The sequence below is a fragment of the Pomacea canaliculata genome, linkage group LG13, assembly GCF_003073045.1.
Source record: "Pomacea canaliculata isolate SZHN2017 linkage group LG13, ASM307304v1, whole genome shotgun sequence".
Lineage (NCBI taxonomy): Eukaryota > Metazoa > Mollusca > Gastropoda > Architaenioglossa > Ampullariidae > Pomacea > Pomacea canaliculata.
Genome location: NC_037602.1, coordinates 17,496,873 through 17,568,961, shown reverse-complemented (window position 1 = coordinate 17,568,961; position 72,089 = coordinate 17,496,873). Strand labels below are relative to the sequence as shown.

The 72,089-nt window shown below is 43.6% G+C and overlaps 1 protein-coding gene across 3 annotated transcripts; it reads left to right on the top strand.

Moving 5' to 3' along the window:
• The first annotated feature begins 29,880 nt into the window (after positions 1-29,880).
• LOC112554616 (zwei Ig domain protein zig-8-like) lies at positions 29,881-71,429 on the top strand. Of its 3 annotated transcripts, none has more exons than XM_025222506.1 (9): positions 29,881-30,353; positions 51,198-51,327; positions 56,959-57,133; positions 64,695-64,908; positions 65,888-65,917; positions 66,213-66,367; positions 67,472-67,610; positions 68,296-68,319; positions 69,335-71,429. In XM_025222506.1, the coding sequence occupies exons 3-9, from the start codon at positions 57,008-57,010 to the stop codon at positions 69,451-69,453; spliced, it is 807 nt and encodes a 268-aa protein (XP_025078291.1). In that variant the 5' UTR covers positions 29,881-30,353; positions 51,198-51,327; positions 56,959-57,007; the 3' UTR covers positions 69,454-71,429. The 3 variants fall into 3 exon arrangements, with proteins under 3 accessions (XP_025078291.1, XP_025078293.1, XP_025078292.1); XM_025222508.1 differs by having other exon boundaries at positions 29,882-30,353; positions 67,472-67,601; positions 69,335-71,426; XM_025222507.1 differs by lacking the exon at positions 29,881-30,353 and adding an exon at positions 43,391-43,606.
• Positions 71,430-72,089: the final 660 nt, after the last annotated feature.

The window sequence follows — 72,089 nt, the reverse complement described above, 5'->3', positions numbered from 1 at the left end:
GACGTGCGGAGTCGTGCCTGGGCGCCCTCGCTGTGCTCTGGCCTCGTGCCCCGGGGTCTGTTTGCGCGCGCCTTGCGCTCGTCAACGGATGGGCAAATTCCGACAGGGGCGGCAACTGCAAGGCAAACACTTCCCATTCTGGCATGATCTCCCCCTTGTAATCGATGTGGATGTCTTCAGAAGTGTCTTTTTCCGCAGGCGAAGGAGACCTTTGCCGGAAAAACGTAGGAGATGAGTAGGGATGGAGGTGACAGGAGGGGGGAATATCTTGTAAGAAACGGTTACTGTGCTGAGGGTAGGAGTTCTCCTGTCACTCCTTCCTTTCCCTGGGTGTGGTTGTCGTGCTTGCACGCACGCACGCACGCGCACACACCTGGTCGATGTCGGGCAGATCAGATGCGACAGACGGCTTCTGACCCGTCCATGGCGTCTTGAGGAGACATCGAGGGACTTTGGCGAGTTCTTCAGCTCTGGCCGTCTGCCGCCTGGCAGACAGCGCCACCTTCTTTCATCCCAATATCGAGTTACCAGCTGCGTCTGCTTAGATCTCACCGGATGTGACATTTTAACCTTTCCGGCCTAGATAAGGTAAAGCTATAACTTTAAGTTCGGTGGTCCCGGGCTAGTGGAGGACAAGAGTAGATACATGTAGCGATGTTTGAAATAGTTCCTTGACAAACAAGTCAAATAAATAATTACTGGTGACTTGACGAAGTAAACAATTTACTTCTTTCATGTACGGGTCATGCCTTGTTTTAATTTCTAGATGGGAAAGGATAAAGGAGAGAGAAGGGGCGTAAGCTAGAAACGGCTTTGACAATATCAAACTATCAAAATATTGGAAAATTTGATTTTAATTTTTATTTTAAAAAAAGGTAACTCTGCCTGACAGTCACTTTTAAAGAATGGCAAAACAGAAGAAGCATCTAGGTGCAGCATGTAGACACTGCGCCCTGATTCTGTTGTCCGCAAACGCCGCGCGGCAGGCGGCGCGGTAGAGAATATCGCTGCGGCAGACAGAACGCTGTTGTCAACTCAGGGCCGATGCCGCGATGCACATCTTGACGAACAAGTGGAGGAATAGATGGGAAGCGTAACCATGAAAAATGGAAAAGAAGATGAGAGTCCGCTGGGTGGGTCGAAGACAATCAGTTTCGAATTGAGAGGAAAATTGCTGGAGCTTCCAGCTGCATGTGAGTTCACTGACAGATTGATGGAACCGAACGCCCTGCCGACAGCTGTGAACTGTGGTGAAGGGAATAGGTATCGGCGGGCTGTATGGACACTTCCAAAGGTCTTTTCGATTCTTGAGAGCCGTGGAAAGGGTAGGTAGTTGAGGATTTTACGACGAGCAAGCCCCGAAAACCCATTTTGTGGCAGAATCAAACATGGAGAAATATTTGATTTAGATAAAACAATAAACAAGAGATGAGGTCTGAGGTAGAGACAAGGTAGTATGTCACAGTAAGCTCCCAGACTGCTAACGATCGTTTCTTTCTTACTACCTATTGCAAACGGTTTTTGGGAGTGGAGGATATTCCTGTTCCCTTTCCATTGAACAACTTCTCCATGTAGTGAGGAATCACCAGTATTCAGAAGCACTTTCCCGAAAAAATAAAATTTGAATTTTCCTACAATCGTATCCTTCTTTGACTCCACCACCACTACCACTGGTACCCTCCCCTTCCGTAGAAACCGTTTGAAGTTAAACGAGTGTGGTCACACATTGTCAAAACACACACACACAGTGAGCAGGGCAGGAGCAAGTACAGGCGAGTGTTTATTTTGGAAATGGCATCTGGCATAGCAACCACATGGATTGTCTGGGTAAACAATATTTGATAAGCATCGCGCTGTCGTCACAGACGCCGGAAGAAGCAGAGCCTCGTCTTGGCTCAAGGCGGACGTTCTGACGTCACAGATACGCTGACCACAGAGACAGAGAGGACAACAGTCAACTTCCTGTTACACCTGACAGGACAGTGAGAGACGATGTCTTCACCCCACCAAACCCTGTCCTTACCTGCGAGCTAGCCATTAGTAGAGAGTGGTCTCCCTCTGTGCCTGCTCTCGCGCATGAAGTTTAAGAAGAAAATAAAACTTTTCAAGAATTTCTTATAGAGAGTGAGGGATTCATGAAACTTACTCATAATGAAACTTTATTCCTATCTTTGTTTATTGTGCTTACTTTGATAATGCTAGGTTGGGGTTAGGGAACGCCGAGACAAACAATAGTTGACAGCTGTCTCCCATGTTTTTGTAGTTATAATGATTTTGGAAAACATAGTAAACGTGTACGGTGTCAATGATAAAAAAGAAAAATAACCAACATAAACTTAAAAATAAGGGAAGAACAAAAGACAGAGAAAGAGATAAAGATAAAAGTAAAAAAAAAAACAACTGAAACGAATGAATGAATAGAAAAGTAAATAAAGAAAAGAAAGTAAAAGAAAAAAAGAGGAAGAGCTGTTAAAAAAAAATGAAAATGCACAGACACTCTCTCAATTTGTTTCCTGTTCACTTCTGCACAGCAATTGTTCTAGCTTCGTTTTGTTTTTTCTCTTCTATTTTTCTGGAAGTGGAATGGGAGATAACTCCTCGTCTGGAGAGTGAGGGCCGATTGGGACACCTGTGAGACGTCTACACATTCTCATTGTAGTCGAGCTTAGCATTAAAATTCTCTCCCAGCCTCCAGCCCAGCCTATCTTGCTAAATAGTATCGGGCAAAGAGAAGCTGCGGAAACCTGATTATCCGGCGCGGGAATGCAATTCGCAGGAGAGCGCGCGATGGCGTGGGTGGCACGAGCGATGGGCGGTGCGCACTGTGGGGCGAGTCGACGGGTGAGCTCTGTTCATCGTAGGCTGCCACCAGGCGGTGCTTGGGTGCGTTAGCAGCCGTCTTAACGGATCCCTGGGGACGGCGAGGTGCAGCGTAAACTGTCTTTGTCTAGCGGAATAATCCCAGGAAATCCAACAGCTTCCGACATTATGCGATCTGGTTAACGACCATGCTAGAGCAGTTACCGTCCCCTCCTTCTTCTCCTCCCCTCCCCCTAAAAAAATAAAAACAAAAACAAACCCAAATCCAAGATACTTTTCTTTCAGATTCTTCTTTTCAATTTTAGTTAGAACGACAGCCGGCAACTGCGCTTCCTTTGATCCGCATGAGAAAAATACTTCGAAATATTTTTTAATGTTTTTACATTTGTGAAAGAGATGAGAGGCATACAGGAAGACGGGAAAAATAAAAACACTGTGTGTAAATTCTACCATTGTTACATCGTAATGGCGTCTGAATAAAAAAAGCACAACCGATTGGATTCTATGGATAGCTGTTCAACATCATTGATAACTTGTGAGAAAGTCGGCATTGTGTTTGTGTGTTAGTGAGTTTATATATATTTATGTGTGTGTGTGTTGGTGGATATATATATGTGTGTGTGTGTGTGTGTGTTAATGTGTGTGTTTGTGAAAGAGAACAAGGAAGTGCACTGCAGCATTCAAATGCGACAAAAGCAGATTTATCTCCTAAAAGCTCGTGCCTGCGGGTTATCTGACCTTGAATGCTTTATCATTAGTGTAGACATGTAAGTTTAATTGTGCGTGCCGACAGGCACTAACTTTTGCTGACTGCACAACATTTTGGAAACTCTAAACCTGTACTCTAAGCCACGGTTAATATGTCTTCTGAACAGGGTGGGCAGACACTCCTGACACAGTATCCCACTCCGAGACCATGATCTGACATTGTACTGTCAATAACAAAAAATGTAATTCAAGCTCTGCACGATAATGCCACCACTCCACTCTCCACCAATAACAAACACAAATACATTCCGTGTCTGGTTCCTTCGGCAATGTTTCTGCAGGTCCTGTGAAGATAGTAAACATGGCTGCTTGCTTACATGCCACGTGTCTGACACGCGCCTCCTGTAAATGTTCGATCCCGTCCACTGCAGTAGACAGTCGCTGACCACTGTCCGCATGTTCCGGTGAGCACAAGCAGTCCTCGTCATTGACTACAGTGGAGGTCCAAGGATGGAGGTCAGCAGGTCACCATCAATGTACACAGTGGAGTTCATGGGGTCAGGGGACAGTAGATCAGTCAAATATCGAAACTGTTGGACGGCAACGGGGGCATCGATATCTTTGGGGTTAGTGTTTGTAGGCTGGACAGTTGAAAAGTTGAGCACATGGGCAGTTGATAGACAGCAGAAGATTGTGGTGGCTCGTGAACGAGATTTAAGCGAGAAATTACCGTAGGGAGATGTATATCTGAAAAGCTTCGATTAACAATTTCTTTCCAGATCACTCTTTGCTCCCGTCTGTTCTTGTATCTTGTCAAGAAGGTAGCGACAGTTCATTTTGTCTCAGCAGGACTGCGGGTTTGTTACAGGCACCCTTAACTTGATCACAAGGCAGAGAACTCTTGTACGGGGACAAAGGCAGACAAGCAGCTGGTTCAAAGGGCCCATCATTGCTGCCAAGGTAGGACATTGAAAATTATCTATTTCCCTCTCTGTGCATGCATTGGGACTAGTAAAGTTGGCCATTGTCATTGTCATGTGATACAAACTATCAAGATGAAAGGTCTTCGTTGAAGACATTGAAACATTACACTAGAGGTCAGTGAGTGCAGTACTACTGGATAGCCGATCAAACACTTTCTTTTCACTGATAGTGGGGGTCCATCAAGAGCACCCCATTTCGCCTGTACTGTTCTACATCTTATTGGAGAGCATCACGCAAGAACCTTTCACGACCATCACGACCTCCATTTCCATCTGTCCGCATGCAGACGACATTACTGAAGGCAACAACAGCGATCAAGACCTTATCATCAAACTGACAGACAGTACGAATGTCATGGAGTGTAGAGAAAATACTGACAAAGTGTCAAAGTCAACTGCTACAACAAAAAGAGATTGAATGGAGTGGAGTACAGCTTGAGGAAGTATAAACTACATGGGGGCCACCCTTTCCAAGATGGCAGGTCTGTTGAAGTCATTCACATCAGGATCGCAACAGGGACAATAGGAATGACTAGGCTGGACAGACCATCAGACAGTAACAGCATCAGGCTTACTGCCAAGTACAGTCTGTTAAAGTTCCTCCACTTCTGCTGTGCGGCTGTGAGATGTGATTGTGATTGCTAAAACAGGAGAATACAGCATTCCACACCAAGTGTCTGAGAAAACTGCTCCAAACCTCCAACAGACAACGCACAATGAGTTTGTACGGAGCATGGTCACCCCCTAGTAGGCCACCAAGAACCTTTTTCTCCAAGAGGTGCAAGCTGAACTGGTTTGACCACGTGACCCAGCATGACACTCTGGGATCATCCTTCAAGGTACATTGGAAAGAGTACGCTAGGAGGTGGACAGAGAAATAACTGGCTGGCAAACACGAAATAGTTGATTAAAAATTTCATGCAGGACATCCTCCCCACCCCTCAAGACACTGGCGAACCGTGTCAGCCGCTGTCTATCCACCTGTTGCCCGTGACAACCAGTACCAGACTAACATAATTATTCCTCAGATGGCACAAGAAAGAAAGACTTATCTTGTCATGAGTCTCTAGTCTCGCGATACAATCTCAGTGTAGCTGGTAAAAAAAAATTTTTCACATAAAGACATACTAATACTAATAACAAAAAATATTTTAAAAGTCAATCTATAGTTTCTCGCAAAAAATATGGCCTCAATGTGGTTAAAAAGTACCGCAGCAAAGCTAGGTCTGCAAGGTTGACCTTTTTCAGCTTCTTTGGTATTTTCCTTTTCTTTCTTCCTGACAGGAAATTAATCTTCTAGCTCGTCTTCTTGTTAAACGAATCTTTCGCTATGTTGTAATTTCTCGAATTCGTGGTTTTGTAGTTCGCATGAAGTCAGCCGCTCGGTGCAGTCTGTGAAACACATGTGGCGTCTGTTATTCCCGAAGCAATAAATGCTTAGTTAAAAATTTCATTGCCCTTAACTTCGGTTTATGTGCAGACAACCACGTAGTTCCTTCAGAATAGCTATTTTCTTGTCAGCTACAGTTGAGGTCTGCAGTGATATGCGGCGATGCCATTCCAGCTGCCTCGTGCCGAGTGTGAAAGATCGGTCTTTGTCTGTCCAAAGGTTGTTTGTGTTTTCACTGAACGTTTTTATGCCACGATGTAGGCCCTCGGTGCTTATCCTCGGTTTGTCCTAGATGTTAACTGAATATCATTTTACTGTGTGTTATTTAGCGGGTGCAAATGGTCCGCAAATAATAATAAAATTATTTTATTTTCGAGTTTACGAGTTCAGCTGATATTTGCATCTTTTCCTGGGCGGCATGCATTAGGAAGAGAAATGGCGACACAAATTCTCTGGCATGAGCCTCCAAAGGTCGTGCCAGTATTCTTCACTCGGCATTCAACATCCGTATGTCTTTTATCTTGATCGACGATTATTGTCCACATTTTCGTCCATCTCTTCTTTCTCCTTTCTCTCTTTCTCGTCTCTGTCTCTCTTTTAAATGTTATAAATGAAGAAATAGAAGTCAGGTACGACACTAAGGTGACTAATGTGCGCAGGAGGGATGCGTGTGGAGGAGTTGGTCTTGTCACACCCTATAGAGCCCACTGACTGGTGTAGGGAGCCAGCTGATGGTGATGATGATGTTTTCAGGACTAGACACAGGAAAGGTCCAGCTTGTCCAACACCAGACACCAACAAAGCCAGCAGACGATGTTCCCAATGGCCATCTAGGGAATGTGAGGGCGAGGACTCTGTTGGCACGAAGAATAGTTGGCCTCACGATGTTTTTGAAGAGAGTCGAAGATGGTACATCCTTCACGGCGATTTGTCAACTACAGCAAATCGAAAGTGACGCCCGACAGGAAAACAATATGGTATTTCTCAGGTACACACTCGAGATGACACAAGGCGCGAGCTAGGAGGACATATCATCGCTCCACTGTGTGAGTGCGCGTGCGCACGTGAAGACAGACACGTGAAGGAATCGTGGTGAGCGAGCTCGGAAGCGCCAAGAGGAGGGAGGAAAGATTGAAGTGCCTGGGATCTGTGAAGGGAGGAGAAAGTTGACGAATACAATACAAGTAGAGAGCCGTGTATCAGCGCCAGCGTTTCGCCGGTTGGGAGAAGTGGCTGCTGGGTAAGTCATCAACGGTGAGACGTCAGATGGATTAGGCGGTAATGTTGGGTGTCACACCCGCGATTCACCGGCATGTGTAAAGCTGTTTACCCTGCCATCAGACCCTTTTGCTTGTCAAGCAGGCAAGCTTATGTTGCCCCGGGTAATGGATTGGTTTTTGAAGGTGCAAAAGCTACGAAAGGAAGCGCGTGTGGAAGGAGGAAGGGAGGAAGGGAGGAAGGGATACGGAACTGGAACTGAGCAATGCAGGTCCCTCGGACACGCATCGATGCACGCAGACATATTCGCGCAATCGCGCGCACGTGCAAGCAAATGTAACAGTTGAGAAGACGAGTTGGAGAGAATCGACATTTGACTCTATTGTCTTACAATAGATTTCCATTAATAGGCTTTGAACATCAGACTTATACAGTGTGCACTGAAGTATTTATTGCATTTCACACGGCAAATCTCACCACAACCCTTTAAACTTTAACTATTGTCAGAAAAGAGCGATGGGGAATCGCTGAAACACGGTAGAGCCCCCAGTTTTTAAATTCCTTCTTGTCATCATACATACAATCAGCGCGATACAGAAAATTCTCTTGCAAACTCCACTCGCTGCTCTTATCCTGAATTCCAGTAAAAGCTGGAAAGATAAATGTTGCGGGCCTACAGAGATCATCGCCCAAGAATAGACACTCCTCCCTTGCACCTCCCGGTAGTCTCCCTTGATTGCCTTCTCCTGTTGAAGAGATCGAGGTAATTTCCATTTCAGTTTTGGGCCTAACACAATTTCGCACCGGCTTTGATCGAAAGCCGCTTGAAATTTGTCGGCCAGCTAGGCAGTGGAGTAAAAATGTCAGCTTTTGTCAGGTTTTGTAGAATAAGCAAAGTCAGCGAACTCTCTCACAATGCCCGTTGAGATTTTTAGGTTTAAGTGATGTTTGTCCGTTAAGACGGATCCGTTGCCGGGGACACGGATCGTCTGTGACAAAGTCGGTTTGTGGTTTCACTGGATCCGGTCTCAAATAAACGAGATGCCAGACACATTACAGTGGGTGGTACAGAAACAAGTATTGAAGATGTTTGTAGTTCACTGATGAATTCTAACAAAAATGTCTGGAGCCATGGAGGCAAGTCAGACAAAACTGTGTGAATGGATGCACTGAGGTCATAACCTTTCATCGCAGCATGTAGATGAGTTAAAGGAAAAGGCAAGTTGGGTTTAAATGATAGAACTGACATTTTGTATTGTTTCTGCTCACTGTTTCTTGTTTACTTACAGTTGTGTCTAAGCCACATAGAACATTGGGGGCGGTACAAGAAGGTTGTCATATCATGTTTTGTCAAGTGAAGCCATTTAACTTGCAAGGTTTCACTTTGTATCTTCAGTGTGGTCGTCGAAAATGCTGGCATCAGATATCTGAGTCGTTTTTTTGTTTTCCTTTGCCAATGAGTTCTGGATATGGCGCTCCGAGAATCGGCACACAGCTGATTTTCAACACGATTGTCAGTAAACAATTCGTTTCCAGCCCGAATTTTCAGAAAGTTCCGAAAGTGGGTATCGATCACTTAGCCTCGACTTGCCATTCTCTTTGCCTTTTCCTTTAAGTTTGCTGAAACTGAAAACGAAAAGCTACAGGCCTGAAACATCAACGGCTAGCTTACAAATTCGTCAACTTGAAATCGATAAACGATTAAAATTCTTTTTTCTTTTGAAAAAGCTTGATTCAGGCCACGAACTAAATGAGATAGCCTCTGGTATTCAATCACCTCTTCTTATCAGCTGGGAAATAAAAGTACATTTTAATTTACTTTAAAAATCTGTCCCATTCTCTTACAATAAGATACTCTTCATACAAAGTGCTTTTGGAAATGATACTCGGCTTGACATTTTAGTACATGATTCATGTTCTCGTAAGCTTCTACTTTATTAAAGATAATTAGTTCGCCAAGACCTTGTTTTTAATCAAGAAATATTGTGCTTCGGAGAGAGCTCTGGTAATGTTGCATTGATGTTTATTCTGGATTAGGCACATTTCGCATTAAACATGTTTTAGGGAGGAATTTGTAATCAGGCTAAACCCTGTTAGAAAAGAGATTGTTTAGCGATTGTTACAGCAGCCATAACAAACATATTTTTTTAGTAAATTGAAAGGATAACCAGAGTAAACCATAAAATTAAACTCTGAGTCTTTAACACATCAGAGAGCTGCTACTTGTTTAATTTAAAAAATTAAAAGAACGGCAACTGATTGCTTGTTGGCAGCATACTAGGACAATGAAATATCATTGGTAGCCACGATCGGGGTCCTCTGCTATTGTTCTATAAAGACAGTGTCGGTCGTGAATGTTCGTGAATGTTCGTCTCACCACGAGATATTCAAACGACAGCAAAAGCAAGCTCTCGGCATAACAGCAGAGTAACCTCCCTTTATGATTGCTGGAAACCTTTGCTGACCGAACATCGATGGCAGACATCTCCAGGGGTCTCTAGAGAGTCTCGGGGACAAGGGGAATGGCACAAAAGTTGACAGGACGAAAATATGGACTTGATCCATACCCCGAGTCGATCGCGATCAAAGCCTCACCTCCTGACCCCCCGACCGCCACCCCGACGCACGAGACATTGACTTATAGTAGCAGCGATGGTTGGACGGGGTCCGCAGGACATCGACCGGAAGTAGTAATGGCGATATGGGGGACGGCGATCACCACTGAATCGTCTTCACCGATCATCCTAGAGGATGTTGAAAATGTGTGTTTTTGAACCAGGATGCCAGAGTAAAATATAGATTGCATATAAATGGAACAGGCTGGGACTGGAACTGCTCACCCGTTCACACCCCTTCCTGACCATGAAAATGATGTTGATGATCTTCTAAGGAGAAGAGAATGTTGTTCTAGTCGTCATGCAGTCCTTTAGTGGTTAAAGTACAATCTACCATAGAATTCTGAAAATACAAAAAAGCTGTGGTGCTTTCTAAGTGATCACTACTTTGCACCTATCCCTCCCATCCCTCCCCCATCATAACTATGTTGGCAGAAGGTGGAAGGAATAGGGAGGGAATAGGGAAGGAATAGGGCAGGGAGGGAGACAGAAACAGGTGACCGACAATAACAGGCTTTGGATAATGCCATGTCTGACCTGCAGTTTATTTTGAGTTCATTGGAGGGCATCCTTCACAGTAACTGACCCCGAGGAATCACACATCCATACATTAGTTATTACTCCTCTGGGAGACATTAACCTGACCCAAGTTTTCGCGATAAAAAAGATACCAACAACATAGAAAGAGGGAGAGACAAAGATGTTTGCAATATTGCGTGTGATTTTTTTTTTGTTTTTTTGTTTTTGTTTACTGAACGACCCTCGGAACTTTCCAGAGATGCTTCACCTTTTCTACAAGCCCTGAAAGCACCAGCGCATCCACCTCAACCACCACAAACACTGCCACACACTTATTATTTCTCTCTTGTTCTCAAGAGTCTCCACCCTTTAAAAAATGTTTCCTGTGGTATCCAGACAAACACAAACCATCTTTTAATAAAGACAAAGCTCTGACGAGCTGCAACTGCTGAAAAGATTGGCAGCTGTTTTGCTCTGCGGTCTAATGAGGCACAAAGAGTTTTTGAGAGCTTGGCATTTCTCTTTCCCATTCTTGTATTTATCCTTCCTTATGAAAAAAAGCTAAGGGGACCAGTTAAATATCGGTCTGTTGTTGCTGGAAGACATGTCTGCAATACTTCCGTCATATCCAACCGTATCACCAGCAGAGACTGTTCCAAATACCCGTGGAGCATATTGGATGAGCAGAACCAAGGAATCCTGATCAGTTTATTTTTTTGTTTGTTTGTTTTTTGTTGTTTTTTTTTTTTTTGGTACTTTTTCTCTTTAGTTCTAGTGAGTATGGAAAACAAATCAAGAAGACCTCACTGGTTCTCATGTTAACAACAGACAGTGACATGACTGACTCTTCGTGGCTGGTTCATTGGTTTTTGTGATGATAGTCATTTAAGAGGTTTGGAGCTGAATTCTGTCATCATCGTCTTTCCTCTTGTCATCAGGCCGGCAACAGCAAGGAAGATGAGATCATTGTTAGCGATTCTGCAGACCCCCAGACCTTCACAGGTTTTGTCAGCATTGTCCAGATGGCTCTTGTCCACATACATAGTCATACAGGCTCTGTTCCAGAAATGTCTGCTTCTGGGACGAAAGTTTCTATAACAAAGTAAATGAACATAGAATATAACCTGCTCTCAATGTACACAATAAATGAATATCAATCATAAGAGACAATGGAAAACAAGCCAATCATAAATCTGTGAGGTGTCAAGTGTTCCATAAAAACATCTCGGTCGGAAGGACTGGCATCACAAGCCAGACTTACTTTTCCTGACTGACCCAAGGTGGGCTTTCAGCTTGTTGGAAGACCAGTCGGACTGTATCTTTACTTCTCCTGCAACCTTCCCACGCCGCACTGCATCATGGACCCGCTGACCGCTGCCCCACAAACCACAGAGCATCGGAAGGGCCCAGCATGCCCGCTTGCCTCAGCTGAAACAAATCAGGAAGATTGCGCCGCCATGTTGGCCAGCTGTCCGGTCCCGTCGCTCACCCGTCACCTTCAGACCTAGCGATCAAGAGTTATTGCCCGAGTACGGGAGGCGAGAAACTTACTGGGCTGGGGTCCGGTGGGTTGTGGGGAGTGTAGAGAAGGTTAGGAAGCAGACATGTAAATTGTCTCCATAGAACTTTAACGTGAAATTTGATGCCGTCTAGTCGGTGTCCAGTCGATGTCTAGTCAGAGGACCCTTCATGGAACAACTCGAGTTGCTCTTCGGAGACCTGGTACACAAATTGCTTGTTTGTATTTTTGTGGAATAATGTCCTAATGACTCCAAACTAACACAGAAGCGGCTACTCCAAGAGGCATTGTTAACAGCATTTATTGAAAAAAGTGTTTCTTGGACACCTTGTTGGCGTGGAGCTCGGCTTGGCTCGCTCTTACCTTTCATACAAATACACGACCCCGAGAGGACCAGAAACATGGTTTATGTTGCCTTAGACACTAGTTTTGCTAGCTTTTTACTAGTGAAGCTCAAGAAAAAATATGTATTTTTAATACCAGCTTTTGGATCCACTTAACCACTCATTTATAGTCCTTGCAGCGACTTAATTGCCAATCCGCAAGATTGGTTGGCTTGTGTGGTGAAAAACTGATTCCACCTCCAGAGATGGTTTCGCACAATGGGGAGGGATTGATGAAAACCAATGGGAGATAATCGAAGTACCCTGATACCCCCACGACGGCCAACCCTGTGGGCAGATGTTGCTCCAAAGGAGAAACATGGCTGCCCTCAAACGAAATCTGAACCCAGTTCTTCATGAACCTCACTGCAGCGATGCGCATTTTACCACCGCGCTACCAGGCGTCCTAATGGCAAGGGAGGATATTCCTCAGTTTTATTCTTCAGTGTTTCCCCTCCTTTCCTTTGGATACCCGCCCTCCTGCTTTCTATTTGTCACCGATCGCCTTTTCCCTGAGGACCAATCAGTCCATTCACAGGAGGTCGTTCCCGCCAACTCGTGCAGTTGAAAGAGCAGCTGGATTTTTCGGAAAGGGACGCAACAGACCTTACAATCGTCTCAGCAGTTGCTCACCCTTGGCGGAACGGATGAGCCATGTCGTTTTTCACGAGATTCAAAGTCAGGGGGACAGAGGGATGGGTAAGGGAGGACAATAGGAGTGTAAGTGACCAAACCCTTTGCCATCATGTCAAAAGACATTTCTCATCGAGAGAAACTACAATGCCATCTCACTTCAGCCGCAACCTTCAGGCTCAACTGAAATTGAAACGGATCAGGAAAGCCTTGGCTTCCTTTTCCCTCCGACTTTTGAAGGACAGTTGAAGACCAAAATTTAATTTCTCAAAGAGCTCTGTAAAACACGAACAACCTGACAGGCGCACAGCTGCAGAATCCTCCATTTTGCGAGCGGTTCAGGGTCCCGAGGACTGCAGGAGGAGCAGCAGAGCCTGACTGCAGAGAGAACGAGTCGGAATTTGATGAGAGATTGGCGAGCTCTCGGCAAGTGATTGGGGAATGTTTGGAGAGTAATTGGGTGATGTTTTGCGAGTGTTCTGGGAGTGTTTGGCAAGTGATTGAGGAGTATTTACCGAGTAGTTGTCGAGAAATGGAACGAGCGACTCTCGAGGACTTGGTGAGCGGTTGGTAAGTAACAGGACAGTAATGGTGATTTATTGCAAGTAACTGATTTATTTGGCTTAGTTGGCCAGCGAGGTTCCAGTGCTTTGTCTATTACAGTAAGTAAGGAAATGTTTTATTGAAGCAGTCTCAGATTGCTTTAGGCACACTGCTTTCGCATCCGATGAAGGCTTTCTTTTTTTCGGTTGCTCGGTGGAGGTCCGGAGGCAGTCTGTCGAGGGTTGAGTCTCTCGTGACGGTGTTCCAATTTCATCCTACATTACCTGGTGCTTCGATTAGGCGAGAAAGGCGATACCATTCGCAGAACTGGGTTGTGACAGCTGGATGCAAACCAGACCTTCTACTCCTTCGGTCGATAGCAGAAGCATCATGTACCATCCAAATCTTGAACTCTGAAGCCTCAGAACAACAGGCTCTGGTTGATACCCTGGGGCTGGGGCGTCCTTCGTGGCTAGCTGGTATCTAGATGGTAATCACAGAGCTAGAGTTTTAATGGACCATATAGTGTCAGCATTTTAGCTCCGTGATACACTAACCACCACCAGCTAGCTAGCGATGTACCTCTAGCCTCTTATTTCAACTTATTTCTGAGCACACAGTAAACAAACACTGGAAGAAAGAAAGAAAAAAAAAATAAGAAAGAAAGAATAATCCTTCAAACTAGTCAAACTCTCAGTTTAAAGGTTAAATGTTTAAGAAGGTAATGATACTTGTGTGTCTTGTTTCAAAACTTTCATTAAAATCAGGAAGAAAAGTGAACAAAGTTTTAATGACTTTTCTTGTATAGTCATCCCGCACATTCTCCTCGGACTGCAGACGAAAAAAAAATAATTCAAACTATGTGAGAATCTTTCACCAGAACAATCAAAGAAGAGACATTGGAAACAAAAGCTTGCCTGCATTCCCCACTGGTGTACAATTCCTGTCTTACTGTCTTTTTATTGAAATAAGTTGTACTCAAGACTCATTAAGGTCGATTTTATTTCGGTTTTCCTGATCTCGTAAATATTTTCTCATATGTGACTATGTTTACAATTTTAATATTGAATATTTAAATTTGACAGTTTTGATAGTTTCTTTGGGAGGTGTAACGAATCAACCTTTTTAATATTATTTAGTGTAGGCCACAAAATCGAATAGCTGCCAAGTTCCAAGATTGAGAAGTGAGCCGTTGCTAGCCCTGTAACCGAAGTTGCTATCTGCGAACACGAGAATAGTTTCAGAGAAGTTGTCTAAAACAAATCCTCTCTCCTTCTCTCTAAAACCCAGACACGAGTACGCATGCGCACACACAAATCGGACAAAAGAAAAAATGTCAAACGCTTTACAAAAGTGTTTACGGGAAATCCATGCTTAGAGCGATTCTTCTACACCCCTTGTCTTATATATACCCTCCTTCTCTCTCTCTCACACACACATACCTTCTCACTCTCTCTTTAACGCACAAATCGGATCGGCAGTAAAAAGAATGGTGTCAAACATACTTTAGAAAGTGTTGAAGGCAGGAAAGGGAATGTTCGATTGCCTGTTGCACAATGAGAGGTATGCCTTCGACTCACTTAGCCCTCTCCCAGTGTTTTTATTTATGTTTGGAAGGAGGGAAAAGCTCAGTTAAGAAGGGGAAGTCATTCACGCAGCTCATGACTCGTGGTTCTGTTTGTCTTCAATGTTGACGAAAACTTAGAGATTTTTTTTCTTCTTCTAATTTAGAGAGTTTTTCGGCATCTGCTTTCGCTTTGCGGAGTTGGGGAGCTGCACTGTGTTCACCTGAGACCGGCAGGTGTGAGGTTGCTCGGCGAATTAGCGATGGCGAAACCTCCTTCAGCAGTAACGAACAGGGGATCACCGACACGCTCACACACTCCGGTTTCCTTCGTTTTTTGAAAGTGGTGCACGACCTCATACCTCAGCTTATTCATCCATATTGTCATTATTCTCAGTCTTATCCTCTTTCAACCCACACCCCATTGTATAACAGCTTATCTGCCGATGTGTTCAGACACGAACTTGTTTGTGCTCCTTGTGTGTGGTGCACCAACATACACACCACGTGCAGTCCGTGGTGCAAAACCTGCTGGAGCTCAGCTCTTCTTTTTCTGGACGAAATCGAAGTTTCATTCTTCAAATTTCTAAAAAAAATCTTTGAACTAGCTGATGCTTCCTCTTCCGGTCGTATGTTCCTATTTATGGCTGTAAACATTTCTTGTGCACATAAATGCTTTTGTGTAAAGTGTAGATCATCGATTTCATTGGACAGACCCTATGAAGTATTGCCATGTTTACTCTTTTCTTTAAATAAAATAGTGTTTTATTTTAAAAGGGTAAAAGCGGTAAAACAAAAAAAAAAAAAAAAAAAATCACATGCCTCGTAGTTCTGTTTAGCTTCACCGTTGACAACCCCGAAGTGGATTTGTCTTCTCTAATTTACCGTTTGTTTTGATATCAGTAACAGATTCCTAGAACTTGTTAAAACGATTTGTTTCGTAGGCATCAGCCTCCATCTAGGGAGGATTTCACGCAGAAGTATAATGAAAGGGGAAGAAATGGAGCATCCTGTGAAAACCCCACAGTGATCAGCCGTAACAGGTGGTAATTAGAGAGAGTAACGGGTATGTAATTAGAGTAACTATAGTAACCTTCCATGTTTAAATTGCCTACTGGGACAAATAAAGTTGATCATTGTCATTGTCATTGTGCTCACTGCAGTAGTGACAAGACAGTATTTTTAATGTATGTTTATGTATTTTAATGAAGTATTGTTATGCTGCCCTAACGGTCAACCCTGCACCTCCCGCCCCTTGGTCGCTGTGGGTGTGGGTCTGGTTACAGACGGCACTTACCTTGAATCAGAGGTAGATGCCCAGTTACTTCTTCAGCCATGTCGGGTGTCAGTACCCATTCAACAGCTGGGAATATAATCAGCGAATTTAGGCACCTGCTGTCTCGGCCGTTAATGGTCTGACTACTCTACTGTCCGCTTCCACAGTGAGTGGTACATCGTGACTAAATGACACTCGTGTGTCTCGACACGATCCCCGGCGTTAGGACGCCCCCAGGTGAGTACATTCCAACGGCCGAGCAGCCAAACAATGGCGGGGTGCATGTCTGGGAGAAAGTCCCAGGTGGCGGGTGGGAGGCGAGGGGCCCAGGTAGAGAATGTAAATAGTGCCGACGTCAGGTGCTGACAGGTAAGTCCGGGCGCAGGGGCGGCGGATCAGGTGAAAACGAAGGTGATGTAGCGTGGGATTCTTTGAAGTCCGCGAGGTGCCGACAGAGGGACGACAAAGAGTTGCTGCCGCTGACAGCAGTAGGTCGCCCGATGGCGAAAATGTGTTGAGTTGTCTGCCCTTCGTTTGTTGTTGGTTTTTTTTTTCTTGCGTCACGCGCTCTGATCCTGTCCTTCCATCGTTTTCGTCCACAATCCACTGCTTTTTCTTCTGTTGCTCTTTGCCTTTACATCTATTTGACTCACGCATGCGCACACAAAAGGGAAAACTTGTCACTGTATTTTCCTATCTTAGGATTTTTCTGACGAAGAAAAAAAAACTCATTCGGGGTCAACGCCTTTCTTGTCCTCTAATTAAAGTATCTTGTTTTCTTCTGCTCCCTCGGCTCTTGTCATTATTGCAAAACTTCTTATCTGTTCTTTTTGAAGATTAAATAGTCACTCGTTAATTTTCTTTTTTCTTTTTTTTTTTTTAAATAATTTGCGTTCTTCTGCTGCAGTCTCTCTCTCTAGTTTGCTTGCAGCTTCTTTGTTTTTGCCTTTTTTTTTTGTACCCTTGTGTTTTTTATCCTGCTTAAAAGCGCACACCTACAGTTTTACCCACGGTGGTCTTTCCTGTTTTCAAGTTTTCAATATGACGCTGGCCTCACGCGGCACACAGCACTTTTCCTACAATGGAGCCTATGGCGCCCCCTGTCGGCTTAATTGCTTCACTCGGGACCGCCGGCCGTTGACGGTAGCGGAGCGCCAAGGGGAGAGAAGCGAGAAAGCAGGGAGGGAAGCAGCAGTCTGAGCAAGAACGTAGGAAATGGAAGCTGGGAGAGTTGTTTGCGGAGCCAACAGACTCTGCAACCGTCTCTCCTTTTTTTTTTTTTCTTTCTTTTTTCTTTAGCTTTTTTTTTAGCTTGTGCGACTCGTTCAGGCATAGCCACTGTAGATGTTTTAGGTTGGGAGTAGGGGTGGGGTGGGAGCGGGTGTCAGGGGTGGAGGTACGTAGAGGTCACGTGTTCAGAACGAGGGGATCTCCTGAGGCTATCTCGTATCTTTCGTATTTATTTTTTCCCTTGTTAATTGGGTGTATTATCTTAGTAATCTGTAGAAGTGGAATTTTATCTTCTCACATCAGTCCAAGTATAAAAGCAGGCGCTCAGGGATGGCAACACATTTTTAAAGGACATTAAATGTTTGTATTGAGAACCAGCATTGTGTCAAAGCACAATATTGCATTTTTGTTGAATTAAATATCACATCCTCAGATTATGGTTGGAAACATTGTTGGTGAGACTTGATGAAATTCCCATGAAGACGATTTCTCATTTCCTCTTTCTTTATGCTCCGTGTCCTTTCCGGAGCGGATACAAGTATGAAATTTAAGGTGCAGATGAATGAAAAACGAAGGAGCGTTGAATTAAAATTTTAAAAAATCCAATGCTCTCGTTTCTGTGAATTTTTGTTTTGTAAGTGATTCAGCTATTTCCCTGCAGTCTGATCACATTCCCCTGAATTTCCCGCATATTTTACTGAAGAAGAAAATCGTTATTTTATTCGTTTTAAAAATAAATCACAAAAATTGCGACACGTATTTGACGTCCTCGCTTAATTCTAAGAATAAAAATGCTACGAATATAGTGAATGAGAAAGAGACAGAAAGTGGAGGAGTAAAAGAAAAAAAAAGAGAAAATGTTAAAAAAGGACTCCAAAATGACATATTCAAGCTGTCAGACGCCCTGAAGTTTTGACACCTGGTTTTCACCAAGCTGCACTTCCAGAGCCCCTTACTCTGTCGGTCACGTGGGTCACCATCTGAAAGTGCCTCAGCTCTCGGATGGGTTTCTGTGGCCTGGTGTCTGTGGACCTCGCAGCGTAAAAAGAGCAAAACATCTTTTTCTTTTTTACTCCGCTTTTTTTCAATTTCTTCGGCAAATTGAAGAACCCTTAAGCGATTTGCAAGTGGGGGTGCGGGCGACGGAGGCCTGGAGAGTGCCAATCGATAGGCAATCTCATTTAAGCAACGGTAACTTTGTTTGTGCCTTTACGAGCTTCAGCGCGCGCTCACACACACACAGAGGCGCGCGCACGCGCAGAAGCGCGCACACACGCACAGACGCACAAACATACGTACGCATACAGTCCAACCACCAGCTTGTATTACTGGACTGCTGGCAGACGATTTTTTTTTCCCAGTTAACTACTAAAACGAGGCATGAGACTACACAGCTTCCTGTTTATTCACATTTCAGATTAACTACTAAAACGAGGCTGGTGTGTACAAAGTTTCCGGTTTATTCACATTCTTCGTTTAGGCTCGCCGAGACTAACAGCGGCGAACTTCACAAGAGGCTAAGCGTTGGTCTCGGCAGACAGACAGCAGTCCACCTATACACATCCGTGGTCCAACCACCCGACTAGCACGACTCGAGGCGAGGATGGCGACTGACAGAGGGTGTGTCTATAACTAGGGGACTTAAAAGAAATGTGTTTTGCCACAAAGTCTGTCTCAAGCAGGGTTCGCGAGATAAGGGAGTCAAGGTTGTAAGTACTATCATTCACAGACGCACGTGACGAGTTTCATTTTCACCCCCGCCCGTCCATCCGTCCGCCCACATGATACTCATCCTGTTCTATAACCAATGTCCGTGCAGGGGCGCTCTCACTCGTCTGTGGGTCCTTGCAACCACGTGCTCAGACACGCACGGACCTTGATGCCGCCTAAGATCACGTGATATTATCTCTGTAACCGCGTGCACGTGAATCTGCTTGGCCAGCCTGACAGATTTCTGAGGTTTAATGTACAGTATACTCTGTGTGGGTAGCATTACAGATTTATGTGAGGGCTTTATGTGTCTGGGCAGCGCTATAAATTTCTGTGAGGTCTGTTTAGCAACATACAACATGTTTGTGAAGTTTCACATGTGAGTTTGATGAGCAGCTTCATAGAGTTTGTGTGAAGGTGTACACGTGAGGCTGGACACATTATAGAATTTGTAAAGTTTGTACGTGTTTCCGCTTCACATTATTTAATATTTTGTAAACATGTGAGTCTATTTGGCAGCATGTATACATGATATTGGTTGGTAGCATTATATATTTCTGTTAACTACATTATGGATCGTTGTAGACAGTATACTTACACTTATGATTCAGTCTGGCACCACGAGAAGCTCGTATGATGTATTATGAATATAATTCTGTCTGGTGGCACTAAAGAAATTGTTTGATGTTTTATGTCTTCATGCTCTTCATTCTTCCAGCCAGCGATGATAGGGCTGTGGGATGTCACGTGGTGTCCAGGTAGGCGTCAGGCAGTCAGCTAGTGTTTACATGAGGAGACTTGCCAACATGTTTTGCAGATCATTTTCTCCTTTGTCAACAATACTTTCTGAAGTCTGCTACGCAAGCCAAAGTTGGGACAGATTCTCTATCGACCGTCTTTTTATTTTTTGGTTCTTTTCTTGGCACTCCAGCTGTTTGAACGACAACGGATGAAAACAAAAAGAGAGAGCGAGAGAGAAAAAAACAAACCCCAAACGTGCTAGCATCGTGTACCTTCCCTCCTACACCTAACCCTTAATAATTTCACTCCTTATTCCAGCTCTGGATGTTCCTTACATAATTTTTTCTGGGATTCTCTGTATTCATTATTTCTTTCCTTCCTCCTTCGTAGTTTGCTTCATTGTTCTTTCATTCATCCATTCATTCCTTTTTCTAGTCTTTTGTTTGTGGACAGATTATTATTATTATTATTATTATTATTGTTGTTGTTGTTCTTGTTATTATTATTGCTGCTGCTGCTGCTGATGATGATGCAACACAAAAACTAAACCACCAAAACAAATTAGTCATCCTTTTGGTGGGAAAAATCGCTAGTTCATGCATTTATTTATTCAGTCATTCACTTGTTCACTCCCTCACTCTCTCCTTCGCCAGTACTGCAATACTTGTGCCCTGTCGTCTGTACAGAGTGCTCGATGGCTTGAGTGGCTTAATTTCCCCAGTGTCGATGGCTTTTTAGTCCTCCTTCATCCATCAAACACACTCCGCGCAGTGGCCAATATCGCCGCTTGTCCGCTCGTTTAATCAAAGCAGCTCCACCACCAGCCACAGGACTCGACGACAAAACAGCAGCTACAACTTTACAGCACAAGAAAATGTTCCCCCTCTCTCCACTCCTCGCTCCCCTACACCCCTGACTCCTGCGAGGTGAATAGGAGTGAATGGGCATAGAGGTAGTGATGATGGAGGGAGGGTAGTAGTCGGTGCCAACTGACGAAGTAGCAAGTGGCGATAAACGAAGGCGAAAATAGTGACTGACGTAGTAGTGAGGGTGAGGGACGTAGTCACGTGGTAACAGACGTAGAAGTGACGATTGTAGTGAAGGTGTTGGGAGCACCGATGGGCGGCTGAGACTGACTGGTGGGATTTAGTTCAAACTAGTGGACAACACAGCTGTGTTTTTGTTTGTTTGTTTGTTTGTTTTTCTGCGAACTCTTTCAGCTGGGGTTTTATTGTCGACTTTCGATCTATCGCTTCATTTGTGTAAAAATAATAATTATAATAATCATCATCATCTTCATAATCAGCGTGTTTTATATAGCGCATATCAGGCTCGTAAGAAGCATGCTCTTAACGCTTGAGACAAAAACAAGACACGGGCAAAGTATGAAGGAAGGAAGGATAAATAACAGTATCGATTACCAATAAAAGATGACAAATAAAAGACATTAAAAAAAAAAAACAAAGAATAACGGGGTAGCAGAAACCGAGGGTATCATAATTCTGCCGAGGAAGAAGAGCGAGGAAGTGGCAATAGACGGATTAAGGGGGGAGGGCGAGGTTTGAAAATGGACTTGATTGTGTGGACTGCTGTTAGGAATGGAGGAAGGGGTCTGTTTTTATCTATTCACGTGTGGCATCAGTGCTGCGAAAATGTGCTGCACTTGTACTCTTGATGACAAGGCTACAGTTCATGTTCGGCTACTGGAGCACAGTGTTCCGACTAGAGCCTCCCTTGGATTCGTTCCCTTCTCTTTCTCTCATCAGTACTGTCTCAAATGACAGGATGTCCACGTGATCTCTGTGTCGTACAGTTTCGTGGCAACTCCTTCTGCGTAGTGTTTGTTTCAACTTTGACCACTAGACACGGCTTACAAATGAAAAAAATAAAGGTGCTCCAGTCTAGTGTACAACTACTAAAGATAGCCCACTTCCGAGTCACAATAAGAACTATTAATCTTATTAAATGTAGATTGGACAATCGAAAAATTGTTGTAAATTTTATTAGGCTTCAACCGACCCTTGCTACAAACAATCATCGCCACACTTTGCTTTACCCAAAAGATGATACAAATTATCAATAAAACAGCGCGTGCGCACGCATTCACACACACATACACACGCATGCACACACACATACACACACATATACACACATGCACACACACATACACACACACACAAAAGTGTGCCCGCAAGCGCCGACAGGGCGACTGTGGTCAGTGGGAACAGCCCGTATGACGAATCGTAATTCCTTCCGTTGTTCCCCTGGGCGAGACATTGGGAATGAAAGAGCTTGTCTCTAGCAGCTTTGTAGACAAGTCGTTTTGTGTACCAATAATTCAGTTACTGCGCTGCGGCTGACCAGACCGCTGGTTCAAGTCTCGTGCTTGCAATGGATGAACTGTGCGAGCGAAGCGGACAGAAACAAAACACAGTATTCCGCCACGTCACTTCCGCTTACACGCCAGACCCCTGCTGGACGTCCATACTTTGGTGTCTGCACGCACGTGCGAGCTCGCACACACCGACACACACACACACGGACTCACACACGCACACACACACACACACACACACACACACACACACACACACACACACACACACACGGACACACACACATGCACGCGCACTCACACACGCACACACCCGCGCGCGCCCCGGGCATGCTCCGCGATACGTCTGCCGTGCAATTTGAGAATGCAGAGCGGTCCGACACTCAGACTAGATTAGCCGCTGCTTGTACCCGTTTGCGAGATCTGCGGTCAACTGCGGTCAACTCTGCTACTGGGCCTCCTGCCCCACTTCCCTCCACCCCACACCCTCCCTTCCCTCCTCCCACCGCGCTCCTCGCGCACGACTCCTTCCCACTTCGGCGTCTCAACGTCTGCACTCCCTCCCTCCGTCCTGTGCCCCCCACACCCCACTCTGGCCCTGTGAGCTGTTCTCCAAATGAGGGCGGCTGCAGTTTCAGGAATGTTGGGATGCAATACTGCAGCCATGGAACCACAGTCTTTCCTAACAACAGACATATTTCCTCGTCGATTTCCTCCTTACTTGTACTTACACAAACACCAGTACTTATTTTTGTTATTATTTATTTTTAGCAACTGTCCTCCTTCACGATAATCTTCGGGAATCTTTGTCACTAGGCGATAGAAACTGTTCCACTCCCTTATAATTTTGTGCGACCTTTGACCAGATAGACTGCTATACAGCCCTCCAACCCACCCACCCCACACCTGCTACTAAATATGCAAATTAATTAAGAGCAAGGCAGGGCCATATGCATAAATTAGCTACCTACTAGACCTCTAAATGTCAAAACTAACAAAGGATTATGCGAAATTTAGGTGTGTGAATCAGCAAAGAGGAAAAAGTCGAGATTATCAAAGACCTCTTGACAGAAATCCATCGAGGGTGGCAAAAACTGTTACAAGAGTTAATGAAATATAATTTCCATGGTGTGGAGAGGCCATGTGCCATCTTGTTACACGATCTTTAGCTTCTAACGAGCGAGTAATCACAAAGATGATTAAACGCATTCATCTCATTTTTCTGTCCAGCATTCATCTACCTCAAATAATCGGAATATCTTTGTCATTAAATGACTTTTTTCCAACACCAATTAATTTCAAGTGATCAGGATGTTTGCAGTGAGATGAACTCTATTAGTTCTGGCATACTTTGTGGACACAACACACAACTTTGTTATCAGTTATCAGCTTTTTCTTAACAAATGTAATCTGCTTCCTTTCAACACAAAAACAAACATCCGAGGTGAGAATTACTCTCCTGATAACACTTTTTACCTTTGAAACAGATTACTTTTTTTAAAATGCACATTCGAAACTATTTAAAGTTTTCTCATATCAATGAATGAAAAAGCAGTCTGTGCTGTCTATTAATAATAGTTTCTATATAGAGCAGTCATCCAAAAAAAAAACAAACAAACAAACTCTACTGCATAAATAAACCCAAAAAGTAAATAAATAAAAAGAAAGACTTGAAAACCGCCTTTCCATAAACATCAGGGAGGAAGATTTATATTCCTTCAGGTGTAGTGCCGCGGGTGCCGCAGAGCTCAGGCGGCTGACGTATGTTGAGAAACAAGAAGTCAACCGAAACAAAGCATGAGAGACAAAATAAACGGACGAAAAAAAAAAAAAAAAGAAACCCGCACATGCACATCTCCACAGAACGTGCTTGTGTCACGTGGTGAGCAGCGCGGCTTCCAACATCAGCATCGCCGGGTGGACGAAACTGGGGCAATGAAGCTGTCGTGGGCACCCGAGCGAGTGAAGCTGTCAGAAAGGTTGTTGATGTTTAACACCCAATCAGCAGTTATATCTTATGTTTATTTCCCGGGGCTGCCAAACTACCCTTGGTGACCAGTCCGCTTACCGGAGGAGAGATCTGAAGCCACATCCCACAATCCCCTGGGTGTCAATGAAACTTGTTGTGCGCTATCGAGGACCCCAGAATGTGCGAGAAGAGCTGTTGGACGGGATACTGTTACCATGGTTTTTCTACGGCCAATGGCAACGAGATGAACAGAAGGAAGAATCAAGAACTAAGCTCGGTCGCGGTGCTACAGGCATGATAGATGGGTGTGGTAGTCCAGTCATAGCTTCAATTAAGTGATTATTCCTTCCAGAATATTCCTCGGAAGTGTGACTCAAGCTCAAGTTAAAGGAGCAAGAACTTACTGGCTGCAGGAGAGCAGAACAGTGTCTCTCCAGAGAAAATCGCGGTCAAAGTGCAAGGGTCGAAGAGCATCCAGTTCTGAGTGGACCTCGTGTGATTAGTCCTTCCTGTCCACCTGCCGAGGTCTTGTAGACACACGAGGGGGCGGCAGTGAAATGGATTCCCATCAAGAATCTTTCTCATTGACATTTTCTTTCCTGAAGATTCTTACAGGCCATCTAGTAACCCGAGGGCTAGAACCTGTCACCAATACAGCGATGATTGGCTGTGCTGGGTTCGGATCTCAGGCTGTTATTTCTCTGCAGGTAGAACCTGGTGTGCAGGGCCGGCTACTCTATCGTTATGTTGCCTTATTTCTCCTATCTTCCTCTCCACCAGCTGCAGATATCAGGCATTTCTTTCGAAACTGGGCTTATTCCATAATCTAACAAGCTTTCTAGCATCGACTTTTTTTTACTTCTGCACGAAATTAGCATAGACTACTCTGTGGTTAAGAGGCTAAATCCTGTACAAAGCCAGTTGTCCTGCTCGATACAGTCGCACACGTCGTCATTGGTATCACTTTTATCCCTGGTCAGGTCGTCAACTCGTCAATTTACTGGATGTGAATACCTTGCAATGGGGTGAGCATCAAGTTGCCTAGGATATCAATCACATTCCTTTTTGGTTTCTTTTCTCAGCAGTGTGTGCGTGGGTGGTGGGTGAGGGTGTGTATGTGTGGCTGTGGGTACCCAACGGGTGGAGGGGAAGAGGTGTCCTGCCCTGCTGCTGCCCTGCTGCTGCCTGTAACTGGTACCAGAGTCAAATAATGATTCGGATTGAGTTAATTTCTGGATGGGATGTAAGTGCTGCTGGACACGTGTGTTTAAGGTTAGTTTAAAAAAACAAGGACAAAACATTCTAAAAGATTTCGAGACACCTTGGAAGGATAAAGGATCACTGATGTGAAAATATCTCACCTAGCTAACCCATTCTGTAATATTAACCGTAAGTTGTTTTGAAGAAAGCATGCCCCACGGGTGTTTCGCACGTTTTGTACAGATGCAGAACACAGCCAGTGAGCACGAGCTCACTCATCCTCACCACTCGTGAGTTTCCGGCGTGAACATTGTTTTCTAGACAAACAAATCTTGTAGCACCACGAGGTGCAGCCAGAGGTACCGATGCATGATGGGCCTGACTTTTATTGTCATCAAGCACACCCTTCTCTTAGTTTCTTCTGTCTCGCCTTTTCGCACCTGCGAGCCACTCCCATCGCCTCTCGTTTTGCTCGATGACAACCTCAACACCTTGTTACTTAGTATGAATCGCCCTCACCTTTGAAACTTTACACACAGAAAGTAAGTCTGAAGATCCTATCGTGTAGAGTTTATGATGTCGAGACCTCTAAGTGGTCCACTGTGTCTAAGACACGTTGAATGTAGCGTGTAGTCCTGACATTCTTCCACCTTTTATCTTGCTATTTAAATCAGCCCCCGTTTACAGTGATCCGCTAAGCCCATAATTTATAGCAAAAAAAATGCCGTTGATAATAATCTTGTAAGCAATTTATATAATAGAATTTTCTGAAAGCTTGCATCGTATATACCCCTACTTAAGATTTATGAGCAGCAAGATTGACTCGCAAATTTCACAGAGCTAAAAAGTAATCGTTTTTTAAGTAATAATACTCTAAAAATATTTCCCCTATGCTTTCATATTTTCCAACCTTAAAATGTGAAAAATATGTTCACGGTATTATTCTGTCTATTAACTATGCATTTTTAACCTGGTGCTCTCACTACGAGGTCGGTTAGCATAGCTAGTGTTGCTTGAGGGGCGGGGGATTTCCATCTGATTTCACTTCAGTTCTAGTTTTCGATTCAGCAAAAAGTGGCATTACATTTCTGTTTTTTTGCAGTTCGAAGTTTTCAAACTGTGAGTAACAAGATCTCGTGCGCTCACGTGTAGCATTGCCGTCGCACGCCATGTTTGGCGCCATCCTGGTTTGTCCTCCGCTGGATGTACTTAAGGGAAATAATTCTGAAGATAGATTGCCTCCCTCGATCCCCCCACTTAGCACCATAGATTCACCCCTCTTCCCATGGTCCTTTGATATGCCACTGTACACGTGATCGCATCTCAGTGCTTTGAGACACCGAGGGCTGTTATAACTTTGTTCTTCCTGTTGATGTTCTTAAACCGTTAAATGGTCGTATGAAGTGGAAGGGGTGGGCTGGGGGGGAGGGAATTCTAGCTTGCAGAAAATAGGAATTTGTGTGGAGGGCATCAATGAAGGATGACAGCTGCGTCAGGCTGTTTCGGAGTAGTGTGTGTGTGTGCGCACGCGCGTTGATAGAAAAGACAGTATAAGTGGTGTGATGAATAAAATGGTGAGAGCAAAAAAAAAACCTCTCGAAGATCTCTTTAGAACGAAATCAATGCGCGGTTAAACAAATTGTGAACAGCATGACAGAAACTGCTATCTCACGAGAAAGCACGAGAAAGTACGGGAAGGCGCACATTTCTAAGCGGAAGCACTCTGTGAGTCGACGTAATGCCTGCTTCCGGAGATTGGGGCTGATTTTAAGTACCGCCGACACTTCCCCCCACAGTCGCTGCTTGGCTGAGCTGATTGACAGGTCTTTCAGTGACGAGGCCGGCACGCGCCCAAATCTCACGTGCATTTCCCACGTGACGTCGATTCCTATTCCTCCACCTCTGGATCACTGAGCAGTGTTTGCAAGGCAGTGACAAAGACAGAACATCCGGTTTTACTTTCCGTATTTACTGGAATAAATGTAAAACATAAAAATAGACCAAAAATACTCACAAACAATATATAGAGACAGCAACACAACATCAACAGGAGGAAGGCCCCACCACCATCAGGACGAGTTTGAGGGAAAAGAGAAACATTTTATGGTCCGACAGTTGGAAATGTTAAAGAAACATCTTGGCACAAGCACAGAAGAATATTCCAGAACATAGATAGAACATAGGTCAATAAGATAAAATATGTAAAAAGCAGAGGTCAATAAGAGTTGACTGAGATCGACTGACGAGACAAAATGACAGACAGCAGCGCCCTCAAGCGACTTCGACAAAGGGACATCAGTCTGTCGCCGTTAAATACTTTTTTTTTCGTTAATTTATTAATTGCAGGATTATGTGAGGCTATTTTTTTATATAAACATCTACGATAGCATCACCGCCGGGTTCATCTGACTGACGGCTTCATTAGCACATTGAAAGACCTGTCTTCGAGAAGATTTTAAACGGAATCCCGGCAAAAGCCGTAATATTTCTTTATCTCTTTTGAATTGCAAATGGATCAACTGTATTCTCGTCCCTCTAAGAGCTGAGAATTTTTTCCCACTGACACTTTGAAATTAACTGTTCATGAAAACTTTTTTGTCTGGCTTTGGATTTCGTTTGTTTATGCCTCTCTAGGTCCAGAATCAAAGCATTTCGGAGAATTTTCTATAGGTGTGAGAAGCAGGGACAGACTATGTTGTTAAGATGTGAAGTGACAAAGTCTTTACTTGACTGTTAGAGTGTTCATGTCACTACCTAGCTTCCCTCGTTGACCTTTGCTTCTACGAAACGCACCTCGCGGACCTCGTGCAAGACTTCGCCGAGTCCAAGAAACAGTGAACTGCTACAACACTTTCTGTGCCTAACGCCTCGACTTTCATTTCCTGTTAAAACATGAACTCGATAACTCGCCACAAAACCTCCACAGACGAGAGCTGGTGCTGTAATTTAATGAGTGAGAATTCTTATGCGCAAGAGAAATATTGTTTTTTGGCATAAATTACCGAATGCAATTTCGACGAAGACTCCTTTTAAATATTTAAAGATTTACCTAGCAAAGAATGCCGTTGGGAGATAATCATGCAGGCTAAAAAGACGGGGATCGTATGCTGAGAGTTACCGGCCTTCAAAACTCTAAAAGATCGACAAACTATGTTTGCTGTCGGCTGAACATGCATCTTTTCATCTCAAAGTCTCCGGTGGCGGAGTTGGTTTTGGCCCAAACGACCAGAGGACACAGACGTTAATCCTCCCCAGATGCAAAAAAAAAAAAAAGCATCTTAAAAAAAACTTTTAACCAAACTCATTGAAAACAGTTACAAATGTAAACAATGGCTTCTGTCTGTCTGTCTGTCTGTCTGTCTGTCTGTCTGTCTGTCTGTCTGTATGCACACTTATGTATGCTGTTTTATATCTTTGGAAGACAAGTCTGCTTCCCGCTGGCATCGCAGAGACTGCTGTAGGAGCAACAGTGATCTGAGTTGTAATCGTTCATATGTCACAACCAAGAATGCAATCATGCATGCACATGTTGGTGTGTTTGTATGCGCACGTGCTTGTATTAGTCAGTTGATTGCACGTGTGTTCTCGCTGGCTGCTCAGAAGTTCATTAGTGTCCTATTCTGTGTTCTGAGCTTCTTCACAGATTGTTCTCAGACCTTAGTTCATACTCCAGAATGTGGATGCCATTACCGACGCAGATGCTAGTTGGCGAGAACAAGGGGGGCGACTGGGCAGAATGAGAGGCTTCAGAAGGGGAAAGCAAGGGGAGTAATTTCCTAGGTGGCGCTGACGGCAAGAAAATACCAGAAGAGGGTGACTGGGCGGTAACCGAAGACGATGCTGTGTATTCAACAGAAAGGATTACCATCCCGAGGTGAAAATGTGTCAAATTATGATGCGGAGATCAAATTATAATTTCTGGAGTTAATATTTCGTGAAGACAAAATGGCTTTTAGATGGCTTCCCCCTGGACCTGTCATGAACAATCTGAGGTTGGTCATAATCACAACCATACATCAGCTTTGTCATAGGAACCTCAGACTAAACATACAGAGTTTCAGACCAAGTTATTTTAGCAACTACTAAAATATTCAACAACATCATTGTCATAGACTATAATCAATTTGAAATAAGTACACCAAACGACCTAAATGTAAAGCTAGTCTGTGAACAAAAATTATTGCACTTTCGTTGCTCTTTCTCTTTCAGCGCCACCTACAGAGTTGCTCCCTGTTTTTCGTTCAAAACCCCTCATTAGCTTCTTTAAGACATAAAAATCTTTATCTTTATTTCTTTTTTTAGACTTGGCCCTACAGGTGTCCTTTTAGAAATATGTAAGTGTGCGGATAATTTTGATAATATGGATGCAGAAGTTTCTGAAATGTCAAAACATCAGACGGTATCATTTTCGTATGATTTAGCACAAAATTTGATTAATAGGTATAATTTGTTTTTAAAAAAAAGGAAGAAGAAGAAAAAGGGGTTAGAATTGTAGTTGCCTCTCCCGTTCCATCGGCAGGTCTTGTCTTTGTGTAGGTGCACCCTAGGACCTGTATATAATTGCCTTTTTACACTTTGGCACATCGCTGCATAAAACCTCAAAACATTATTTGCACTGAGTAGTGGAGGCAGACAGGTATTCGGATGTAAAAGTTCTGTACGAATGCCAATATAAAGTGCTGAGTTTGGAATGTGTTTGGAATGAAGGGCATTCACTTGGTTAACTCTTGGTGATTATAACTTTTCTGCATTTCGTTTTCCTTGTTTTCTCAGAAAAGAATTCCAGTGCGCAGAATCCTGTCTGCCATGCATATCATACGTGAAGAGTTCGGTGTTTAACTTACCTTTGTGATTGTCGTCTTGTCCAGGGCCTGTCCAGAGAAAAAAAGGTGAAGTGTGACTGACGAGGGACACAATGCGATGACAGACTTCAGCATGAACTGATCTCTCGCTGTCTCCACCTCCACCACCCATACAGTTGCCTTCTGCAAAACGTGAGTACCTTTACATTTCTTTCTGAAGTTGTTTTTATCAACCAGGGGCATTAGTTCCAGTCTCTGAGAATATGAAATTGTTAAAGGCATGTGATGTAAAGTGTACTAAAAAGGAGAACAATTCCAAAAATAAGTTTTAAGGTTTTAATGGAAAAAAACCCCTACCAGAAAAGCACAGCTTGAAAAGGACCTGTAAACAATTAACTTGTGAAATTCAAGATGTCTAGTGTCTTAACATAAGACTTAAGTTTCCGATAGACATGCTCTTCGTCTCGTGCATCAAGATTGTGCTCCTGCCGGCCATCGTATGGAATAGTTGTCTGGGGAGAAAGCTGAGCTCGTAACATCGGTATCAGAGACTGGTTTTCCTTTTCCACCACTCATCTTGCTCGCTACCCAACAGGACATCCTAAGTACATAGCCGTCTCCATCTGTGGCCTGAACTAGTAGCAGTCTTGTCGAGGAGAAGAAACGGTTTTCGTATGAGAGCAGAAGGCCACAGCAACTGATGTAACAGCGGCTGTTCTAGGCTCGTGCCCACCCGTCGTCAGTACGGCAAGGTGATCAGGAGAGCATCCAGGGATCGAGCCTTGCTTATGAACTATTTTTATCTGAAGGGTCATGTGACCCAAGATTTATGTGGGAGCTCTTCATTCACTTAAGTTCTCGTGGGGGGATTAGTTGAAATGTTAAACGTGACCTAGAGGGAAGGAGATAATTAGACAATAATTTTCAACAGCTGTTGGAGGTGGCATGGACTCCCGCTGGATGGCCCTCCCCTTTCTCAAGGTCTGCGTCTGACATTCGTCTGTGAATATGAATAAATAATGAGTTTTACTTTTCTTCTCACTCTTTAGTTTTGTGTCTTGTGTGTCATTCAAACATCGTGCTAGTCCCTTGCAAGTTTCTCTGGATGTTGTATCCAGAAGACATGATACACAGACGGAGGAATAACTAGACTTCTGTAGTCACTCTCTCCAAAGACGACTTCTAATATTAGAACATGTTTGGCAGTGGATTTCGCGTGCGTCGCGTGCATGCCAGAGAAGACATTTGAACAAACAAAAAAAAAAAAAAAAATCCGACGAGGAAATGGGGATGAAAGATACTTACGGTTGTCCAGATAAAATAAAGGGTACAGGTTATCTGCTCATGCTTTATAACCGCCACAAGACTGACGGGGGACCATTGGGATAATTTGTAAGAAGCAGAGACATATTTCAGTCAGGGAGGACGATAAATCTTTCCCGGTCCTGTTTTTACCCAAATTATTGCGGACATGGGGTCGTGGCAGGGGCAAGACATTAAGAAGTTTAGAAGATCTTTCTTTATAACTTTGCATGTCGGGTAGGTATATAGAGTTGTCGGGTAGGTATATAGAGTTGTAACTGTCGCTCCGGTCTGACTTGACGCCTATTATCAGACTGTTGTTGTTGTTATTGTTCTTGATGATCACCAAAGTTTCAAGTACAGAACTGACGGTTTCGTGGAGGCAAAAGTTGACAGAATTTTATTGAAAACAAAGTTCTGTTTATTGTCTGTCTTCAGAGACACATCGCTCTGCCGAGAACACAAGGGATGTGGCATCGGAATCATTGGCTCGCGCAGGATTGGGGCAGGGTCAAGTAGGGTCACGGGTAGAAAGGAGATCAGCTTTGATGTGAAGCCGACGTGGCGTAAACAGTCTGAATCAGCCCGAGCTCCTGAGGGGGAGCCACTAGTCTCTGGTGCCAACGGAAAGCACTCAGTCTCTGCCTCCCACTCCCGCGCATGCTTGCACGCCTGACTGTGTTGGCTGGGGTCACAGGTCACAGGTCACACGCAGATCTTGGTGTGGTAAATGGTGGGACTGATGGAGGAAATGCTGATGGCGGTGGTCACAGCTTGTTACTCAAAGCTTTCTATTTTAGGTTTTTCTTAGTCTACCAAGACATCACAGTGTTCTCCTACCTTGTGTGCCTAGGGATGGGATGGGATTGGGAGGTTCGGGGATAAGAACCTGGCAAATGAACCTTTTGAACACAGCTAGTAAAAGTCTTACATTTGACTAATTCGCATTTTCTGGCTGTTGGCAACCGTTGAAAGTAGATGTCTTAGCATCGATCCGCCAAGCTCTGACCGAAATTTATCCGAACTGACCTACTTCTGCTTTTTTTTTTTTTTTTTTTTTTTTTTGGAGGCGAGCAGTTGGGTGCTGTATAAAGAGTTTAGCACCTGTCTCGATGTGAATACTGTGGCAACGAAGATTCTAGATAGGTCACACAGTTTATCAAGAAATCGGAAATCGTCGCTGACATGCAAGCGCAACACTCGTTTTTTTTTTTTTTTTTTTTTTCATAAATACATGAAGGTGCATGTCTTCTGTGTTCGGGAGGAAATTTTTTGGCAGCCCTTTAGTCCGCGTCTTTGTCTGTCTTTAGAATATTCTTCACAGAAAACTTGTCTGTCGTGCTCTTCTAACCGCTGAAACGTGTCACTGACCTTTTTTTTTCCCTAAACCCTCGGTAAATAAAAACTATTTATTAAAAACTGGCGCAAACGATGAAGCTCCCTATCAGAACAATGGCAGCTCCTGCACTAGCAAGCAGGGTTGACTTGTGAGTGGCTCTATATAAGTTATTCAATTAATAAATTATTTATTTGGTTTATTTCGCTCGTTAGTTAACTTGTCAATTAGTTATTTATCTAATTTGTAATTAGTCATTCAGTTAGTACATTAGTTATTTGGACAGTTTGTTAGTGAGTTGATTAGTTAGTTGCAAATGAGTAATTCGTTGGGTTTGTTTATTTGTTATTCATTCAGTTATTTGGCGAGTTGACTAGTTGACTGGTTAGTTTATCACTAGTCACTTAGTGGGTGAATCAATCCTCCTCATCCTTCAGAAGCTTAAGTCGTCATTGGGTTGTATTTGCTTATCAAATAATTTTGTGGATTGGGTGAATCAAACCTTCAACCCATAAGCTTGGGTAGCTGCCTGTGAAAAAATAATTTATTAAAGTATTTTGTAACAAACCTTATGGCTAATGCAGAGGAAATTTTAACAAATTCCCCAACAAACATAAGGTCCTGCTGTTTCGGAATTACCCAAGGAGCTGATGGTTTCAAGTATTTTCCTTGGAAGTGTATCTGAGTGTAAGTCCCCTAGGGATTCTTCCTCATCCTTGCTAGCCTTATCAACACTATCAGCACTTGTGTCATCAGAGGTGCTCAAAGCTATAAAGCTGCTGTTTATTTTCTATATATCTTTTTTTATTCATGTAAACCACGTCATTAAATAATTTTTAAAAGTGGTCGTACCGTTCAAACTTTCTAATAATAACTCCCCAAAATGATTTTTGTCATTTGAAACTTCTGTAGATTACTTATAATATTTTTGTTCTTGATTCTTTCGCTTGTATAAGATTTTTGTAGTTCTTTTAATTTTCTATGGAAATTAATCTGGATTCTTTTAACAGCTTCTAGACAGTTTCCTACGTTTTTCTTTCTTTCCTTGAACTCTTCATCAAACCAAGCTTGTGTTTTGTATTTAACAACTGTGATATAACTTTTCTTGTGCACTCTCCGGCATTTAAAAGAATATTTAAGCTTGGTAGGTTCAGTATTAATATCAGACTATTAAATGTGGTGCTATGCTGGGAATTCTATCCACTTCCATAGCCGCCATCAGATCATTGAAACAAGAACTAAAAACTCTGTTCTACGAGAATCGTCCTCACATCAATCTACATAATGCTAGTCCTTTTTCTAATCCTTTTTAAAAAAAGTCGTCCATTGACCAGTCCGCCAGCTCGTCTTCCTCAGCAGATTCAGGAAATCTTTACTGATCGTTTCCTGGTTCTTTTTTGATACTTCTCTATTTGTCCTTTATTGTTTTTCTGCACTTCCTTAGCAAGCTGTCCTTGTCTTCTACTCGTCTTACACGCTGAAAGCATGCTTCTTTCAAGGGGTGATCATCCGCTATAAAAATAACACTTCGTTTTTATTATTATCATTATCATCATCTTTATTATTATTATTAATTACTTTTGAATTGCATTGGTTTTCTTGCAATAACAAGGACTGTCAGGACACATTTTTGCACAAGCAGCCCTGATAACGAGGTCACAGTATTTCATCCACCGTATGACATCGCTGCAATCCGGTTAATTTAGAATTGAATGACAAACAGTTTGTAGAAAGGGACAAGTCTAATAATGTATTAATATTTTGTCGTTGTTGTTTCTGCTGCTGCTGTTGTGTTTTAAATGTTTTGGAATTGTTCCTGGAATGTTTTACGTGCATTAAAATAAAATATGTGGCTAACTGAATTGATGAACTGGACGTATGTTTTCCGACTTGTCCCATTTATGTCTGAAGTTGAAATTGTTGAATTTGTTCACAAAATTCATGTGTGCCACCTACAAGTATTCAAGGAACAAGAATTTGAAGAGCAATAAATATATTTTTCAATAATGGAACTTGAGGTATAAATGGGGTAAGGACAAAAATGAACTTAAGAATGTAATCGTTGTAACTCGAGATTAGGCTGTTAAATATCATGGGTACACGCACACGTTACTATATTCAAAGAATGCACTAATATTTATATTTTAAAAGCTCCATAATTCTAATTCTGTTAAATATTCTTCCTGTAATTTGAGTGCATGGCAGAAAGTATTCAATTACTAACAACTTCATCGTCAGCCTGTTGATCAAGAAGTCGCTCACTTGCAGATTCCATGTTCATTAAAAGGATTTTTGTATATGAGTTAGCCAAGTGCATGAGAAGGTTGCTTGCACATAATTCAGTTTACCTGAAAACGGATGTGATGTTTCTCCAGAAACTTTTGGAATCAGAAAGTTGTTGCATGCTTCACATAATTCGTTCAACGGGCAGTTATTTTATTCTGTTCTTTGAACCGGTGTCGTGAAACGGACGGCCTGTGAAACAACGAAACAAAAGTGAAACATTTTTATTGTATTACATATTTAACCCCCACGTGCATACCCCACAACAAGTGCGCGCGCATGTACAAGCACACTCCCATGCACGTGATTCAACGCTTCAGCGTCTGAATATTTGTCTGGCAAAGTTTGCAGAATGAAAGAAAGGAAGACATTTCCTGTGCGCCTCACACTTGCAGTATCATGCAATAAGCACTTCCTCACAAACAAACTTGTCAAACCATAGCCGGGCTTTGCTCCCCAACCCTCTCCCTCCCTATTCCTCTAAAAAAAAAAACCCTCCCTCCCCACTTGCATCTGACGATGTTCTTGAGCTGCAGCTTCCATGTGCCAGCCACACCACCACCACATCATCACCACAGGCTGCTGCGGCGATGTTTCCGTCGATGCCATGCACGTGCAGCGCGTAAATGTTGCGCCGCTGCGCCAGTGTTTGTTGTGGGAACCCTGGAGACACGGCGCACGCGCGTTCTCGATGACCCCGTGCACCTTCACCTCGCTCCTGCAGCAGCCTCGCTCTGGACGCGGGAGCCCCCTGCACGGGCACTGGCGCCTGATGCGGGGAGAAGGTTATGTGTAATGAAAATAAGCGGCAGTTGGGGGAACAAGGAGGCGCGCCTGGCTGCTGTGTGTCTTCTGTCGTGTTGCAGGCGTCCTGAGCCCTCGGCCTGCGGTTTGTAAACTTGTCTCGCGCCGGCCGCCAGCCTCTGCCATTGCTGTGCCGAGATGTTGCAGCCAGATTACACGGCAACCCGAGCCCCGCATATTTACGTGGAAAGCATTTGTTCGGCTTTCATACAGATAGGGATTTAAAAGGGCAGGTAGGGAGGGAGGAGTTGGCCTTGTTTGTGTGAGAAAGGGAGGGAGGAGGTTCTGCTCTTGAAATCCAGCAGTTGGTGCTGTACATATTATGTATGAATAATGGGGAAACAATGGTATTCGAACCAAGAGATAGCTTCTGTGCTTAGTCATCTTGCCGTATTTTATAGTATTAAAGTCTGAGATGATGTGTCAGCCATGACGAGTATTCCGGTCCGTCTGCATGCACGCGGTGCACCTTCAGCGTCTACTTACGGGAGGAAATATTATCTTCTATCGATGAAGTCTTATCGTTTATCGTGGATGACACACAGGTGGCGCAGCATTACAATAGCGGTTGTCACTTTCTCTCCTCACAGGCGAGGAATTCTCCACCCAAACAAGTGAAAACTTGATTTTCAAAACATGTCCATATTATTCATACAGTAACACAATAATACAATAATAATATTGATAGGCACACTCGCTAACACACAAACACACACACTGTTGTTGTAGCCATACTCATGCTGTCCTGCCTGTGACTTGGCCAATGTTCTCAGAATCAGGTTAACATACTAATCCCACGACTGCCAAGAGAGTGGATGTCCTATGATTGGGGGCCAGACCAGATCGTGATGTGCCAGCAAGTTCACGGATTCAGGGCTCAGTGCAAAGTGCTGGGGCGGTCAAACCCTATTGTTTCCTCCTTCTGTCTATACTTCAGGAACCGCGGGCGAGAAGTGCAGAACTCGGTCAGACACTATTTCCAGTTGTGTCCTTCTTTATTTCTCCATCATCCCCTCAAGAGGTTTCTTTCTCCAAAGTTACTGTCTAATCTTCAGACAGCATAAAGAACCTACTTACTACTTATTCGATTTTGTTCTGCGGGCATTTCTTTTGAGGAAGACATAAATTTTGGTCAAAAACGATTTTTTATGTCCGTTCACAGATTTGAGAAATATTACAAGTATAAAACGCGAGAGAAGGACAGTAGTCTCAGGAAGACTGAACCGATAGAAACTCTATGCCTCTAAGGGTATGGTCCTCTTCATCTCTGGAAAGCCTTTAGGGGCTGAGGCATAAAAAAGAGCGTTCAAGAGGCCAGCAGCTATTGATGCTTCTTAAGCAGAGCAAGAAAAATGAGACAGCCCTTATCCCATCGTGGGCAGTAGCTTCTCCATGATTACCTTTATAAATCTTGGACATTAAAGACGAATTTAGTATCGAGCTGCCAGCAGCACAGGAAGTCAGTTCAAATAGGCTAACAAACTCTTTTGAAGTCGACAGCGACGACGACGATGATGGTCATGATGATTAGGAGGAGAAGGGGGATGACGAGGATGATCTTCAAATACAAGAGATATTGCTTTTGTTTGCAACAATAGAAACGACAATGGAGAAAGAAGCTTCTAGAATTGTTTTCATGGTTTTCCCATCCGTGAAGCAAGAAAAATCTGTCTGCACTGTCGGTGACTGTATTCTCGCTCTGTTCATCAATAAACTTGCTCATAAAACGTGCACGCGCCCCATCGCACGCGAGGACCAACACGTAGCGCTGCACGTGAAGACAACGCACGTGCACACCTGCAGTACAGAGACCGCACACGGCGGGTGAGACCTGACAACAGGTGCAACAGCTTCGTCACCACGGATTATGCATTCTTGGGATTGCACACACGCTTGTCAACAAATCGCAAGTGTGTCAGGCAGTCCGTCATAAAAAGCTATGGCTGCTTGACTTCCAAACATGCGCAGTATGGCATAAACTTCTCCCAACAAGTACTAAAGGTACACGTGTATTATTATTTATTTTTTGAGAAAAAAAATGTATTCAGATCAGTCTTGAGAGAATTGCCACTGAAAACTGAAGAGTTCTTGTCAGTCACGTGGGCTCGAGAGCTGTGGCGAGATCCGCCATTCAGCAGACGGTTGGGGAACTCGAGGGTCTTCAAGCTTGTGGAAGATCGGGAGGAGAAGGGGGAGAAGCGAGTCGTTCACTTCAGCCGTTGGCGGCGACAATTTGCATTCGTCGTCTGGCCATTAACGAGTTGTCTTCTCGCCAGTGATTCGATGTCTGCCTGCACACCTGTCTCGCCATTGACCAGATGCCGACTGTAGTTGTGATGCTTGGTCGCACCTGTCCTGCCAACAGAGAACTCTGTCTGTCTGTCTGTCCGTCCGTCCGTCCGTCCGTCCGTCCGTCCGTCCGTCTGTCAGTCGAATGTTGCTTTTCGTGTCATTGTGGATTTTTTTTTTTTTGTAATGTCTCTGAAAATCTGTTTTTATGTTTTTGTATGTCTCTGTCTTTGAGTGTCTGTATTTTCTGTCTCTCAGCACGTCTTTCCGTCTCTGTCTCTCATCTATGACTCTTATTTATTATGTTATCCTTCTGTTTCCCCTTCCTAATGTGTTGTGTGTGATTTAACCTTCACTTTTCCTCTTAAACTGTGCCCATGTTTCTTTTCTTTATACATCCCATATTTCTTTGCTCAGCGAGTCTGCGTGCGTGCGTGGGTGGGTGTGTACCCGTGGCGTGTAGTGTTAGCAAGTAGGGGGAGCAGCAATCAATCAGTCTGTAGGTCCACTTGTTCTGTCGAAACAGCCCGCAACCGTCTGTGGGATATTGATGGAGTGACGGGACAAAGTGTCTGCCTCGCTTGGCCTCGGCCTGTCTGATGAGATGTACAACTACTTACACCGCCTGACAAGACAGGAGCCGGACACAAGGTGGTGGTGGGGAGTAGGTATAGGTGTGAATGTATGCGTGAGATGGCAGAGGAGCATTTGCTTGTGAGAATATTCTATACATCTCTCTTTTTTTTTTTCTTCGTTTATTTTGTTTCTTTTTTTATTGTTTCCTTTTTTATTTCTTTGTTGTTTCATTTTTTTATTTATTTCTTTTCGTTAATTTTTTCTTTCTTTCATTTTCCATTCTTTTTTTTAGTTTGTTGGTTATTTTAAGACTTTAATGTCTGTCCTCCATCTCTAGTTAATTTTGTCTGTCTTCGGCATCTAGCTTTCGTATCCATCATTCTAACATTAAGATATACATGTACAACGAGTACAAGACGAGTTTTCCTTTTCATAGCTTTCCGGACTATTCCATTGTCATAAAGCTTATATCCACTTTCAACTGCCATGGAAATAATTCCATAAACACATACCTCCTGTCAAAACAAGAAGATGTGGCCCTGTACAGTTTGTGATGACCAGCTGCTGGTTTCATTAGACGGGAGGCAGGCTGCTGTCTCCAGCTCTGCATTATTTTCTCTCCCTTCCTTTGTGCAAGATATTGGCCTCCTCCTGCTTCCTTCTCTACCTGAAGACTTGTTGGACTTGGATGTTAATAAACCTGTGCGTATGTCGTGTCTAGTTATTCTACATGCTGTGGTATAACAATCTCATCATTATATGTCTGGTGCTCAGAGCCAGAACACGGGACCACCCCATCCTCTCCTTCGTTTTCTACCCTGGCTTCCTTCCCATCCCTTCTTGCTTTCACCACAAACTGCTCGTGCTGTGTTTTAATTTCTTCGCAGGCTCCTACCCTGACGATTTCTATGAACTTCTTTTCCTCTGCTTCTCAGTCAAACAACTCTGCTCTTCATCTGACGACCATCTCCTAACTGTTCCTGTCATCACAACAACAGCATATGTCACAGGATTTTTAATTACCTTGAGGCAAAATGAAAATTTCTCCCTCCGCCACCTACCCCCTGTTGAATCTTTTAAATGTGCACTGATGACACCTCTTCCTTCAGCATTCCTCCTAACAACAGTCTACACGATGCTCGTCCTTTTACACCTCCCCCACACCTTCCACTTATTGTTACTTTCCTACTCGTCTTCCTCTGCAGAATCTCGATACTCACAACTTTCTTACTTGCTTCCTCTTTGCATTTCTATATTTGTCTTCTATTGTCAGTACTGTTGTTTATTCTTCTGTCCTTCATATGCTGTCCATGTCTCATTCTTGTTTTAGCGCTCATTACGTGTGCGTATGCGCAATACAAATCATTTAATTATTATTAATAATGAGAAAAAAAGAAGGGAGAGGAAGAGAAAAGGTCTAATCAGGGTAGATAACTACTGGTATTTTTATGTAACGCAAGAACAGTTTGACTGATGGGGAAAGTTTCTACTAAATGTACTGCCAACTGTAGACAAAATGATTTTGCCAACTGTAGAAAGAAAGTCTTGCTAACTGAAGACAGTGTATTCCTTCGCCGTAATATAGTGCTCATTGCTGTCGGTGTAAAACTCCATCAGCCAGCCAGCCAGCCAACCAAGTGCCGGGTGTAAACAGGAAGATGGTGCAAGGCTTAGATAGTTGTTGTCAAGTATAGACAAAAACAACTCTTGCTAAGTGTAGATAGAAAGGTAGTGCTGACCTTAGTACCACCAATAGTGAGAAAGGTTAGTCAAGAGTATAGTCAAGAAGTCAAGCCAAGTGTCAACAGGTGTTTTCAAGTGTCGAGGCTGGGTCCTATCAAGTGTAGACAGGTGTTGCAAGTGTGGTCAGAAAGGCGGTGTTGACTGTAGAGAGAAAGGTGCTACCATGGGTAGACAGATAGACAGAAAGGTGTGGAGTCGGGTCAAGGTCGACTCCAGGCTCTCTCCCACCAACATCGACACACGCTGACCTCCGCCCTCTGCAGGCTGCTGGACTGTTTCTACATACTGACTATCGACACCTCCATGTAGACCTCCAGTCTGCCTGTCACTGCCTGGCTTGCCCAGTGTTTGTTCTCTGCTATTTACCCATTATTGCCTTCTTCCCCCATCTGGTCCTTCCTTTCCTTCGTCCTTCCATGCTGTTCTTCCATGATTTTCATCCGACTAAACTTGTAGAGATATAATAACTGGCTTCAGCTCGAGTCTCTCTCTCTCTCTCCTCACACACACACACACGAACGTACGCACGCGCAGTTTAGGCCCTCGCTCAAACGGAATAAATTATTTAAACCACGATTTAGCATTCAGGAGATGGGGTGGCAGTGTCTGCCAACTTCAGGTCATGGCGGGGGTGTCGAGGTGCCCCTAGAGCAGCGTGTACACCTGTGCGTGGCTGGAAACCACATTTTATTCTGTCACGTGTCTTTGATAATCGACAATTTGAGCGACTAAGTGCTTCCTGTTGGCGCCCCGTGTCACGGACTAATCAGATAACAGAGTTCCTAATTTTTTCAGAGTGGTCCTTTTTTTCAAATTTCCCTGAAGTTACTTCCTCTGATTTTTTTTAGACACGCTAGTAAGCAATGTGTTGAAGAAGAAGCAGCGGATGATAAATGAGAGAAGGACGATAATAGCGTAGTGATGATGATGATAGCGAGGAAGCTATGATCGAGTGTAGACGGAAAATAAATTCCTCGAAATTGATTTAAACATGAATAATTTAAATAAGTTGATTTAGTAAATTTTGTCTTGTCTTCCTCTTTCTTTCTCGGCCTGAGTATATATGCATGTGAGCGCATGTGTTAGCAGTCACGTGACCGTCTTTGGAGGTCGTGCGCCCAATCTTTTCATCTCCATGGTAACTTTAAGATAAGTTAACTGTAAGCGTGAACCCCTAATCATGGTGTAATTGTTGTTTACCAGGTTGAAAACGGCGGGGTTTAATTTTTAGGGGTAGGGAGGAGTCGAATAGCCGTCTGCTTCTGTGGCTAATCCAGTAAGGGCAGAAGTTGCCCCTGCGCCTGGCTGGCTGAGGTCAGGAGGGCGCTAACGACCCATGCTATGGACACTCGCACGCGCGAGCTCTCTCACCCTGGACAAAGACCTGATCGTACGAATCTGTTCGTGTTCCCCTCCCGGCACCCGACCTCCACTGGTCTCCCTCCCCCAACCTCCACCGCCCTTTGCCTGCGGCCCCTCACTGATCTCTCCGGCTTCGATCTCACCCTTCTCCCTTAGCGCTCCCCCTCCCCGTGGTTCGCCTTCCCCATCCCTCCCCCAGACACTTATTCGCTTTGTTAATATTAGTGGCAGAGCGCCAAGTGCCGTACAATCACAGTCCATCTCCACCACGGCTAACGACGGCGCCCTCGCCAGCTGCCCGCCGGCGCAGTGAACATGACGTGCAGCGCGTGCAGTCTGCAGCTGACGTCCTCTCCCTCTTCCTGTGTCCTCCTCCTCCTCCTATTCCTCCTCAACTTCATTATCTTACTTGGGCCTGCAGTCACTTCGTCAAACATCGCTAAGAGGCCTTTTACTGTCCCCGTCATCTCGGTGTGCAATGCTTTAGTCCTGAAGGGGTTAACGGTGCCGAGCGCGTGGTAGGTTCACAGCTCTCAGCGCCGTTCTCTCGTCATTAACCGCTCCATTGGCATCACACTGCAGGCGACAAAGAGCTGAGTCCAAAGTGTTTGTAATTGTAAGCCACTTCTGCTAGTCGTGTCGGGCTGTCGACTTTAAACTTCTTTCCAGAAATACAGTTTGAAACACAGACTGGGATGAGCGCGAGGTAACTTTCAGTTTAGGGAATGTAAGAGTCAATGGAAAGAAAGGTGTAGTCATTTTTGTTTTATGGTGTCATACATTCCAGCCTTCTGGCTTCTACATTAAATTGTGATCCGCTCTGGAAGGCAAAGCTTGAGTGGTTCTTATGATTATTTTAGGTTTGACCAGGTCTTACCATCCTGGTGAATGAGTTGACAAGTTTTTGCCACAATTTTGTTAAAGTGCAAAGTAAGGTAAGAACAGCAGGTAAGGCTCCGAACTCTTTTGTCAGTGAGTCGCATGCAGATAACCGCCAGGGGTGAGCATGGCTGCCAAACTTTAGTCTCTGGTGATAAGATGTGATTATGGCCAAAACTTTGTTACTTTCTGGCGGAACAACACACTTTCAGGTCGTGAATATTTCTTCTTCCAGTTCGTCGAACGCTCTGAAGATTCATCATTACATAACATAAGTCGTGGTGTTAGAAAAATCGTGAATAATTACTTGGGCGCTTAGGGTGGTCTGACGAAGAAGCAAAACCAAATGAACATGCTGGGAAGTAACTAAAAACAAGACTATCCGGTAAGTGTCCCAACTTTAAAATTTGTCCTTCCACTTTCCGGTCTTGAAGACTTTGGCTGAGGCCAGTGAGATGCGATAGATAGAATTTGTAATAAACTAGTGGAACAGTGGCTAGAGTTTGTACCGAACACCTGAAGTTTACCTGTGTGGTGGCTCACCCGAGCTTCACATTGCTCAGGTGTGTGCTACCTGATGCTCAGGAGATCAGTTAGTAGCTCAAGCATGGAAGCTCAGGAGTGGACAACAATCGTAGACAGAAAGATTCCCCTAAGTGTGGTGCCAGATGCAGACAACAGTCCCTTACTCCGTCCCTCCATCCCACACGGCCCCTAGCGGGACTGCGCCAGTCTACATCACCAGCGCGCGCGGACGACACTGTGGCGCAGAGTGGATAGCTCGTGCAGCAACTTTTGTCCGCGTGCTCATCGTCATCATGACAGATGCTGCTGACAGTGTGCCGTGGAGTTATGGGAGAAGTTGCTACAGGTAATGTCAGTACTTTCTGACAGCCCTCGCTGTCCGACATCATTCTGTGCTGTATCCTTCTGACCGTGTATTTTTTATTTTTGAATTTTATTTTTCTCTTTTTTTCGTCAATTTTTAAAAATATTTGTATGCACGGTACACATTGTCTATCTTCCGGTTTGTTATCTATCACCTTTTATTTAAAAAATATCGTTCCTTCTTTTTATCTTTGATATGCCTCTGACTGTGTTTCTTTTTTAATTCTCTGTCGTCGTGTATGTCTACTTGTCCGTTTATGCAATCCAAATCGAGCATTTTTATATTTTTTGAAAACTTGTCTTAACAACTATCCGTTTGCCAGCCAATGTTTCTGAAGTGTGACCGGCGCTTGGTTTAAAAAGCCAAAAGCATCAGCCCACGTATCTTTCTTGAAAAAAACTGTTTTATCCGCATTTATCTCTTGTTTTTAAATATCGCTGTTTCTTTTCTGTTCTGGCGATGAAAAATCAATCATAAAAGGATGAACATAGTCTACTTTATAGATATTGCATGCTCTCGACGATTTTGAACCCGTTATTTCTGCGTGTGTGCAAGTGAGTGAATTAATCAGTCACTCCATGAGAGAGAGTGAGAAAGAGAGAAAAGACAGAAAGGAAGACAGTATAACTGTATCACATTCTTGAATAAGAAAAGAAATCGCATTTTGAAACTAAGTTCTAACCCAAGAACACAATTCAGGAGTTTAATAATTAAGCTGAATCTTCGAAACATTTTTTCTCTTTCAATGAAAGTTCTCTTTGTGTTCTCCCAAAATTGCTTCCGAGGAGTTTGATTTTAATGTACATTTTCTCTGGTCTCCTTGGTGATGTGAAATGCCTTCAACTCTTCGTCATTTTCTTGACTAGTTTCGCTAGAGTTTTCAAATATTTTTCCAGCTTCTTGTAGCTTTTCTTATCTTCTTTTCGTCTTCAGCAGAGAGTGGTTCACGTAAAGGTCACGGGTTCAAGACTTCGTTTCCATGGATGGATAACTGGAACTGGCAGAACCGCCATGCTGCCCGCGCAGGTTTGCCTCCCCTTTCCCGCTCCTGTCCAGAGATCATGTTCCTCAAAACATCATCTTTGCGTCTAATCCAATATTCATGGCTTTTGCCACTTCTTTGTAAAACGGAATTTCCGGGGCGTTGGAAGCAATTCTCTTTCTTTGCTCCCTGAAGAGGTTGGAGAGAAGCTGCTCGTACCCTCTCGCCTCCATTTCAAAGAGCGAGGGAGGAGTAAGCAGTGTTTCGCCACTGATGGTCCTCCACGGCAAGCACTTCTGTAATAACATCATCTTCGCATTAAGCCTCGACAGGTGGACGGCCCTAACTGTGTTGTAGAAGAAAGTCACGTGTTTACATCGCTCCTAATATTTTTTTATCAATAACTATTATATATATATTGCCGAGCGCACTCGCCCACATCCTTTCCTTCTTTACTCTCTTCCTGTTTAATCGTTTTGTCGATTCTCTTTTCTGTCTTCTTCTTTTCTCTTTTCTCGTCCACGTTCACTTTTGGTGATAATTTCCTGGTGTAACTGCCATCCGTAATTTTCCCAGCAATCATTTTTCTTTTTTCTTCATTCGTCACTTCCTGGTGACGCAGTCTCGTGAAGTCTCGTGCACTCGTTGCTGTCGCTGCTGCTATTTGTGTGCGGAGACATGCTAACGAAGCAAGGCTAACTGGCAGTAAGCACCACTCACACACACCTCCTCCCACCGAAGAGTAAAGGTCAGGTAAAAAAAAGCTCGTCGCTTCCTTATTTTTAAAATATTTCGAGAAATTATCGACTCCAGCCCAATGGTAGTTCTGCTACAGTAGTAAGCTGAGACCATGGGTTCAGACCTTGGGTAGTTCTTCTACTGAGAAAATGGACAGTCTGGCTACAATGAACATCTTTCTGTCGCAAAATTTAGTGGACTAAGACTGTATGTAGTTGCTGAGACCATGGACAACCACGCCGCCATGGCTATTGGCATTTATATCGGATCACGTGATCTCTTAACTTCCGTTCGCCACTACGTCTTTCGTAATGCATCTTACTCCAGAGATGGATGACCGCCATACTCTGCAAATGTTTAGAAATCCATGTTCTTACAATTCCTGTAATCAACTCAAAAGCGAATCTAATCGAACATCTTCAGAGATGTTGTCGCCGCGGTGATGGCTGACGATGGCCATTCGTCCAGTTAATGACATCGCTGGTCAATAGGCGATTAGCCTTAAAACCTGACATTTTGGCGGAGGAATCGAGGGAAGAGACGTGTGGTCGAACAGTCATTTCCGCCAAAACTGAACTTCATCGAACCAAATACTTCATGTTTTGGCGGCCAAACAAGATTTGGTCAGAATGTCCTGCCGTCGAGTGACATTTGCTGAAATGATTTTTGGTGGAGAGGGTAGTTAATTGGCTGATCTGCACCAACTGAATGCTATCATTTCTCAACATGTCAATGCGATGTTTAGCGACGGCAAATTACTCGCCCCTTGCCTGACCTCTGGGCGTCTCCGGGGTCACAATGCAGACAGTCGGTTTATAGTATCTACACCACCATTGGTGGTAAAGGCTAGTAGATAGTTACTCTTTGAAACTCAATAAATTCAAAAAAGGAAACTTTCGAAACCCACTACTTGTAACCGGCTAATTTGAGTCCTCATATACCACAAGTGGTTGTAAAAATCCCGTGTCTTCACGGGTGGATTTCATGTCGGGTGTGTATCATGCCGGGCAAACAGCTTACCTCTGCTCTGTGTTCAGTTCCCCTTGAGTCCATGATGGTCCTGATAGGGTCTAAGGACCTCAGAGCTTAGCAGAAGGCAAAAGAAATGTTATCGGATGGACTGGCCTGGTAGTAGGTTACAGAACCAACATGAAATCCACCCCAAATCACTAAGGGAAACAGATGAGGCAAACAGACGTATCCGTGATCCTCCATGGCTACAACACAGTAATCAATGCTCAGTCATCTCTCAGACCAAATTTCTCACTTGCAGTCTCTGCCGTCTCTCATCCTCCGTTTCTGGAATATTCTCTCCATTTCTGGAGTAATGGTACATACTTTGACACTAAAAAATTACCTACTGTCAGTTCCCGAACCCCAAATGATATGGTGGACTGTGAGACAGGGAGACTTCCTCTGTATGTACACTGCAAAGCTTCATGTATATGACACTGGGAGGTTCGATTCCCTAACAGACTTGGACACAAAGTTACTAGTTGAGCTTCTTGTCGGTTGTGAAATGTCATTTTTGTGAAACTTCAGAGGATAATACAATTCACCTTTTTCTAAAGCTCTCGGCTTGAAAACTCAAGATGTAGATTCCTGCCTCTGAAATACTTCACTCACCAACCTGACTTGTGTGAATCAAAAGACCTCTTGTCCACTGTTTCAGGTGTAAAACAAATTATTAGCGAACTAAAGACAAATATTTTCATTGTCTACTGATGTAATTGTTTCTGCGAATTTTTTCTGACATTTACACATAGTATCGACTGTTACACTTTATGTTTAAAATTAATTTGTCCTCAGCTCCCGCATTGTTGAGAGCATATGGCCTAAATAAAACAAAAGCATTCGTTCGTTCTTTTTCCCTATTTTTTCTCTCTCTTGTTTTATCTTTTCCGAATGTTTTACCGAATTCTTTTACGATGAAAGCAAAGTTCTTGCAGATTACCACCTTTTTTTTTTTACACTATTCTATTCTCTTCTTCTCCTCACTCTTTCTTTCTTTCTAATGGTAGTCTTTTTTTCTTTCCTTCTTTCTCCTTTGTTTCTTCCACAACTTTGAACAGGTCTAGAATCACGGCCATCCATCTAGCTTATCTCAAGAGTGCAACAGCAGACCCCGCTTTCAAGAACTTCGAAGAAAAGAGTAAAATCAGAACTGTAGTGATTTTGTCGATATGTCTGATGTTCTGTACCCTTAAGGAAACTTTGTGTTAGTATTTCAAATATGCAATGAAGGTATGATGGTAATTTCAATAATAATGGTAATAACTAATAGTAATTTCAAGGTACCAGAAAAAATCCCCAAAAATGAAATAGCTGTTCACGTTGAAAGTGTTTCTCTCGATCAGTAGTAAACAATAAGTCTGTATTATGTGCGAACTTCAGGTTTTGTCTGTAAAAGTGTTCAGAGTTGCCAGCTGACATTACATGTACATTAATATTTGAGAACACTTCCCAAATTTAAAAAGAAGATTGGTCAGAACATGGGTCTGTGCCCTTTGGGACAAACATTTGCTGAAACATTTACAGCGAGGAGCATGGAGAACTTGTAGATGTCTTGGGACGGATGGTCATGTGTAGAGGTTGTCAAGGATTGAAGAATTATTAGATGATTTTTAGAAAGGAGTTATAAGAAGAGTTCAAGTATTTATAGTCTACTTGAATAATTTTACAGTGGCGTAGGAATCGGGGAATGTCGGGACAAGGGGTGGAGCCGCCCCTTCAAAAAACATTCTGAGGAGGCAAGAATGTGAATGTCGTTCACTGTCAGCATGAACTTTGCCTCCTGCCCCCAGAAGCCGAGCATCTTCATACACTACTGTTTTGTATTTATAGTCTAATTGTTCTTCCTGGAAAAATCTTTGTTCTCAATTGTATGTGCAGTATGTCAGCTTTTACAGTTACTTTTAACTTTCCTTTTAGTTTTTTTTTTTTTTTTTTAAATTTTAAGACTAGGGTATTAACGTGTCAGACTTACAAGGGAGAGCATAAACTCATGGGATGCTACTGCCGACAGCAGTTTCAATAAGTACAGACACTCCTATACAGTCAAGGGCACTAAAGGGAGACAAACCGCGCCCCTGGTATTAGAGGGGTGCAGGAGTTGGTGGAGGGGGATCCATGCTGACGGTGAACGACGTTGACATCCTTGCCTCCTGAATATCTTTCTTTTTTTAAGGGTGCGGCTGCCTCCTTGCCCCCTCCTCCCTGGTTGTCCGCCCCTGTTGTGTATACTCCATCCATTGTGTCTGGACAACCGGCTCCTGCAGCAGGTCTGGCAGGGCGAGCCTGGCTTAATTTGATTGTGACTGTGCGAGATAAGCTCCACTCAGCTAACTCTGCTCCATCGAGATCATGTCCACGTCTGCCCGGGGGCCAGCGGGGGAAACTGTCGGCATGGCGAGGCAACTCTTGTGGCAGTTGAGTGGTCTGAGTCAAAACAGAGTGAAAATGAGACGTTGGGTCAGTTGGGACCATGCTGCTCCCTCCACTTGTACTTGCGGTGCACGAACTCGTATGTGTGTGTGTGTGTGTCTATCTGTGTGTGTGTTTTCAAACAACGAGGATTTGTAATATAAACAAATATATATATATGAGCAAATATAAACTCAAAACATGAAAATTGTTTTTATTTCCGTCAAGAAATTACAGAGTAAGGTATCAAAGCCTTAGCAAAGATTCTTTTTCAAACACTTCTATTCCAATATATAAATGTACAAAACGTACAATCATAGAAAAATTCAACGATTTAAGCAACATATACACAAACATAATGTACACATTAGATAATAAAAATAATAAATAAGGAAAGTGAACAAAGAATATTAATGTGCTGGATTTCCCTTACTGTCGATGTCTCTGGAAACAAGAAATAAGACACAAGATGCTGTAGGTTGAGAACTCGAGAATTTGATGACATCCCGTCTCCTCTCTCCCTCCCATGTATAATATTATCCATATATATATATACAGAGAGAGAGAGAGCTAGACAAGCAGCGGTTTGCTGCTCCACGTTTTAAAAGTGTCACTTGATCAGTTGGTATCATTCCCTGGTTCAGTGAGATAGGAATCACTTGTACCTTACCAGAACTTCCTGAGTTGATACCTGGTATCATTTGACAAGACCTGATGGCAAGGCTGGTGCTGGAGACTGTAGGTGTCTGTACCGGGGTCACACGAAACACAAACACACAGCACGTGCTCACCTACTGTTTCTAGCAACAAAACACAAAGATCTGCTTGAGTTTGCCGATATATTTCATACTCAGCTCAGAATCATTCTAATATTTATCTTCTCTGAATCCTTCTGAAAATAAATCGTCATAGAGAGGCAGGTGAAAAAGTTTTCATGCGTGTAAACATATCACATGCATAGAAAGAACAGCGTGTCCAGACGAGAGCTGAACCCAGGACAGCCAACCTTCACCGTATTGGTGACTTTCGCTAACCGTACCGCCACCTTTCACCAGGAAGACAAATACGAGCGGCATAGCTCTGAGCCCTTTATAGACATTTATCCAGTTTCACTTATATATATATATGACCTTTATTAAAGAAAGCTGTATTGCTTTCTGACTGGTTTTGATAGTGCTAAGTAACTTCTGATTGGTGTCAAAAGTCACATGACACTACACGTGCTGACTAGTACAGTTTTCTCGGGAAGTGGTGCCAAGCACCATTCGCTCTCACAAAAACTCGCAGTACGAAATTAAAAGTTATATTTGGCTGCCATAGTACACCTCGAAGTAGATGTCTGACTTTGATGCTTTTTTTGTTCTTATCTGATATCTATAAGCTTTAATTTTCAAGAGATTTCTTAGTCAGGTCTACAGTTCTGTCGTCTGATATTTCACCACACTTTTCCGGATATCAAGCAAATAAAGTCTGGTGTTCCTGCGAACTTAGACAATGTGTGAATGAAGGTTTACTGTCGACAGCCTGTACACACACCTGTGTTCTATCATGCGAACACACTGTCCACCATGAATATGTTAAATGTGGTCAGACACCTATTGTCTTTGCCACAGACAGAAAGTCATGATGTCCTTCCCACTTCTTCAAGCATCAACAATGTCAGCACCCTCCTTATCAACAAGAAACAGTTTCTGGGCAAGCTGCTCCATTGCCTTCACCTTCTTCCCGCTTATTAGACGACTTGTTGAGATGTTATTGTCTGTCCACTAGGACACAAAGTCCTGCTACCAAAATTCTTCCCTCAGTTATTCAGCTCATGGTTTGGGGGGAAAAGAGCAATGTGGGTGTGGAGATACAACCTTGTTAAACTCCAGAGGAGGCGGGAAATCTTTCAGACTAGAAACCCCTTGTCCTTGCCCCCGATGACCCGCCTGTAACTGGCGCGAGGTACCCGGCGGTTTCAGCAGCCAGCCCCCCGAGTCCAGAGCTTCTGCAGACCACCTCTTGTCTCCGGCAATCGTTTTTAGGAAATAAGGAAAATTGATTAACTGATAGAAATTCTGGAGTTGGTGGCAGAAATGTGACGGATCAGGTCAAGATGAGTGGCGGTTGTAGCAAAGAGTTTCATGGGCGGCAGCCTGCCACGGAGGTTGTGTTTGTGTGTTTATCAAGTCTTTAGGAGGCTGAGGACAAAACCCATTCATGCGTCTTGAGATTTCAATGAAATCCTCCACCACAAAATACCATTCGTGTTTCATTGTCCTCATCCTGATAAACAGTTTTAAAATACAAACTTGTCTGAATGTGGATCTCGCTCTTTCTCATCCTTCTCTCTATCTTCTCTCTCTTCTCTCTCTCCGGTAATGTTTCCGTCTGCTTGGTGATATTAAGGCCATTGCCCCAACAACTGTTTTATCCATTTTGTCGCAGCTCTGACGACACACATCGTTGATATGTACCACGTGACGCCTTATAACCCTTGACCTGCAAGAAATGCGACTATCGCTGTTTCCAGTTATCCACGTTGTTCTCTCCTTGTTATCCTGGGTGACGTCATCAGGTAAGACTGCGCATGCTCTCTTCTTTACACTTTTCTTCTCACACACTTACGCACTTTGTATTTAGGTGTCAAATCGTTTTAGATAATCAGTTTTATTGAAACACAATGCCCAGCACAATTTTAGAATATTTTAATTAAAATTGTTTCAAATAAGATAAACTGCTTAAGCCAGACTTTATTCCTCCGTGAGCGGTTCTGTACAGTTTATGAAGACATGGTATAATTTTGTTGCCGGTGTCTGTGAATGGACACATTTTGTGTAAAAGCTAGTGCAACGCATTTTATTGTCACAGAAGACATTTTGGAAAGATAGGATTGTAAACTTTCTTCTTTAGAACAGTCTTAAGGCTTAGAAACATGCTGTGCAACTAACCCCATCTCTCTAAGATGTGATCAAATGCGTTGCTGAGGTCATAAACGTGAAGTTGCAGCCAGCAATCAAGATGGATCATTCAACATACAACAGGAAATGACTAGTTAAAGCACTAACCGCCAAAAAGCAATCGCACCATCCGCAAGAAACCTATTGATATTATGTTTATGTCTATTCCCCACTGCCTCGCCCTCCACAAACTTTCCCCACTAAAACATTCCTGGCATGCCGGGGACGACAGGAGTTGTTGGCGCTTTATGGATGGTGAGTGGGAGGCTGCACCACGTGGATGTGTAAAGTATCTGTGAAGATCTCTATTGCACTTAATGAGATTCCTGCTTCATGTCCGATTCTAGAGCCTCGCCTGCTGTATATTATGGGATGCACATATTGGCAGAACCTTCGCTATACGTGATCTTTGTCGACTGATTGTACGTGCATGTGTGTGTCTGTCTTCACGGACACTGATCCTGTGCTTCGTGCCTCAGCTTCAGTTTGAACAGTTATGCAAGCTATCCAACATAAATAATTACTGCTGCGATGCTATGCACGCCATTACTGCCGCATCACTACACTGACAACTACTCCACCACAACTGCTTCAACTACTCATAAGTTTTCAATTTTATCGTCGCTATCGTTGACAGATATTTCTGAGAGTTAAGAAAAAAGTGTTTTGAAGCCCCAGTGAGCTTGCAGAGCCCCTTTCTGGCATCACACTTCTTGATACGTCTGAGTTATCTCTTTGTTGTCTCCCTTTCCCGATTCCCTCCCTTCCCTCCTTCCTCTGCCCACGTCCTCCTTCCCTACCCCCCTAAATTCACACACACACACAGACTTCTGCGCGCGTGTTTACCGCGTGTGATGTTCTGCTACATTAACCCTTAATTTCTGTCCCTCCTTACCGCGCACACTGAAGGCACTCCGTCTGTTTGAAGCGCCCTAGCGGAGCTGCTGTTTGCTGAGAAGGGCTGGGGTAGGGGTCAGCTTTTCTTTTAACTTGTGCCGTCATTACACCAGACCCTTCGCCACTCGGAGGCGGCGGCGGCTGTGGAGGCAGGGAGGAGATGCTTGGCACCAGAATGGACGCAGCAGAGCAGCAAGAAATACGACTGGCGTATTAATCGCATTTATGAGGCTGCTTTGCACTTCTCTTGTCTGCCCTGGCAGCTCGCATTCATTGTCAAACTGCAGACGAAAGCCTGCATTATCGTTATCGCCCTCATTCAGACAGCTTTCATCGAATGTATTATTTTCATAATATACGAGGGCTTACTGCACGATGATAGACAACAATGTCTTGCTTGCTCTTTGTCACTTTTGTTTTCGGGGGATTTCTCTTCTTATTTCCTTTTTGGTCTCCGTAAACATGCTGTTTGTTTTCTTTTGTCCTCTGCTTCTGTCAGGCTGAGGGTTTTTCCCCTCCACCCATTTTCAGTTGCTCTATACTGTTTGTCGTGCGACTTTTCCGCAGCTGCTTCACCAAAATCTTTCTGTTATTTTGGGGGAAAAAATGTAATATCTAGTGCATAAAAAGTTTCTCAAATTTTCTCGGACTTGTCAAAGATAAATCTGTTTTATCACATTGCTGGAGGATAAGGAGAAGACAATTATCATCATCGTTGTCGTCGTTATCGTCAATGTGGTCGCTGTTTTCGTGTCTTGAAATTGTGATAACTGGTCCATTTGGATGGTTGTCAAACTTCTCAAAAACTCTAAAAACTTTCAAGTTTGTAGGAATGTGAACATCCACATTAACACATTATCGCTTCGCTCCTCATTCTCGACGATCTCGTCGGACACAGCGATAGAGTTTGCCTGCCAAGGCATGCAGGTAGGGGGGGGGGACCTCCTGATTGCCAGCCCTGGGGTTACCTCCGGCTCTTGTTTATTCAGCAGCGGCCTCAGTCATCCCTGTTTGGATGTGCGCCCAAGGAGAGACGATATTAACACGCTTGTGTTTGTGTCTTGCTTCTCAAATGCAACATCTCCAGCAACAGGTGCGCCTCCGCCATTCATCAACTCATCGCCAGCTGGCCTGTCACATCTCCGCCGAATAGAAACAGGGATTTTGCTATAAAAAATAATGGCGCAGCCAGTGCATTATTCGATCTGCATAGATAATGTTTGTCTGTCTGTCTGTCTGTCTGGCTGGCTGGGTGGCTGGCTGTCTGAACCGTGTCTGTCTCCCTTCCTCCCTCTTTGCCTCTTTTTTTTTTTTTTTGTTTCCCTTGTTTTGTCTGCTCTGGCTAATGTGGCTGTAAATTTAGTTTGCGCACGTCCGAGACAAATACCAGCCTGTCTTCAATAATGTAAGAGATTGTTTCCGCAGTCGAATGTTAGAGAACCAGAATTTGCAATCCCGAAAGAGAATGTTGAACTGAAATGAGCCTTGTTGAGATGTTGATTCCGAGGAAGACAGTGTGGAGAGCGAATCAGGGGAGGCAACCCACGCAGGCCGGGATGGCAGTGTGATAACGTCCAGAATAATTTTGTCTCTGATGTACAGACTTTCGACCTTGCTTTCAAAGCAATGGCCACCTCCCTACGAACTTGATTAAAAGGAAAAAAATATCAAGGAAAGCCGGCTAAGGGTGGTGAAGAAGGGAGAAAACAAGGTGATAAATTTTGGCGGAAGATCTTGTTAAAAAGACAGGCAATGATCAATCAGCGAGACCTATGAGCCTATTGTCAGACTGTAGGCTAGTCTACTTAAAAAAGTATATACTGGAGGGGTAAATAAAGTGAATGACACGTGGAATGAATGACTTGCGGTGTCTGCAGGCCAGACACAAGGGAGAGAACTGGCGTGCCTGGAAAATGACTAGGAATAATGAAGATGCGAGATGCCTTTCTTAGTATCTGCTGATTACATAAGACAGCTCAGCTCTTCTGCTTGATTCAGCCAGTCTTTGAACATCTAGCCAGGAAGACGACTTTCTTTAGGTGTAGGTGCAGCAATCTGTATTCAATGCACACCAACATGATGCATTATTGAAAGGTGTAGGTGGGGAAACTATAAAATAGAAAAAAATGAAAGAACTGAAAGACAGCATAGTAACTAAACTTTCTGCAATAACTACAGCGACGACGACAATAGCTTGATGTTCGGTTTGCGCCAGGAATGGAGAGAATACTTGCCTTGGTAATAGACTACATACCCTGCTACTTTGAGCAGTTGTTATAAAAATAAAAAAAGTTTGTAAACTGATAGAAAAAGTCAAGGATCGTCCACTGATGCAGCCAATGACACAGTGATGATCACCTGTTATATGTCACTCTGATCGCCAACAGCTGCTTCAACCAGACACAAGCAGTCAACAGCCTGTGATGCGGAAGAAACCGTCATTTCTGCATGAGATAAACAAAGGTTTTTTGTTTTCTTTTGTTTTGTTTTGTTTTTTTGCGGGGCTGGGAGGGTCTAAAGAGGGGAGTGTGCAGAAGCTACAGACCTCATTTTTCTCGGGACCAACTTTTTGTGAGGGTGGTTCCTATCTCCTCTCCCTCTCATTGTATTGTATTTCCGCTAATCCTCCATGTCAGGTACCCGTTTGCGACAACTGGGTCGACGTGGAAGTCCGCTGCCCAACACGGGGTTGAAGTCTGGACGCCAGGGCTCTAACATCTCGGCTAGTACGAGAAATAATCTGCACCACACGCAGGCATCAATTGTTGTTTGACAAAAGAGTTCACTAACAATTATTAAGCTACAGAAAGGCAGCAAACAGAACCAGATACACACAATCCTACCCATCATCCCACGAACACCTTGTACGAAGCTCTACATTCCAGAGGAGTCACGTGATTGATTCTTGCATCTGTGAAACACGATTGCAGTCACCTGCCGTGTCATGTCGAGCTCTTGACAGACACAATGCCCTGGTTATTAAGCAAAAACATCCAAAAAAAAAAAAATACAAATAGTTTCCACATCCTGAAGTGCATTGCAGCATCTGCGCAGAATGTAATAATTCCAGCTTCAAGTCGCGCGCAAGTCTTTTGTTGGGTTCTGTGGTTGCCAGGAGTCCACGAGTTAAGAACTTGGGCATCACCTGGAGGCAAATCATTTACATCAAATCAAAGACTATTTTAAAGGGCATCATCCACACAAAACATGTGTCGGAAAATATGTTCTCTTGACCTAGAAGTATTTCGATTATAAATTTATTTTGCAGAAAGCAACCTTGGATACAGTCCCGAAGCTAATGGCCGGTCCTGTCCTTGCTTGATCACTTTACAGGGGATGTGTGGTCGATGTCTCATCTCATAATCTGGATTAGGGTGGAGAAGGTCGCAGTCAATGATCTGGCAATGGGAAGTGGTTTCTGTGGGCGTGATCGATGTCTCTACCCTGTCACATTCAGGCGGCGTGGTTGTTAGCCATAATCTCGTGATCAAGATTACAGTTCCGGGGTGGGAGTTCCGGGTGGGAGGTGGAGAGGTGGTCTAATCTCGTAATAGGGTTAGTCAGGGTGGAGAAGCGTGGTCTTTGTCTCCATTCTCCTACTGTGGATTAGGCAAGTTTATCCAAGTATCCGAGTGACAAACAATAGTCCAGGACTCGTATTCATTAAGCACGTTAGTCTGTTATCCTAGTCGAGCTGGGTGGATAGGGTAATCGAAGATAGTGGCCCAAACCTTATATTTGGAGACTCGGAACAGGCCTACCCAAATCGTTTTACCAGCTGGTAATTTTTATCAGGTTTCCGTCTTCCGATAACTTTTGACTTGGTTCCCCTGAATCACTGTTCCTTTCACAAGATGGCCGTGCTGCACTTTAACGGACTTCGTTGTTCACCTGTGTAAAATGGATGCGCGAGTCTTTCTCAGTGTTCTGTTATTGTCAGGTTTCGCCCACGTGCAAGGGTGATGAACTAGGAGGATAAAGTGAAAGCAGACAGGGGTGTCGAGCATCAAAGCAGTTGGGTTAGCCACTTCCCTTGGCGGACGATAACCCCTGGATAACTCTTCAACTGGCGGCTGATTGTCGCCCTTCGTTTGTGCGACGAGAAACGCCCTGAGTGCTGCAGAAGGCATTGCTGGGCGATCTCTTGTTGTTGTAACGCCCAAGAATACTATTTTACTCATCATCATTACCATCGTCATCGTCATCATCCTCATGGTTTTAAGAAACATGTTCGATACTCATAAGTGTGCTCCTGCGCTTGTCCCTGCTTTTTTCACTTTTCTTCTTTCTGGCTTCTGTTGTCTCCCTGTGGTGTCTCACTCACTCCTGTGCCGTTATTTCTGTGTGGACAGCAAAGGGGGAAGAACTCCTGCCCCCTTACTGCAACTGGCGCATGAGGAGATGAACCTTCAGCACGATGATGACCCTTACCTCCCGACCTTTCTGCCCACGCCCAACAACGTCACCTTCCTGTCCGGCGAGGAGGCGGTGCTGCAATGCGCCATCGAGAACCGAGGCACGCGCACTGTGAGTATGTTAGAGATTTTTGTTTAAATAATAGTTTGCAGAGAGTTTTACGAAGGCAAATATCTTGCTAAGCTTCTTTTATGTCAATGCCATTTCTGTTATCGATAGTTTTACCTGTTGATTAATGAATGAATGAACGAATGACATTTACTTGATTCTTCTTTCCTCATCTAGCTTCGCCATATGGAAGAAAAATTTTTATGGTGAAGGAGAAATATTCAGAAACAACCTACAACAAATAAGCATATAACACATAAGCATAGCAATCGACAAGCAAGCACGTCTTCAACTGGCAAAGCAAACAATCATCTGGCCCAACCCAGAACCACCCGCGCAACCTCATACCAGCAAAATACATGCACTAATATTTTGTCTGTTAGAGGAGGGTTTGGGGGTTATTAGTTTAGCCACGGGTATCGCTACCCTTTAGGTAATGATGAGACTAAGGGTTAGACCAAAGGACAGCCAGATGTAAGTGGTTTCTGCGCCAAGTCACGTCCCGACTCGGGATTGATCATAGCTGTGAGAACTGGTCCTCTGGAGGCTGAATAAGGTATTGACATACGTTCTTCCGAGTCAAAGTTTGCGGCGAAGGAACTGTTTTCCATTTTGTGCCGTGTATTGACTATGATCGCGTGGTGCCGGCCATTTTTCGTGCGGTTTGATGCCACTCATGGCGAGTCCGGCACGAACTTACAGCTTCCCACCGGAAGAAGCTGGACAGCGTTCTCGGAGGTCCCGGATGTAGACAGGATCCCCCTTCGCTAATCTGTATCTTTAAGCCTGTGGGTAAACTTGTGGATGTCAGGATTTCGGTGTCATCTTGCGCATGGGGCAAGAAGCAACACCGTCCTGTCAACACTGAGTATTCACTATCTCTGTATGAAGACGAATTCTTCGATCTCCAATCCAGCTTTCGTCGGATGGGTTAGGAGACAGAAGGTCTGAGCTGTTAACACCCTCGCCAGTGTTTGCTCTGTAATAAGGACAGGGAGGAACAGCAGCAGTCCATCAACACTGCTGAGTGGCTGTGCCCCGTGTAAGTAATGGATGTGAACTCTGACCTCCGCTGGGGCTGTTTGCATTGAAGCGAAGTTGCAATATCCATTCGCCAACCCCTGTGGAACATCTCAACATTGAGAGACTCAGAGGTGCTGTTCTGTCGTCCCCAGTTTCTTCTGACTGAGAATGAAGAATGTTTGTCTGTCAACAGGACTGGTGCATTAACACAGATAGCAAGACAAGCTACTTTGTCAACATCACCGTGCGGCTTAATATTGAGTCCATACGGCGCCAGCCTCTCTCAACATCTTTTACTTGTATGATCAGTTTAACAGCTTTGTTTTCATCTCCTTATATTTATTTATGTAGTTTTTTCTTGCTTGCTTTGAGCTTATCGTTTGATGCTAAAGAGAAGAATTAGTTGTAAGCCTCCTGCAGCTTTGCTGTCGCATGCACAGTGTTATCTTCACATAACCGGGGTTGGAACCTGTCAGCCATGGAATGATTTCTCTTGGTGTTACAGAGATGAACTGTGGTTCTCCCTGATGCCGAAGATGCATGTACATTTTAACTATAATTTTAAAAAAAACTTTATGCGAAACTATCCGGTTTATTAATGTATGTTCGTAAGATAAGTCATTAAGCAATAATTTAATAATTAACAAAATTGTGGGAACATGTGTTTCATCGAACACCGGCCACAAGTCCTCGAATGAGAATCGCTAGAGACCTCGGATACGAGGCTAGCCCTGGGAACTATAAAATGATAGTATCTTCATCAAGTTCCCCCTGTAAAAAAGAAGGAAAGAAAAGAAAACAAAAAGCACTAAAATTTACTCAGCTTGGGTTGTACCGTTATAAAAGTGGTAATAAAGAATTTAGTCCGTTTGTAGGACAGATCACAGGTGGAGATGACAATTAGTAGATTACAGGTTTCTGCAATATGTGTAGTACACTTTTCCCCTCACTCCCCCTCTCGCCTCCACCCAACACCTGGTACCTGAGAAGTTTCTTCTCGTCAGTAACTGCTGTACTAAGTGCTGATGTAGCTGACCATCCAGTAGATGTAAATGGTGCAAATCGCTGCATGAGACCCTCCCTGGAGGGTGAATGTCAGTCGGTATCTAAACTCGGGTGAAACATTGCCGGCTAGCAGATCATCCGATGCTAGGCCTGGCAGATGTGAACTTTGACCCCACCAGCGCTAAAAATACAACTGTTTGGCTAAAACGACCAAGATTTCATATTACGAAACAAAACTTTTACTAACAAAAAAAAAAAAAAAATCTCGGGCAGAAGAATTTGCTCCTATGAACATCCCATCCCGTCCTAAGCTGAACACGTTGGTGTTCACTTCACTACACCTACTGTCCTTCCTGGTGTAGATGTCATTATCTGTTAATTTATCCTCGGCTGATGTTAAGAACGACGATTTACTTCATAGTCTCTTGAATATTGACCCCCAGTCCGCCATCAGAGACCCGCCCCACTCCGCTCGAGTGCAGCTTCACTCCACGTGACCTCATCCTTGGCATTAAACACGTCGTCTGTGGAGGAAGATAACAAACTAAATTTATCCGTTGTTATCGCCGACATGATGCATTTGATGTCACACGTTCGTGAAGTTTTGTTTTTAACCTCTGGGCGATGTGAAGCTGGAAAAAATGCTGTTGATGCCCAAGCACGCGAAGACTCGCATGCACGGCGCACAGGCGCCATTCTTACAGAAGTGCACGAGCTGGAGGAGGATGCATTGTGGTGGTGGGGTGGGGGGGTAGAAACTCAGGGATGGAAGGAACAGGTTGAGCGACGAAACTAATTGTGGGAGTGTGTGGAGTGGTGAACAGAGCGACAGCAGCACGGATTAGGGACGGGGAAGATTTTGATGGGGTGGGGAGATGAAAATGGAACTCGGGTTCCTGTCTTGCTAACAACCACTAGCAGTAAATTTGGATGAGAATGAAAAACTGTGGTAGGTGTAGTATGGTAGGGGACGAGTCTCAGATCTCAGGCAAAACCTTTTCCGAAAAGATAAAATAAATGGAAGAAAGTTAAATTTTGGTCACGAGACCTGTCCACCTAACCAAGCACTCAACGGTTACAGTCCGAACAATTGGGTTTTTTTCACATTTTTCCAAAAGTTTTAGAGAAAATGTGCTCAGGGATAACCAGTATCTGGGTTAAACAGTCGTCACGTGTAGAGTTCAAGGGTTGTAGGGCAGACCTTGACCTTTTTCGTCATTCTCATCGGGGAAAGAAAGTTTCGTCGACGAACAAAAGCTAGCGCCTGACTGTCACCTCTCCAGGAGAGAGGAAGCTGCATGCACGCGCCGATGTTAACGACGACTGATTGGTCTATCAACCCTAGCGACGTCACGTGATCTCTGGAGTGCAGCCTGTCGGGAGTGTCAGCCCGGCTCCAGTCTTGTGGAGTTTTTCATTTTCACGTATCAGGAGAAGCAATAGCTGGCAATTAAGATAAGTTTGGAGTATTAGGACAAAGAAGTTCTGAGAGCAAAACTTTCTTATTGGTGTTGCCACGATGTAGAGGGCGCTTTACTGGCTGTGGGTTTTTTCCCTTCATTCATGTGACTTTGTGAAAACATTATCCGCGCTTTTGAGAAATGATGGCTGCTAGTCATCTGTTTGGTTTATACCCTGAATTATCATAGATACTGTATATGTAACTACAAACCTGACAAAACATTATCAGTCATGCGTATCGAACAGGCTGAGTAATGGCGGGAGGCATCAGACGTAAAAGGGTTTTTTATTTTTATTTGTATTTATTTATTGATAACAGGGTTCTTTGGAAAGTAGTGGTTTGCAATGTGTTGTGGAAATGATGAATAGGAGGCATTCATGCAAGTATGGGCTGTCTCACACTCTGTGTGTGTGTGTGTGAATGTGTGTGATTTGCACGAAAACACCGTATGCAATGAATTTCTCGCCTCAAGAACCAGACGGCTATGGATCGTTAGCAAAAAATATATGATTCCGGTTCTTTCTCTACATTGTTGACCATCCATGGAAATTGCTGTGGTTAGGAGTTTTAATATCACTTTCTAAGTAGCAATATCGAACTTTGACTCCGATTTTTTTAAAGCTCATTGAGATGCCGGCTGTCATGCAGGGCTGGTCTGATGGCGAACTTAAACCAGAAATTCAGTGAAGCGAGACGAGGCGGCAGAATGGCTGCTGAAACCTGTGCAACCCATAGTCATCAAAGCTAAAACTATTATTTTTGGTGATGATGAGGATTGATGGATAATGGATGATGGATGATGAGGATGAGGATGAGGATGATTTATAGACCTTCTTATCCGGACTCAAGGCGTACATACAGGAAGTGGCACGAGCACATATTTATCTATAGACATATAAGTAACTGGTTAAGCTGGTGTGACGAAGGCCATTTTACAAACAGCATCAAGACATTGAGAAAGTTTACTGATAAGAATCCTTTGTGTTGTGTGTGTGTGTGTTGGTGTGTGGGTGTGTGTGCGTGTGTGTGTGCATGCGTGTGACACGCTGATGATGTCTCCGACATTTTTATGTTGCTGTTTACAACTTGAAGCCAGATTGCAATTCACCATGACCATCACCATAATCACCACCCATCATCACCACCCGGGGAGCTACCGTCACCATCCAAACCACGGCAACCCTGCCAAGGCAGTAAATCTAATCACCATGCCATATTTTTTAAAAATACTGTTTGCACCGTGATGGATGACAAACTCGGATGGCAGAAGGGGGAGAAGATAGGGGTGGGGCTAGACAGGGGTGGGATTAGACAGGGGTGGGGCTAGATACCGGTGGAGCAAGGCCTTATAAACAAAAAAAAAAAGGACAGAGGGAGTTCGAAAAAGACTTTAGAGAAGAGATGATATCGGAGATGATGGCAAAGTAAAAGAATGGCACTGGCTGTCACTGCTCCTCTTCAGCATGCAGAGTGTGAGGTGATGTACAGCTCGCTCTTACTAACCCTTTATCCCTCTCTCTCCTCCCACTCTCTTCCTTACTCTGTTTTTCTCCCATTCTCACTCTCCTTCTTCTCCCGATTGAACTTTCTTATTCTCTCACTTTCTCTTATTCTTACTCTTTCACTCACTCTGTTTCACACCTTCACACTGTCTCTCTCTCTTCTTTCCACCCTCTTTAATTTCATATTTCCCTTCCCCTCTTTCCTTTTCTTGTGGTCTCCTACTATCGTTCTCTCATTCCCCGTTTCTCCTATTTTTAACTTTTCTTTTATCTCTGTTTCTCTTTTTTCTCTTACTCCCCTCTCTCCTCCGTATCTTTTATTTATCGCTGTTTCTTTCACTATCTTTTACCTTCTTTCCCATTTCTTCTCTTTTATATCTCTCACACATTCCTCCTCTCTCTCCCCCCAAAGTGGTGTTGTCTCTTAACGTTAACCTTTTTTTTATTTCTCTTTCTTCTTTCTTTCCCCTTTATATTATGCTCTTTTTCATTCTCTCCTTCCCTTTATTTATCTTTGCCTCATTGATCCTCGATATGATCTTATGTGGAGATGACAGACGTGGAGACATTGGATGAAGTTCATGTGTATGTGTGTGAGAGTATAGGTGTGCGTGCGTGTTAAATGTCGTTATATGGGTGTGTATGTTATGTTTTCATCGATTTTATGAACAAAGGAAAAAATTATGTCCTGGATTATGCCTGGTACAGACAATAAAGACTGACTGATGATTAATTGATCTTTGTTTCTCCATTTTTCTTCTCTCCTCTCCTTCCTCCATCCTCCTCTCTCATATGACATGATGGTGGCTGTGCCTATTGCCGAGCAAGGTGTTCCGGTACTTAAGTCAGCATCCTCCGTAAACCGTTCGTGTTCTGCACAAGATGGAGAATGGTAAATGAGCAAAAGACTACGGTGTCGCTGGAAAGGTGTTGCGGCCGATGTAGACAAGGAAGGTAGAGTGAGAGGAGGAGAGAAGTTTCTGTGCAGACAACCGGAGATCGTGTAGTCAATATCTCATTCATACACCCACACCCTGCTCCATCTCCCTCTCCCTTCTCTCCCTCCTCTCTCTCTCTCAACCTCCCCTCTTGTTCTTTGAACTCTTTCTCTCTCTCTACCTCTCTCTCCCCACTCTCATTCTCTCCATGTCCCTTTTGTTGTTTGCCTGACATCTCAGAGAGAGAGAGAGAGCAGTCAGAGGGTTAACAACTTGAGATACAGTGGAGCGCCTGTTGCTCGCCCCTGCGGATTCTATTTCCTTCGTCTTCTCCTAATTTCTGCTCCTCACTTGCATTGCGCCAGTTACCGGCACTTGCTTCAGGGTGTTTGAGCAACATTCGATCCCACAGACTGGCGCTGGAGCTGCCACCAATCTCCACAGTCGGTGGAACTTTTGTGCCAGCAGTTGCCCAACCCTCCCCCTCCCCAACCGCCAACTCAACTTTTGCCAGTAATGCCAGCTGGGTCGAGCTAACGCAGCTATTCCTCCTTCTTCTTTCATGTTTTGTAATTAGGTAACCAGATTTCCTTATAAGATTCTTGCCCTTTTTTAAAATTATGTTATAGGAGTAGTTTCTAAGTTAACATTTTTAATAGGAACAGAAGGAAGGTGTTGATTTTCAGACACTTCTAGTACAAAGTTCCCGAGAATTCTCGTATGTGTAACGAATAATTTGAACTCAGTGACCTGCACGGTGCTTGTTGTGTTTATTCAATCGGAACATTTCCTGCGAAGAATTTAAAACAAGACTTTGCAGCAGAGAAAGAAAAAGAAAATTTAAATCAGAATCGATAAAAAATGGAAACCCTTACCCTCCAGTCCCCATTGTTTCGTCTTCTTGCTGTCTTAGCTGTAGACAGGCTACGAATGGATATAAATATTAATAGAAAGTGAGTAAAAGTAATTAATAATCACCGCAATTTTTTTAAGTCTTGAAAAAGTCGTGGTATAAGATGTCGGTGTGGAAGCCGGACGTTTTCAACATCTGATGATGCATGACGAGAGCTAGACTCGGCTTGACCCCCCGCTAGATATATTCGCCTCTTGCTATGGGGTGCTGGGGCTGGGGGACTGCCACTTCAAAAGGCAGCGATGCAAATCAGCTGTGTGTGGCTTAATGACGAGTCCTCCCCTCGCCCTCGACTTTGATTACAACAGCAGACCTGCTTGTCCGTCTCCTCAGCGCTGCCTCCAGCCCCTCCTCGCTCTCCTTATTGAGGAGCTTGAGTGCGATGGTTTGTGACTACATTGAGGCAAGTGTTGCAGACACGAGGGCCAAGAAAAAAACTGGGTCGCTACGCTGGTGGACTTTGTGACGTCATAACCTCGCTTCACTGACTCCTGTTACCAGTGACGTCACCCCAGTGATAGAAACAGTCATCAACCGTCGCCGGTGCTGAATAAACTTACAGGTCTTTAATAAGACTATTTAAGCATCTTTCATAATCCAATCATAAATACAGACACTTTTTGTAAACAACAGAATTTTAAATAAACAAGAAACACTTAAGGAACCCGAACTGACTACTCTCCTCCTCACCTGCCTTGCTTACCCTCCTTCTGTCGTTCAGATCGTCTGGCGGCGTGCCTCGGAGCCCAACCCCCTCACCATCGGCGAGGACACGTTCGTGGGGGACAAGCGCTTCTACGTGCGGCACCGCAAGCACTCCCTGGAGTGGAACCTTCACATCCGGGAGGCCACGCCCCAGGACAGCGGTGTGTACGAGTGCCAGGTCATCACGCGGTCACGTGACATCCGTCAGATGGTCCTCCTTCGCATTGACGGTGAGCTTGGAGAAAAATCGAGAAAGACTGTAGGAGAACGACATAAGTAATGCAATCATCGAATATTTTAATACCAAAAAATATTTCGACTAATGTCGTTAGGCTTTTATTTGTTTATTTGTTTTTGTTTTGTTTGTGGGTAAGGGGTCCTGCACGTTTAAATCACGTGCCTTTCAAAATGTGACCGGGTTTCCGATGTGACAATTCGACCAAAAGCTCGTCAGTCATCCATGAACGCAGGTCGGACTTGCTCTGCTTCATAATCGAAAAAGTCTGTTCGCACACATACGTCAATGCAAGCATCACCACCATTCCTTTGACAAATTCTTTTAAGTTGGGAAACGTGTCCTTACTTAGCGATTTGAAGAACTGGACAACCTTTAGGGGATTTAAAACATCCTCCAACACCATGATACACTGTAAGTCGATCAGCTCCAGTTGCACACTGCACGTCCTCGCTAAACGGATCTGACAACATTTTAAACTTACTTTCCAGTTTCCTGAAATCCCCGAAACGTTTGGAAATCCATCAGAAGTGACATTTCACAATTTTACCCATGGAAGTCCATACTTCTTGATTCACCCTTTCCCTTTCATATTCAAATTCTCATCTGTTGTAGTATCTTTCATCACCTCCACTTAAAAGTCACGTGATTACTTCTGTTGTAGTCATTGTTCAGTATGATGTCTGGTCTTCAAAATGTTTTGTGCGATTTCTGCGGTGCTGGATGGGTGGAGAGGCTGGGCGATACGGGATGAGGTAGATAAATAAGCAGCAGAAAAATAATAAGATAAATAAGCGACGGTTGGTGCAAGCAGGCAGATGTCAGGAAGTCGCAACCCCTGCGTGCAGAACCCATGTTGATAAATAATTCAAAGCTCGTGCCGGCTTAGAAATAAGTCTGGCATTCACTGCGGAAAAGCCAGGATGGTGAACTATAAGAGAGAGGTAAGATTTGTTTTTTTTTACTTGTTTCAGACACTCCATTCATACCGCCACAGAAACCAGGTAAGAATTTTTTTTTTTTTTTACAGTTTTCTACAGTTTAAACTTGTCTGAAAAATCAAGGGACTGTTATCGCAGTGTGGAGTTTTATTTTGACTCCAGACAAGAAAGGTGGGGGTCAGTATGGTATTTCCATGTTGTGTCAGCGGTTAATGAGACTATGCAAAAAAGCGAGAAACAGTTTATCTCTCTTATCTTTGTTTATTCTCTCTCTCTTTCTGTGACATTTTCTTTTTTACCTCGTAACTCAGACTCATTATCTTTGCTCACCCACCAACATTTTTTCCCCGCTGCCCAGACATTCAGATTAGCGGGTCACAGTTCGTGGAGAAGGGCAACACCCTGACTTTGACCTGCAACGCCACGGGCTTTGATTACCCGCCAGATGAGTTGGACTGGTTCAAAGACGGCCTGAAGCTGACCTCTGACCTCCGTCGCACCCTTCGCAAAGATGTGAGTAGCTTCCATTCATGCATTTTAAAATCCAACATATCTAGGTATATATAGAGTAACGATAGAGTCGTGAAAAGTTTTCTACAAGGTTTTTTGTTTGTTATCTTCCCTGAAAACTGGATATCCATTTGTTTGTAGTTGGTCAGAGAGAAGGTTCTCGGTTCCTGGTCCAAGCGAACCTGCTGTCGAGCACTCAGACCAAATGATTAATTACCACACAAAGAGATGCAGCGTTGCTATAGAAACATGTTCTCCCAAGCTCTCAGGTTATAATATGTGTTGATTTTATGTCATTTTGTAACATAATAACTAACACCTGAGCACAAAGGACCTGCAACAACTGGAGGAAGTCTGGACCAGCGAGAGCGAGAAGCCAAGGAGAGAGTAGACTGAGCAAAGTTCCGTGACCTGCACAAAAACTGGGCGCCACACAGAATCTGCCCTCGTGAATTTTTATCTTGCTCTTTTATTGCTTGCATTGGCGAGACCTTGCTGTGCATACCAGTGACATCTGCTCTGCGTCAGGCAATAGAGGAATTAAATTGTGTTGGTCTCTGCTAGCAGAAAATGTCATTAGGCATGAGTGTCTGTCTGCCTGCCTGGTGTAGACACTGGGACGTAGGAATAACTAAGTGGCACCCAGATACCTCCAGGGTTTTCCCCCGAGGTCAGTGCTGGTCCATGGAGTGGGGAACGTTTATTATGAAAGCACAACGCAATTTACAATTCTTATTTAAGACTATAAAATATTTTTCAGTCATAAAAACGCATTTGATATCTTGGAAACGTTTCATCCCCAACTCCCATTACCCATCCCTTCTCGTGTCTGTATCTTTTTTATATTGTTTTCTTATTTGATGAATGTGTAACTGTCTTTGTATGATGTTGAAGTTGGTCTGCACCAACAAAACGCCCTGCAAGATGTTTGACTGTTACATGCTTTTCAAACCCATAACCGTTGACTTAAAAAAAATTTTTTTTTTACTTCTTTTTCTTTCAGCCAGGTTCCTTTGCACTCTCATTCTCTTTCCCTGTCGTTGACTTTCATAAAAGTTTCAAATAAAACTAACATTGAAGATGTAAGTCTATGGTCATCATTTGCAGGTGTCTCTAGCAGACAAAACGATTGTCAGCAAGCTGCAGGTTGCCCGGGCGACAATGGCGGACGCCGGAACCTACGTCTGCAGGGCTTCCGATATGCAGGTCACTTCCGCTAAGGTCAACGTACTCAACAGTGAGTCCAGTGTGTGCAGCTAATAAGGATTTATACTCTCACCTTCTTTTCACTGCATTTATTTTTATTATTTAGAGAATATATTATGTCTTCTGTTTCATTTGTAGAGAGGAAGAGAAAAAATTGTAATGAGTAAAACCAAGTTGTCAATATTTGTAGCTGGGCCAGCGTGCACAGGACGACTTAGAGACTAGGATGGCTAAAGTGTAAAAGTCGACTTAACTGTCGAGCTGTTCCCGTTAACCACTCAGCTAACACATAGCATATCGCCATGCAGCCTGGCCCTTCAATGTTTACCAACCTGGCAGTCTGCCGTAAACGATATGGCTGCTGGGATAAGGTCACGTGGCCTTGTGATAGAAATAGACCACGTGGAATGAAATACAGAAGAATTAGATGAGATATCGTAAGACGAGAAGTGAGAGAGAGAAAGAATGAGAAAACAAGATCGGATTTGGCAAGATGAAGCGGGGGAGAGATGAAATGGGATGAATGGAGAACGATCAACAAAATGGGAATAGTATACGAGAAAAAAAAGTGATGATGGCATGATATGAAATCAAACATTTCTAAGATGTTTGAAATTGTAAAGATAGTTAAAGTGTGAGAATGCACAGAATGAGTTGGGAGAGATGGCTGCGGTGGAGGATGAGCTTCACGTGCGTTGCTAAGCAAGGTATTATTTCTGTTTCAGCTGACACAGTCAACGAAAAACGAGGTGAGTGGTTAGTGTGTCCATTAGTTTGATAAAATATTTAAAAAATATTACGCCTTTCAAACAAAACGTGTTAAATTGTGGTTTATATTCTATATTTAACATATATATACACCCTGAGTTAAACACTAAACCACATGTCGAGGTTGTTGAGAACTTTAAAAATACATTTGAAAGTTTGTCGTCCCATTAGTTCGCTCATTGGAGAAGTAAAGATATGGCAACATTGAAAAAAACGTTGAAGTCCAATGATGTGAAAGTGACTTTAATTTCCTCTAACCTTTGCTGGAAAAAAAAAATTAAAACAAAATCTTCAAGTTTGAAGAAAACACGTTTTAAGAAAGAAGACAATAAAGAGGTTAACACACAGTAAAACATCTCACAGAGATAATCCTACATGAAAAATCGTGTGTGGGATGCCCGAAAGTTAAAGCACATACATTATAGATGAGGTCGTGAAAAATAGGATTTCAACAAAAGGACAAAAGTTGTCGAAATCTTAATCGAATCGAAACTTTTCTCTTTACTTTTTCTCCTTTGGTATTTTGTTCTTGTCCGTTCGGTGTCGTTTGGCGCTGAGAGGCTCTAGAAGAGTGTAAAAGAACAGAAACTGAACATAAAGATTAAGCCATGGGATTAAAGCCCGGGTATCCTCGGGTATGTAGGTGCATAGTTAGTGACTCCAAACTCCTGACTACCAAAAATTAAAAAAACAACAAACAACAAAACATGACAAAATGGCGCAAAAAAATTTTTACACACAAAATGTCAAGAAAATTATTGGATATTTTCTTACTCAAACAACATGTTGGTTGGATAAACACAAACCTTTTGTTCTTTTTGATGTTAAAATCACTCCAACAAACTTTTTTAAACAATTACACCGTAAAACGGGTAAACAAACTAATAAATGACAGCAAAAAAGCCTAAAAAAAAAAAGGACTACTGTCCAGATCCATACAAAAAGTTTCGATGTGCATGCCAAAATAATAATAACAATGAATATGCTGTTCCCCAGAATCCAAAGACCAGTCCACCCTCTGGCCGTTCGGATCGCGGGGAGGCGTAGGCGGTCCGTTGATGTTCAACGCAGTCGTCCTCCTGCTGTGCGTCGCCCTCGCACTCTGCGCCTCGTGACGTCACACTGGTGCTGGTCAGGCGGCTTGGTCATGCGCAGCTCGGTGCGGTGCAGTCGACGTGAGACTAGGCGCGGAGCCTCTCTCAGGCAGCAAGCACTTCGGAGACACAGTGACCTGCTTGTGGGGGCATGGGTTGTCGCTGGAGACCTGAGACCTAGGGCATACTTAGAAAACAAGCAACAGGTGTTCCATTTCTACCAAGTCTGTGATTACCACAAAGCACATTGCCTCGCACGTGATAGACCCCTCCAGGGGCCCAAGTGCCTCGGCCGACCCTCCCGCACAGAAATGTGAAATGTTCATGAAGAGGTCACAGAAAGTTTCCGACAGTTGGATTACCTCTCCGATGCCGGCAATTAAGGAGTAAAGCCTCTCGCTGGCATATTCCAAACATCCATTAAATAGCTATTTGTGTGTGTATGTGTGTGTGGCTTGTGCACCTCTGGGAATGGAGAGGTTTTTTCGCCGAAAGATTTGATGAAAGACCGAGAGCTGCGTATTCATGGAATGCTCGATGTAATCGTGCAGTGTTTGTGTGACAAATAGTCTGGGTTGGGGTGACCCAGGGCAGAAAACCCTCCTGGAAATACTCACGGAGTTAGTACACGTGCACCGAGGAGGAGAACTAAAGAGATTTTGTGTGTCCGACGTTTGTTGAGACAAACTTTTGGACCTCGCTTTGAAAACAACCTGCACGCGCATGCGCTCTCTGAAGAGTGTGAGCTGTGTTCAGGCGGTGGAAGCTCTGTGGCCGTGGAGTAAAAGCCTTTCATCCCCTGTCAGCTTCATCTTAGTGCGAGGCTTGTCGGCACTGGGACCCACAGACCTACTGTCTCCAACATCCTCCACACCGGCACCCTGACGACGGCAGCGCTATGGTGGCTGGGGTCCACGCTTGACTTCAACTGATGTGGGTTTTATTTCTTTGCACTAACGCTTTCTATTCCGAACGGTTAGTTAGCTTCGGTGGAGGGCTGACAGCCTGTAAGGCGACAAGAAAACACTGAGAAACACAAACAACACAATCGAAAGCGTTGACGAAATTTTCAAGCGAATGATTCGCCGAGGAAAGAAACAAAGCGGAGGAGGAGCCGAGAGCACTTTGTGGACGTGCATTTTTTTAATTTTTTTTTAAATAACAACGACCCCATCGCGTCGTAGGGTGTACGTGTTTTTATTTTTAAATATTTTTAATTTTGTACAAGAAAGTGGAGGGTTCAGCTAGTGCGCTGTAATATTTAAATATTCGTTTTTATCGGGTAGTCAGTGCAGTAGATCACAGACAGCAAACGCATTGATATTATTCCATTCACTAGAAATGTTTCTTGACAGAAGCACACGAGGCTTCAGGCAATTGCTTGTTTTGTTTGTTTTTTGTTTTTTGTCATGCCTTGGAATTTTCGTTTTTGATTGTTTTTGACGACAGACTTACTCTCAGGTGGTTTTTATGTATTGTAGATGCCTTTGCTTAATGTTTACTTTAAAATGTTGACAAGAACTTTATAAAATATTGGGCGGAAGTGACATGACTGCCGCGTCTTGTTCCTGTGATGTAACAGCTGCTGTGTGTAGGTTGAGACAAATTGTCTCCTGTACATCCCCATGTTTTTATTTTTTTTTCTGCTTCATCTTCTCTTCTTCCTTCTTGAATTAATTCCTGGTGGCTTCATGCCGCGGAGCGTATCTGTTATTGATTCTGTTATTGATTTTTTAAACTGAACATGGTGATCGCCACTAAAGTAAATCTTCATGAGGTATCTAGTGCAAGATGATGATGATGACGGATTCCAGAAAAAAGTGATTAAAGGTTGTGATGGTTGATAGCGCCGACTGTAAGGCTGTAGTCATGAAAGAGATATCACGATATAACAAATGAGGAAATACAAATATTACAATAAGAAACATGTCTTAAGCAACACTTGACTCCCGCTTATAAAATTTTTTGGAAGGAATTTTTAAAAATAAAACACATAATCACACAGCCGAAATACAATGCGCAATGAGTGCGGTCTAGTTTGGTCGTGGTGCTGCGCCCATTATAAATTATTATTATTAATAATATAATAAATAGAATGGACCTTGTTCATTGTCAATTGTTGTGTTGAAACTCGACCAGAGAATGACCCTATGTGCGCTTTGAAAAATTACCAGTGAAGACCTCAAAGATTTTGATGCTTAAAGATGAATACAGAGGTGCTGGACAATGTACATGGGGGGAAATGTAGGATAGAGACTAACAGTTGGGGGAGCACGTGTTGGCCACCAGAACCCATACAGAGCATCTCGTACACTGCATAGCTCACTTCGTGTTTATGTTTTGGTGTGTCATTGAACTGACACATGATGATCACGGTTTGCAGGTATTTATCCAACTCGCACATCTAGAACCTGTTGCCTTGGAAACAGGCCATTTTTTTTCGTAACTGTTCCATTTAGACGTACTACCTCGTGCTGACGGTTCTAATTTAAAGACGTTAAACTGTTTCATCTAGGAATGCCATTTCATTAGAAAGTTTCCGTTAGACGTGTCAGCTAATCATAACCGACCTGTTTGTAAATATTGCTTTGCTTTAATTGGTCTGTTGGTGTAGGCTAGAGGGTTAAGGTCTGCAACCTACTACTAACTGACTCTCT

What these genes read in the sequence shown, in the direction of transcription:
- LOC112554616 (XM_025222506.1), top strand. Translation starts at nt 57,008, where the DNA reads ATGAACCTTCAGCACGATGATGACCCTTACCTCCCGACCTTTCTGCCC. An exon ending in GGTCCTCCTTCGCATTGACG is followed by an intron (nt 64,909 to 65,887) that starts GTGAGCTTGGAG and finishes TACTTGTTTCAG; the next exon opens with ACACTCCATTCATACCGCCA. An exon ending in CATACCGCCACAGAAACCAG is followed by an intron (nt 65,918 to 66,212) that starts GTAAGAATTTTT and finishes CCCGCTGCCCAG; the next exon opens with ACATTCAGATTAGCGGGTCA.